Source organism: Balaenoptera acutorostrata, chromosome 18 (genome assembly GCF_949987535.1).
Source record: "Balaenoptera acutorostrata chromosome 18, mBalAcu1.1, whole genome shotgun sequence".
NCBI lineage: Eukaryota > Metazoa > Chordata > Mammalia > Artiodactyla > Balaenopteridae > Balaenoptera > Balaenoptera acutorostrata.
In genome coordinates this window covers 45,950,042-46,022,130 of record NC_080081.1, presented here as the reverse complement: position 1 = coordinate 46,022,130, position 72,089 = coordinate 45,950,042, and the positions used below count along the sequence as shown (strand labels likewise).

Sequence of the window (72,089 nt, the reverse complement as noted above, 5' to 3'; positions counted from 1 at the left end):
CTGGAGAAAACCATAATTCGAAAAGATACATGCACCCCAATGTTCATTGCAATACTATTTAAAATCACCAAGACATGGAAGCAACCTAAATGTCCATCAACAGAGGAATGGATAAAGAAAATGTGGTACATATATAGAATGGAATATTACTCAGACATAAAAATGAATGAAATAATGTCATTTGCAGCAACATGGATGGACCTAGAGATTATTATACTAAAGAAGTAAGTCTGACAAAGACAAATATCATATGATATCACATATTTGAAATAAAATATGATACAAATGAACTTATTTACAAAACAGAAACAGACTCAGAGACTTCAAAACCAAACTTATGGTTGCCAAAGTTGGGGGGGGGGGATAAATTAGGAGGTTGGGATTAATTTATACATACCATTGTATGTAAAGTACATAATCAGTGAGGACCTACTCTATTGCCCAGGGAACTCCTCTCATTATTCTGTAATAACCTATATGGGAAAAGAATCTGAAAAAGAATGGATATAATTGAACCACTTTGCTGTACACATGAAACTAACACAACATCATAAGTCAATTATACTCTAATATAAAATAAAAATTAAATTTAAGAGAAAATAAAATTTAAAATCACTATACTTTACACCTATAACTTGTATAATATTATATAGCAACTATACTTCAATTAAAAGACTTTACCAAAAAAATTAATAAAAAATAAACGAATAAAATAGAAATTTAAATGAAGCTGTGGGACACACATTACTTTTGCTCACATATCTTTGACTGAAACAACTCATATGGCTATGATTCCAGAGGATAAATGTTTTGGATGGTCAGGTAATTACGAGTAGAAGAAATGTCTACCACAATTTACCTATAAGGAAGAATACTCTTCATGTATTTTATATTAAAAAATAGCAATCTGAAAATAGAAAATATTATTGTAATCAAAAGAGCACACTAGATTGCTGAAATTAAATGTGTGTGTGTGTGTGTGTGTGTGTGTGTGTGTGTGTATAGGTTGTAAATAACAGATTTAATATTATCAAAATCAAAATACAAAATTAGTTGTACCTTTTTTGACAACAATGGCAATATTTCTCTCTGCCAAACCCCTTGATCATCCTCTGTAAGCTGACAAACAGTCAAAAGGTAATTTCTAAGAAACTTTTGGTTTAAGACATCTCCTGTAAGAATAGTAAACATAAATCCCTTTAACTATAGAGTATGTAAAATTGCAATTTATAAGAACTATTAATAATAATATATGTCAAAGACTATCTATTTTAATTATCACACCCATGGAATTTTTTTCACATCGTTTTAAAAACTTGCCCAAAGTCACAGCGTTATTAAGAATCCTATTACAGGAGTTTCAATCTCTATACTATGGGGGACAATTAAAATAATAAATGCCAAATCAATATAGCCTATTTTCATCATTTAAATATGCCACCCAGGACAATCTGTGGTTTAAATGACATAAGTGGGAATATATTAGCAGATAAAGTACCCAAATTAAATTCCTCTCAAATCTAATATTTGTGCAAATACAGTCACATATACTTTGAATATTACTGTGGGAGTCAATAATATCTCTGAAGTCTAATTTTGTTGAATCAGTAATTAAATTACTTTAGCTCTTTTGATATCTAGCCTCACTCTAATTATACAGCTATCACTCGATTTGTCTATTAATGAATCTAGGATGATAGAAATTTTATCATTCTTTTATAGCTAAATATTTTGCTCATATTAGAATTATATAATTGTCAAATAAGTTTTTCAAACAGAAACTGAAATCTTCTTAATTCAACTATAATTGAACTAGAATATTATAGCACTTCTATGAGAAGTATGAATATTACCACAGTGGTCCCCAACCTTTTTGACACCAGGCCCAGTTTCATGGAAGACAATTTTTCCTTGGACCTGGCCGGGGGGGAAGGTTTCAGGATGATTCAAGTACAGTACATTTATTGTGCACTTTATTATTATTACATTGTAATATATAATGACATAATTATACAACTCACCATAATGCAGAATCAGTGGGAGGCCTGAGCTTGTTTTCATTTGCCACTCACTGATAAGGTTTTGATATGAGTCTGCAAACAATTGATTTATTATGGTCTCTGTGCAGTCAAATATCTCTGTTAATGATAATCTGTATTTCCAGCTGCTCCCCAGCACTAGCATCACCACCTCAACTCCACCTCAGATCATCAGGCATTAGATTCTCTTAAGAAGCACACAACCTAGATCCCTCATATGTGCAGTCCACAGTAGGGTTTGTGTTCCTATGAGAATCTAATGTCACCACTGGTCTGACAGGAGATGGGCCTCAGGTGGTAATGTGAGTGATGGGGAGCAGCTGGAAATACAGATGAAGCTTCACTCACTTGCCCACTACTCACCTCCCGCTCTGTGGTCCTGTTCCTACTGGTTTGTTGCCCGGGGATGGGAGACCCCTGTCCTACCACATTAAATCACATGAAATAACTGTCACAAGTCTAAGGTTTGCATAAATGGGTGTTTTAATTATCAATATCTCCTCAACTGAATTGAAAACTTTTCTAATGACATATAGGAAAATATCTTGAGCAGACGAAAATATGTTTTTCAAAAAAATTAAACCATAAACAGAATTTAAGCCATACTATACAGCCTCTTTTTTTAGAAACATGACTGTGTTATTTTTTACTGCTTTTATCATTTTTTTACTTGAAACAATTAAGTTGTTTTAGTTTAGTTTAGTTTTGTTATTATAATGTCTTTTCTTCTAGATCTATTGAGAAAACATTGACATACAGCACTGCGTTCATTTAAGATGTTCAGCACAATGATTTTACTTACATATATCATGAAATGACTACCACAGCAAGTTTAGTGAATATCCAGCATCTCATATAGGTACAAAATAAAAGATGTTTTCCTTCTGATGAGAACTCAACATTTACTCTAACGTTCATATATAACATAGAACATAGTAATTAATCATGTTGTACATTATAGCTCTATCACTTATTCATCTTATAACTGGAAGTTTGTACCTTTTGGCTTCCTTCACCCCACTCCCCCTCCCCCAACCTCCCTCGTCTGATAAGTACAAATCTGACTTTTTTATGAGTTTGTTTGTCTTTTGAAGTATAATTGATTTACAACACTATTTTTGTTTCTGGTGTACAACATAGTGATTCAATATTTCTGAGTATTTCAAAATGATAACCACAAGAAGTCTGTCACCATACAAAAATATTACATTGCTATTGAATATATTCCCCATACTGTACATTTTATACCCATGTTTCTTTAATTTTGTAACTGGAAGTTTGTACCTCTTAAGCTCCCTCACCTATTTCTCTCATCCTCCCACCCCCACCCCTATGGCAACCACCTGTCTGTTCTGTGTATTTATGTGTATTTATGACTGTTTCTATACAACCTTTTTTTTATGGCATGCAAGTCGAATTGCCCAAATACCCATTTAATATAATTTTCTCTCTGCGTCAGTCTTGAGTGCAAAAGAAACAAGAGTATTTGCCTATATTTAACGTACAACTTCTTATAAAATGATTTTGATTTTTCTATAATCATTCTTACTTTTCCATGTAGTTACTTTCTGTTTGAAAAACTTTATCTTCCTATTAATTTATTCCCATTTACAACAAAAAATAACCTGTGTCCCCTATAATTTTATAAAAACTTTCCTCATTTTCCTGAGACTCATTGGCCTTGGTAGATAAAAATTATCTTTCCCATCTGAATTTGAGGCACTATATTATACCTGCACTCCACTCAACAAGATCAGACTGGTATTGAAGAATCATTTAATCTCAAAATTCCTAAGGGAAATTAATTATTTTCTCTTAAACTATTTATTTTTAAAATGTAAATAGTGGTCCCATATATCACCTTTAAAATGCCTTAGCCAATTAATTTACATTGGATATTTCAGTGACAAGAATACATACCAAATCTTGGACATTCCTCAGTTGAAACTGGTAAGACACCCTGATGTCTGATTGATTGAACACCCCCAAAGATTTTCAACAAATATATGTCAGAAATTTCTTGCTAAATTCTTAAGAAATATTTCAGGTTAGACATCATATTTTGACATAATAAAATTCATATCAAGTCATGACAAATTTCATCAATACTGTTTATAACATTAAAGGAACTAAAGGTGGTAAACTGTACCTTTGCTGAATATCTTACTTTATTTACACATAGCAACAGTCTGTTTTTTAACTTCCCTGTAGTAACTGAGAGCACAAAATGAAAGGTGTTTTTCATAAATTTAATAGAGCACAAAATCAGTTGCAGGAAAGAGTAAATGAAGTTGAGACCTTAAAGACTCACTCTGTTGATTTTAACTGAGATACATGACTAGTACATAGCTAACAAAATCTCTTCCAAAACAATGAAAAGATCTGAGTATATATATAGTGGTTATCAAGGAATGTATATACATATGTACATTTATCCCCCTCAGAAAATTTGAGCTTGAAGACTTTGTGAGTTTTCTTTCCTTTTTTTCCTCTAATTTTCCTTAAAAATCTTTAAAATGAAATCCCAGAGGGAGTCAAAATGGAGGAGAAGTAGGAGGACGTGGAGTTCATCTCTCCCCACAAATGCATCAAGAATATATCTACAAATGGAATAGTTCTCACGGAACACCTGCTGAACACTAGCAGAGGACCTTTGACATTTAAAAAGACAAGAAAGAACACTGCAAAACTGGGTAGAACAAAAGAAATAAGAAAAGAAAAGGAAGAAAAGAGGAAGCGGGATGGGACCTGCACCCCTGGGAGAGAACTGAAGGAGAGGAGAGATTCCCACATCCGGGGGAGCTCCCTCACAAATGGGAGATCAAGTGAGACAGAAGCGGAACTTTGGGGGCTCAGAGGAGACTGCAGGAACTGGTCTATGGCAGGCAGGACAGAGTGAGAGATACACAGAAGGTCCAAGCCACAACACTGCATGCCCCAGCCTGAGACGAGTGTCCACTGGTAGGGACAGGGGCTGGGTGCTGGAACATGGGGTTTGGAGAGCAGACATGTGGAAAGGACTGCTGTGGTTGTGAGGAGACAGCCTGAGGGGACAGCAGAGAACAGCTCTGCAACTGGGAATGCTTGAGGAGGAAACCCAGACTGCCATAGAAGTGAAGTGCAATTGTTGAGTGATGTGTAAGGGGTGAAGCTGCCTTGGCAGCCTCTCTCCCCACACTCTGGTCCCTGCCTCCATGGGCACTAGAAAAGGCTCCTAACAGGGCTGGCTCTTTCACACCTGCCTTGAAGACCAGTGGGGCTTGTGACAGGAAACCCTCAGAGCTGGGGGAAAAAGAATCCAGTCTTGGAGGGTACACACAAGCTTTCCCATACACTGGGACCCAGTACAAAGCAGTAACTCCATGGTAACCTGGGCTAGACCTACCTAGAGGCCTTGGAGTTTCTCCTGGGGAAGCAGGGGTTGATTGTAGCTCACTGTAAGGGCAAGGACACTGGTATCAGAGGCCCAAGGGAATGTTAATCAGCATGAGTTCTGTGGAGGTCCAGATTTCAGCACTAAGACCTGACCCCAGCAAACAGCCTGCAGACTCCACTGCTGGAAAACCTCAGGCCAAGCAATCAGCAAGACAGAACACAGCCACATCCATCAGCATACAGGCTGCCTAGAGTCATATTAATCTCACAGACACCCCAAAACACACTCCTTAACATGGCCCTTCTCACCAAAGGGACAAGACCCAGCTCTACTCAGAGGGAAGGCACCAGCCCCCCCTCCAACAGGTAACCTGCACAAGTCCCTAGACCAAACTTGCCTATCAGGGGGGCAGTCACCAGAAGCAAGAGAAACTAGGAGTCTTCAGCCTGTAGAAAGGAGACCACAAACACCATAAGTTAGACCAAATGAGATGATAAAGAAATATGTAGCACACAAAGGAGCAAGATAAAAACATACAGGAACAACTAAATGAAGAGGAGATAAGCAATCTATCTGTAAAGGAATTCAGAGTAATGATAATAAAAATGATCCAAAATCTCAGAAAAAGAATGGAGGTATGGATGAAGAAGATACAAGAAATGTTTTAAAAAGACGTAGAAGAACTAAAGAACAAACAAACAGAGAGGAACAATACAATAACTGAAATTAAAAAGATGCTAGAAGGAATCAAAAACAGAATAATTGAGACAGAAGAAGAGATAAGTGAGTTGGAAGATGGAATGTTGGAAATAACTGCCATGAAGCAGAGTAAAGAATGAAAAGAAATAAGGATAGTCTCAGAGAACTCTGGGACAACATTGAAAAGCACCAACATTCAAGTCATAGGGATCCCAGAAGAAGAAGAGAAAGAGAAAGTTCCTGAGAAAATATTTGAAGATATTATAGACAAAAACTTCATTAATATGGAAAAGGAAATAGTCACCCATATCCAGGAAGAGCAGAGTCCTATACAGAATAAACACAAGGAGGAACATCCCGAGACACATTAATCAAACTGATAAAAATTAAAGACAGAAAAAATTAAAAGCAACAGGGGAAAGCAACAAATAATGTAAAAGGGAATCCCCATAAGGTCATCAAATGATTTTTCAGCAGAAACTCTGCAGGCCAGAAGGAAGTGCCATGATATATTTCAAGTGATGAAAGGGAGAAACTTACAACTAAGAATACTCTACCCAGTAAAGCTCTCATTCAGATTTGATGGAGAAATCAAAAACTTTACAGATAAGCAAAAGCTAAGAGAATTCAGCACCACCAAAATAGCTTTACACAAATGCTAAAGAAACTTCTCTAGGCAGAAAAAAAAAAAAAAAAAAAAGGCCACAACTAAAAACAAGAAAATCAAAAATGAGAAAGCTCACTGGTAAATGTAAACATACAGTAAAAGCAGTAAATCATCCATACACAAATATGATATCAAAACCAGCATCCAAGAGGAGAGGAGAGTACAAATGCAGGAAATGGGAAATGAATTTGAAATTAAGAGACCAGCAACTTAACACAACATTATATATATATATATAGAGAGAGAGACAGAGGCAGAGACAGAGAGAGAGAGAGAGAGAAAGACAGCTTTATCAAAACCTCATTGGAAATGCAAACCAAAAAACTAAAACACACACACAAACACACAATAAAATCAACCCAAACACAACACTAAAGATGGTCATCAAACGACAAGAGAAGAGAGCAAAAGAGGAAGGGAAGAAAAAAAGTCCTACAAAAACAAAACTCCAAAAATTAAGAAAATGCCAGTAGGAACATACATATCAATAGTTACCTTAAATGTAAATGGATTAACTGCTCCAACAAAAATATACTGACTAGCTGAATAGATTAAAAAAAAAAAAAAAAACAAGACCTGGACATATGCTGTCTACAAGAGAACAACTTCAGATCTACGGACACATACAGACTGAAAGCGAGGGGATAGAAGAAGGTATTCCATGCAAATGAAAATCAAAAGAAAGCTGGAGTAGCAATACTCAAATCAGAAAAAGTAGACTTAAAATAAAGACTGTTACAAAAGACAAGGATGGACATTGCATAATGATCAAGGGATCACACTAAGAAGAAGATATAACAATTGTAAACACTAAGAAGAATATATAACAATTGTAAATATATATGCACCCAACATAGGAGCACCTCAATATATAAAACAGCTTCTAACAGACAAAAAGGGGGAAATCAACAGTAACACACTAATAATGGGGGACTTTAGCATCCCACTTACACCAATGGACAGATAATCCAGACAGAAAATCAATAAGGAAACATAGGCCTTAAATGACACATTAGAACAGATGGACTTAACTGATATTTATAGAGCATTCCATTAAAACGCAGCAGAATACACATTCTTCCCAAGTGCTCACAGAACATTCTCCAAGATACATCACATGCTGGGCCACAAAGAGAGCCTCGGTAAATCTAAGAAAACTGAAATCATATCCAGCATCATTTCCGACTACAGTGCTATGAGATTAGAAATAAACTACAAGAAAAAAAGCTATAAAAAACACAAATACGTAGAGGATAAACAATATACTACTAAATTACCAATGGATCACTGAAGAAATGAAAGAGGAAATTTAAAAAATGCTTAGAGACAAATGAAAATGAAAGCACAATGATCCAAAACCTATGGGATGCAGCAAAAGCAGTTCTAAGAGGAAAGTTTATAGCAATACAATCTTACCTCAGGAAACAAGAAAAATCTCAAATAAACAACCTAACCTTACACCTAAAGCAACAAAGGAAAGAACAAGCAAAACCTAAAGTTAGTAGAAGGAAAGAAATCATATAGATCAGAGCAGAAATAAATGAAATAGAGATGAAGAAGACAATAGCAAAGATCAATGAAACTAAAAGCTGGTTCTTTGAAAAGATAAACAAAATTGATAAACCTTTAGCCAGACTCATCAAGAAAAAAGGGAGATGACACATATCAATAAAATTAGAAATGAAAAAGGAGAAGTTACAACTGACATGGCAGAAATACAAAGGATCATATGATAATACCACAAGCAACTATATGCCCATAAAATGGACAACGTGGAAGAAATGGACAAATTCTTAGAAAGGTACAACCTTCCAAGCTGAACCAGGAAGAAACAGAAAATATGAACAGACCAGTCATAAGTACTGAAATTGAAACTGTGATTTTAAAACTTCCAAGAAAGAAAAGTCCAGGGTCAAATGGCATAACAGGCAAATTCTATCACACATTTAGAGAAGAGTTAACACCTACTTTCTGAAATTCTTCCAAAAAATTTCAGAGGAAGAAACACTCCCAAACTCATTCTATGAGGCCACCATCACCCTGATACCAAACCAGACAAAGATATTACAAAAAAAGAAAATTACAGGTCAATATCACTGATGAACATAGATGCAAAAAGCCTCAACAAAATACTAAAACACCAAATTGAGCAACACATTAAAGGATCATATACCATGATCAAGTGGGATTTATCCCAGGTATGCAAAGATTCTTCAATATCCATGAATCAATCAATGTGATACACCACAATAACAAATTGAAGAATAAATCCATATGATCATCTCAATAGACACAGAAAAAGCTTTTGACAAAGTTCAACACCTATTTATGATAAAAAACTCTCCAGAAAGTGAGCATAGAGGGAAACTACCAAAGCATAATAAAACCATATTTGACAAACCCACAGCACTCATTTTCAATGGTGAAAAACTGAAAGCTATTCCTGCAAAATCAGGAACAAAACATGGATGCCCACTCTCGACACTTTTATTCAACATAGTTTTGGAAGTCCTAGTCGCAGCAATCAGAGAAGAAAAATAAATAAAAGGAATCCAAATTGGAAAAGAAGAAGTAAAACCATCACTGATGGCAGATGACATGATACTATACACAGAAAATCCTAAAGATGCTATCAGAAAACTACTAGAGCTCATCAATGAATTTGGTAAAGTTGCAGGTTACAAATTTAATGTACAGAAATATCTTGCATTCTTATACACTCACAATGAAAGATCAGAAAGAGAAATTAAGGAAACAATCTCACTTACCATTGCATCAAAAAGAATGAAATACCTAGGAATAAAGCTACCTAAGGAGGCAAAAGACCTGTACTCAGAAAACTATAGATACTGATGACAAAAATCAAAGATGACAGAAACAGATGGAGAGATATACCATGTTCTTGGATTGGAAGAATCAACATTGTGAAAATGACTATACTACCCAAAGCAATCTACAGATTCAGTGCAATCCCTATCAAACTACCAATGGCATTTTTCACACAACTAGAACAAAAAAAAATTACAATTTGCATGGAAACACAAAAGACCTGCAATAGCCAAAGCAAGCTTGAGAAAGAAAAAGAGAGCTGGATGAATCAAGCTCCCTGACTTCAGACTATACTAGAAAGCTACAGTCATCAAAACATTATGGTACTGGAACAAAAACAGAAATATAGGTCAGTGGAACAAGATAGAAAGTCCAGAGATAAACCCAAGCACCTATGGTCACCTAATCTATGACAAAGGAGGCAAGAAAATACAATGGAGAAAAGATAGTCTCTTCAGTAAATGGTGCTCAGAAAACTGGACAGCTACATATAACAGAATGAAATTAGGACACTCCCTAACACCATACACAAAATAAACTTAAAATGGATTAATGACATAAATGTAAGGTGGGATACTATAAAACTCTTAGAGGAAAACACAGGCAGAATACTCTCTGACATAAATAGCAGCAGGATGTTTTTGATACATCTCTTAGAGTAATAAAAACAAAAATAAACAAACAGGACATAATTAAACTTAAAAGCTTTTGCACAACAAAGGAAACCATAAACAATATTAATAGACAACCCACAGAATGGGAGAGAATATTTGCAAATGAAGCAACCGAAAAGGGATTAAGCTCTAAAATATACAACCATCTCATGCAGCTTGATATCAGAAAAACAAAAAACCCAGTCAAGAAATGGATACAAGATCTAAACAGACATTTCTCCAAAGAAGATATCCAGATGTCCAAAAAGCACATGAAAAGATGCTCAACATCACTGATTGTTAGAGAAATGCAAAACAAAACTACAGTGAAGTATCACCTCACAGTAGTCAGAATGGCCATCATCAAAAAATCTACAAAAAATAATGCTAGAGAGGGTGTCAAGAAAAGGGAACCCTCCCACACAGTTGGTGGGAATGTAAATTGGTACAACCACTGTGCAGAACAGTATGGAAGTCCCTTTGAAAACTAAAAATAGAGCTACCATATGATACTGCAATCTCACTCCTGGGCATATACCTGGAGAAAACCATAATTTGAAAAGACACATGCACCCCAGAGTTCACTGCAGCATTACTTATAATAGCCAGGACATGGAAGTTACATAAATGTCCATAGATAGAGGAATGGATAAAAAAGAGGTGGTACATGTATACAATGGAATATTACTCAGCCATGATAAAAAATAAAATAATGTAATTTGCAGCAATGAGGAGGGGCCTAGAGATTGTCATACTGAGTGATGTAAGTCAGACAATAAAAAAACAAATATCACATGATATCACTTATATATGGATTCTAAAAAATGGTACAAATAAACATATTTACAAAACAGAAATAGAGTCACAGATATAGAAAACAATCTTATGGTTACCAGGGGTGTGGGAAAGGGGGAGGGATAGATTGGGAGATTTGGATTGATATATATACACTCCAATATATAAAATAGGTAACTAATAAAGACCTACTGTATAGCACAGGGCACTCTACTCAATACTCTGTAATGACCTATATGGGAAAAGAATCTAAATAAGAGAGGATATATGTATATGTATAACTGATTCACTTTGCTGTACAGTAGAACCTAACACAACATTTTAAATCAACTATACTCAAATAAAAATTTAAAAAACAAAGAAATCCCAGCATCTTTTCAACCTATATACTTTTGAGTAAAATTATCTTCCTGGTTCATCTTCTATACCAATTGTATATTATATAGCACCTCTTTGCCAAATCATGCATATAATTTTGGTTAAAATTATATTTATAAGAAAATTACCTAATATGGAAGTAGAATATGCTACAAAGCACGATGTTACCTCATTTTCTTAAATGCTTGATTCATCTTTTTAAAGTGCTTTTCATTCTTTGAAATATACACAGTCAGATTTTTATGTTTGATCTTAGACTTTGAAGTTTATCTGTGGACATTACTTGGAAATGCCTTTACAACAAAAGCAGTAATATACACTCAGAGGCATCTGGAAAAGAAACTTGATTTTTAGAAAAAAATTAGTTTATCTCTATTAATTTCTCATATGGAATAACATGACATTTAGTGTCAGGTGTGTTGTATACTAACGGCACTGAGATACTGAGTTGGGCTTGAAGGACCTTCATTGATTTCATTCCTCTTATAGGGACAGGACCCCAAAGGGCAGCATTTGGTACTTGTCCATTTGCTGTAAAAGTTGTCATACAGCATCTCAAGGGATTTTATTTTTTCTCTCTTTCTCTGTAATACTTACTTTGGACACTATGAAGACTATGATGGGCTGTGTATTACAGTACTACCAATTCACTGATGACATTTGGATTTATGTGATTTTTTCTGTTGAGCTGGAAAGGAAAGAATTATTTATTGTTTTATTTTTCTCTTGCAGGAAATTACTATAGGTAAAGGAGAGTATAACTTTTTAAGTTTTATTACAACAAAAATGTATTTACAAATATTAATATACAATGCTATGTTTTAATCCATCTGAATTATACATTATTATTTACAGGCTATATTGTTTATGCTACTTGTTAGTGGTTGGATTACCAAGCTGTTATACGAAATCATTGTCCTTCAGTAATCAAAAATTACATTCCTAATATTATTTTGAAAGATATCTTTTTAAAAGTATTATTCATTTTATTGTGCCCAGTAGTCCTTTAAAATCACAGAAGTTTGGATTTTACATGTTATACTTCAAAAATCTCCCTGTTTGTTACCCTTATTAACAAGATTTCAAGTAGGGTTTCATAAATTTGGGCTTCTGTCATTTTAGCAATGCACAATAAAGAAACACTCAACTTTTCTTTCATTACATAAAAGTCTTTCCTTTATGCATGTAGAATATAATAAATTTTTCTGAGGATAATCCTTAGATATTTCAAAATATAAAAATTCATTCTAAATTATTAAAATCTGTTTATTATATTCAGTATGGTTTTACTATTTTTTATGCCATCCGAAATAATAAATTACTAGATATTGCAAATATTTATGGATTGCATACCATAAATTAGACTCTTTCAGCATTTGATTTTCAGTTACATTTCACAGGAATACTTGCAGCTCAATGTTATCTTCTTTAAAAAAAATAGTATGAAAGAGGCAGACAGTTAAGGCAAGCACAATATTTGGGAATCATTTCTGTTTATGTGGGTCGTGGAGCTGGTTTTTAATACCAACTGTTCAAAATTGAAATCTGTTTCTCTCTCCAGTAAACCACAGCTGTCTGAGACTGTTTACTATCTCTTTGAATTAACTAGAACTTCTCATTTTCGTTATACAAGGTAATTAGTTTCCAACCTATAAATTGGGTTTCTGGGTGACATACAATGAAAACGGCCCATGTATATCTGGATGTGGTTGAAAACATGGTACTATTACACATATTTACATTTTGTGCTTAATATTTCTTTCCACTTTTTAGTAAATTCTGTGATAATTAGAAGAATTCTGCCACACACTTAAAGTTCTGTCATTGGTATCTTACGGTGCCAAAATGTAACAGACACTAGGAACTAATCTGACATGTTGACACTTGAAGCTGCAAGAGATCATTTCTTTGTCAAATTCATCCTTATTTGACATGTAATTCTGAAATTGAGGAGTGTTCATCTTCAGAGTATGTATTTAAATTCCAATGGCTAATCATTTTTCTCTCTTAGTATCACTCATTATTAGGTTACAAATAATTTTATATTGGGGGTGAGTTTATCATTCACAAATCAATATTTATAAATAAGAAAACATGTAAATGATCATAAATCCCTTTGTATTGTTTTTTAATAACAGCTTTATTGACATATAATTCACATACCACAAAATTTACTCCATTAAACTGTATAATTCCGTGATTTTTAGTGTATTCAGCATTGTAAAACCATTCATTTTAAAACATTTCATTATCCCCAAAGAAACCTCATTCCTATTAGCAGTCATGCTCTATTCCTCCAGTCTCCAGCCCCAAGCAACCAGTAATCTACTTTTTGCCTCCATTTATTTTCCTAATCTGGAAATTTTAGATAAATGGAATTATATAATACATGATATTTTGTTACCAACTTCTTTCACTTAGAATAATGTTTTCAAGGTTCATCCAGGTTGTAGCATGTGTCATGGTCTGAACGCAGGTTGGAAAAGAATTTTCAGATACAAGGCAGAATGTAAAGAGGACAGAATTTATTAGAGGGAGCGGTCACTGCCAGAAGAGCGGGCCGAATTCTTAGTAGTCTGGGAGAGCCGACCCTGAACATGTCCTATTAGTCAGTTTTTATAGCCAGGGAACAAAGGAATGGTCCAAGGTGAAAATTTCATTTTCTGATTGGTCGAGGCACATATAACTTCCTTCTATAGGGTGGGAGTGGGACAGAACAGATGCCTTTCCTTATTTGAGACAAGAGGGGAACAGGTCCTGTTGTCCAGGTGGGTTCAGGAATTTCAAAACCATCGCAACATGGCAGGGAGGGCGACAAGAGTCCGGTAGGGTGTGTAACGCTGAAACTTTTTCAGGCAGGGTTGCCCTTTGTCCTTGAAGCACCATTGTCCTTGGAGCACCACAGCATGTATCAACATTTCCATTTTTATGACTAAATAAGATTCCATTGTATAGAAATTCCATATATATTTATTCAATCATCTGATAAGGGATATTTAGGTTGTTTCCCTTTTTTGCTGCTTACATAATGCAGCTATTGACATTTACATCTTACGTCAAATAATATTCTCCAACTTGATTGTAAAGCAAATCTCACTTGAATAAAATATCACTAATTTATTTCCTGAGTAGATGTTTAAGTACCTAAATTTGTGGAATCACCACAGAAACCAAGATTCAAACAACTGAAACCACCTTGACCTCTGAAAATTGTCACCACTTAAAATGAATTTATTCGTGTATATTTAAGATCATTACTAATATTTCTTTCAAAAATTGTATAATATTTATATAGCTTAGATCAATAATATTAGCATCCATATATCACAGTATACTTCAGTTCACAACAACTCTTTAAGATAGGTTTCATATTCCTCCTTATCCAACAATCCCCTTGTTTAAAAAATAACACAATTGTCAACATTGAAAGTAGACATGACTCCAGTTCTCTGATTCCAATCTCCATGATCTCTTTAAAACAGTCCTAAGATTCTACCAATTCACTCTCTTCCCAGAACTGGGATTTCTACATACTCTAATCAGAGGTACTACTAAAGAGAAAATGCAAATGACTTTAGAATATCTAAAAAATATTTTATATAAAAATAATGTGGGTAAAATTTTGAAAATCTCAAAAATATTTATGAAGCTAAGACTTTTAAAGAATTTAATCATGTTATTTAAAAAAGGCCTTAGAGATTTTCTAGTTCAAACTAATCATTACATACATGAGGAAATCGAAACCCAAAGAGGTTAAACCACTTTTTGGTGGTCAACAGTTAAGAAACTGCAATCAGGAAAATAAGCCAGGCACAATACAAGACTTATTTGAACTAGAGCCAGTTGTACTGTCAGATTGCTAGGTTTTGAAAGCAGGGTCTGTCAAATACATGTTACATAGCATCAGTCAATTTTCTAAAATAACTGCTTCAATTTCATCATCTGTAAAACAGAAATGGTGGTAATAGCATCTTCCTCTCAGGGATGTTTTGTGTTTTTTGGGTTTTTTTCTTATTTTTTTAATTTTATTTTTTATTTTTAAACATCTTTATTGGAGTATAATTGCTTTACAATGGTGTGTCAGTTTCTACTTTATAACAAAGTGAATCAGTTATACATATACATATGTTCCCGACTCTTCCCTCTTGCATCTCCCTCCCTCCCACCCTCCCTATGCCACCCCTCTAGGTGGTCACAAAGAATCTAGCTGATCTCCCTGTGCTATGTGGCTGCTTCCCTCTAGCTATCTATTTTATGTTTGGTAGTGTATATATGTCCATGCCACTCTCTCTCTTTATCACATCTTACACTTCCCCCTCCCCATATCCTCAAGTCCATTCTCTAGTAGGTCTGTGTCTTTATTCCCGTCTTGCCACTAGGTTCTTCATGACTTTTTTTCTTTTTTCCTTAGATTCCATATATAAGTGTTAGCATACTGTATTTGTTTTTCTCTTTCTGACTTACTTCACTCTGTATGACAGACTCTAACTCCATCCACCTCACTACAAATAACTCCATTTCGTTTCTTTTTATGGCTGAGTAATATTCCATTGTATATATGGGTCACATCTTCTTTATCCATTCATCTGATGATGGACACTTAGGTTGCTTCCATGTCCTGGCTATTGTAAATAGAGCTGCAATGAACATTTTGGTACATGACTCTTTTTGAATTATGGTTTTCTCAGGGTATATGCCCAGGAGTGGGATTGCTGGGTCGTATGGTAGTTCTATTTTTAGTTTTGTAAGGAAGCTCCATACTGTTCTCCATAGTGGCTGTATCAATTTACATTCCCGTCAACAGTGCAAGAGTGTTCCCTTTTCTCCACACCCTCTCCAGCATTTATTGTTTCTAGATTTTTTGATGATGGCCATTCTGACCTGTGTGAGATGATATCTCATTGTAGTTTTGATTTGCATTGCTCTAATGATTAATGAGGTTGAGCATTCTTTCATGTGTTTGTTGGCAATCTGTATATCTTCTTTGGAGAAATGTCTATTTAGGTCTTCTGCCCATTTTTGGATTGGGTTGTTTGTTTTTTTGTTATTGAGCTGCATGAGCTGCTTGTAAATCTTGGAGATTAATCCTTTGTCAGTTGCTTCATTTGCAAATATTTTCTCCCATTCTGAGGGTTGTCTTTTCGTCTTGTTTATGGTTTCCATTGTGTGCAAAAGCTTTTAAGTTTCATTAGGTCCCATTTGTTTATTTTTGTTTTTATTTCCATTTCTCTAGGAGAAGGGTCAAAAAGGATCTTGCTGTGATTTATGTCATAGAGTGTTCTGCCTATGTTTTCCTCTAAGAGTTTGATAGTGTCTGGCTTTACATTTAGGTTTTTAATCCATTTTGAGTTAATTTTTGTGTATGGTGTTAGGGAGTGTTCTAATTTCATACTTCCACATGTACCTGTCCAGTTTTCCCAGCACCACTTATTGAAGAAGCTGTCTTTTCTCCACTGTATATGCTTGCCTCCTTTATCAAAGATAAGGTGACCATATGTGTGTGGGTTTACCTCTGTGGTTTCCATCCTGTTCCACTGAACTATATTTCTGTTTTTGTGCCAGTACCATACTGTCTTGATTACTGTATCTTTGTACTATAGTCTGAAGTCAGGGAGCCTGATTCCTCCAGCTCCATTTTTCGTTCTCAAGATTGCTTTGGCTATTCGGGGTCTTTTGTGTTTCCATAAAAATTGTGAAAAATTTTTTCTAGTTCTGTGAAAAATGCCAGTGGTAGTTTGATAGGGATTGCATTGAATCTGTAGATTGCTTTGGGTAGTAGAGTCACATTCACAATGTTGATTCTTCCAGTCCAAGAACATGGTATATCTCTCCATCTATTTGTATCATTTTAAATTTTTTTCATCAGTGTCTTATAATTTTCTGCATACAGCTCTTTTGTCTCCTTAGGTAGGTTTATTCCCAGATGTTTTATTCTTTTTGTTGCAATGCTAAATGGGAGTGTTTTCGTAACTTCACTTTCATATTTTTCATCATTTGTGTATAGGAATGCAAGAGATTTCTGTGCATTAATTTTGTATCCTGCTACTTTACCAAATTCATTGATTAGCTCTAGTAGTTTTCTGGTAGCATCTTTAGGATTCTCTATGTGTAATATCATGTCATCTGCAAACTGTGACAGCTTTACTTCTTCTTTTCCCATTTGGATTCCTTTTATTGCTTTTTCTTCTCTGATTGCTGTGGCTAAAACTTCCAAAACTATGTTGAATAATAGTGCTGAGAGTGGGCAAACTTGTCTTGCTCCTGATCTTAGTGGAAATAGTTTCAGTTTTTCACCATTGAGGACGTTGTTGGCTGTGGGTTAGTCATATATGGCCTTTAATATGTTGAGGAAAGTTCCCTCTATGCCTACTTTCTGAAGGGCTTTTATCATAAATGGGTGTTGAATTTTGTCAAAAGCTTTCTCTGCATCTATTGAGATGATCATGTGGTTTTTCTCCTTCAATTTGTTAATATGGTGTATCACATTGATTAATTTGCATATATTGAGGAATCCTTGCATTCCTGGAATAAACCACACCTGATCATGGTGTATGATCCTTTTAATGTGCTGTTGGATTCTGTTTGCTAGTATTCTGTTGAGGATTTTTGCATCTATGTTCATCAGTGATATTGGCCTGTAGTTTTCTATCTTTGTGACATCTTTGTCTGATTTTGGTATCAGGGTGATGGTGGCCTCGTAGAATGAGTTTGGGAGTGTTCCTCCCTCTGCAATATTTTGGAAGAGTTTGAGAAGGATAGGTGTTAGCTTTTCTCTAAATGTTTGATAGAATTCACCTGTGAAGCCATCTGGTCCTGGTCTTTTGTTTGTTGGGAGATTTTTAACCACAGTTTCAATTTCAGTGCTTGTGATTCGTCTCTTCATATTTTCTATTTTTTCCTGGTTCAGTCTTGGCAGGTTGTGCATTTCTAAGAATTTGTCCATTTCTTCCAGGTTGTCCATTTTATTGGCAAAGAGGTATTTGTAGTAATCTCTCACGATCATTTGTATTTCTTCAGTGTCACTTGTTACTTCTCCTTTTTCATTTCTAATTCTATTGATTTGAGTCTTCTCCCTTATTTTCTTGATGAGTCTGGCTAATGGTTTATCAATTTTGTTTATCTTCTCAAAGAACCAGCTTTTAGTTTTATTGATCTTTGCTATTTTTTCCTTCATTTCTTTTTCATTTATTTCTGATCTAATCTTTATGATTTCTTTCCTCTGCAAACTTTGGCGTTTTTTTGTTCTTCTTTCTCTAACTGCTTTAGGTGCAAGGTTAGGTTGTTTATTTGAGATGTTTCCTGTTTCTTAATGTAGGATTGTATTGCTATAAACTTCCCTCTTAGAACTGCTTTTGCTGCGTCCCATAGGTTTTGGGTCATCGTGTCTCCGTTATCATTTTTTTCTAGGTATTTTTTGATTTCCCCTTTGATTTATTCAGTGATCACTTCGTTATTAAGTAGTGTATTGTGTAACCTCCATGTGTTTGTATTTTTTACAGATCTTTTCCTGTAATTGATATCTAGTCTCATAGCGTTGTGGTCAGAAAAGATACTTGATACAATTTCAATTTTCTTAAATTTACCAAGGCTTGATTTGTGACCCAAGATATGATCTATCTTGGAGAATGTTCCATGAGCATTTGAGAAAAATCTGTATTCTGTATTTTTGGGGTGGAATGTCCTGTAAATGTTAATTAAGTCCATCTTGTTTAATGTATAATTGAAAGCTTGTGTTTCCTTATTTATATTCATTTTGGATGATCTGTCCATTGGTGAAAGTGGGGTGTTAAAGTCTCCTACTATGATTGTGTTACTGTCAATTTCCCTTTTATGGCTGTTAGTATTTGCCTTATGTATTGAGGTGCTCCTATGTTGGGTGCATAAATATTTACAATTGTTATATCTTCTTCTTGGATTGATCCCTTGATTATTATGCAGTGTCCTTCTTTGTCTCTTGTAATAGTCTTTATTTTAAAGTCTGTTTTGTCTGATATGAGAATTGCTACTGCAGCTTTCTTTTGATTTCCATTTGCATGGAATATCTTTTTCCATCCTCTCACTTTCAGTCTGTATGTGTCCCTAGGTCTGATGTGGGTCTCTTTTAGACAGTATATATAGGGGTCTCGTTTTTGTATTCATTCAGCCAGTCTGTGTCTTTTGGTTGGAGCATTTAATCCATTTATATTTAAGGTAATTATCGATATGCATGTTCTTATTCCCATTTTCTTAAATGTTTTGGGTTTGTTATGGTAGGTGTTTTCCTTCTCTTCTGTTTCTTGCCTAGCGAAGTTTCTTTAGCATTTGTTGTAAAGCTGGTTTGGTGGTGCTGAACTCTCTCAGCTTTTGCTTGTCTGTAAAGTTTTTAATTTCTCCATCAAATCTGAATGAGATCCTTGCTGGGTAGAGTAATCTTGGTTGTAGGTTTTTCTCCTTCATCACTTTAAATATGTCCTGCCACTCCCTTCTGGATTGCAGAGTTTCTGCTGAAAGATCAGCTGTTAACCTTATGGGGATTCCCTTGTGTGTTATTTGTTGTTTTTCCCTTGCTGCTTTTATTATGTTTTCTTTATATTTAATTTTTGGTAGTTTGATTACTATGTGTCTTGGCATGTTTCTCCTTGGATTTATCCTGTATGGGACTCTCTGTGCTTCCAGGACTTGATTAACTATTTCCTTTCCCATATTAGGGAAGTTTTCAACTATAATCTCTTCAAATATTTTCTCAGTCCCTTTCTTTTTCTCTTCTTCTTCTGGGACCCCTATAATTCGAATGTTGGTTCGTTTAGTGTTGTCCCAGAGGTGTCTGAGACTGTCCTCAGTTCTTTTCATTCTTTTTTTCTTTATTCTGCTCTGCAGTAGTTATTTCCACTATTTTATCTTCCAGGTCACTTATCTGTTTTTCTGCCTCAGTTATTCTGCTATTGATCCCTTCTAGAGTATTTTTAATTTCATTTATTGTGTTTTTCATCATTGCTTGGTTCCTCTTTAGTTCTTCTAGGTCCTTGTTAAATGTTTCTTGCATTTTGTCTATTCTCTTTCCAAGATTTTGGATCATCTTTATTATCATTATTCTGAACTCTTTTTCAGGTAGCCTGCCTATTTCCCCTTCATTTGTTAGGTCTGGTGTGTTTTTGCCTTGCTCTTTCATCTGCTGTGTGTTTTTCTGTCTTCTCATTTTGCTTATCTTACTGTTTTTGGGGTCTCCTTTTCACAGGCTGCAGGTTCGTAGTTCCTGTTGTTTTTGGTATCTGTCCCCAGTGGTAAGGTTTGTTCAGTGGGCTGTGTAGGCTTGCCAGTGGAGGGGACTAGTGCCTGTGTTCTGGTGGATGAGTCTGGGTCTTGTCTTTCTGGTGGGCAGGTGCACGTCTGGTGATGCGTTTTGGCATGTCTGTAAACTTATTATGATTTTAGGCAGCCTGTCTGCTAATGGATGGGACTGTGTTCCTGTCTTGCTAGTTGTTTGGCATAGGGTGTCCAGCACTGTAGCTTGCTGGTCATTGATTGAAGCTGGGTATTGGTGTTGAGATGGAGATCTCTGGGAGATTTTCACCGTTTGGTATTATGTGGAGCTGGGAGGTCTCTTGTGGAACAGTGTCCTGAAGTTGGCTCTCCCACCTCAGAGGCACAGCCCTGATGCCTGGCTGGAGCACCTTGAACCTTTCATCCACACGGCTCAGAATAAAAGAGGGAAAAAATAGATAGAAAGAAAGAAAGAGGATAAAAATATAAAGTAAGATAGAATAAAGTAAAGTTATTAGAAAATAATAAAAATTAAAAAATAATTATTAAGAAAAACATATTTTTTAAAGTAAAAAAAGAAATGGATGGATGGAACCCTAGGAAAAATGGTGAAAGGAAAGCTATACAGAAAAAATCTCACACAGAAGCATACACATACAGACTCACAAAAACAGGAAAAGGGGAAAAAATTATATATCTTGCTCCCAAAGTCCACCTCCACAATTTGTGATGATTTTTTTGTCTATTCATGTATTCCACAGATGCAGGGTACATCAAGTTGTTTGTGGAGCTTTAATCCGCTGCTTCTGAGGCTGCTGGGAGAATTTTCCCTTTCTCTTCTTTGTTTGCACAGCTCCCGGGGTTCAGCTTTGGATTTGGACCCACCTCTGCGTGTAGGTCACCTGAGGGCTTCTGCTCCCTGCCCAGAGAGGACGGGGTTAAAGGAGCAGCTGATTCAGGGGCTCTGGCTCACTCAGTGGAGTGAGCCTGCGGCGGCAGAGGCCAGCGTGACGTTGCACCAGCCTGAGCTGTGCCACGTGTTCTCCCAGGGAAGGTGTCCCTGGATCACGGGGCCCTGGCTGTGGCGGGCTGCAAAGGCTCCCGGGAGAGGCAGTGTGGATAGTGACCTGTGCTTGCACACAGGCTTCTTGGTGGTGGCAGCAGAAACCTTAGCATCTCATACCCGTCTCTGGTGTCTGCACTAATAGCCATGGCTCACGCCAGTCTCTGGAGCCCCTTTAAGCAGCGCTCTTAATCCCCTCTCCTCGAGCACCAGGAAACAAAGAGGCAAGAAAGAGTCTCTTGCCTCCTCGGCAGCTCCAGACTTTCCCAGACTCCCTCCCGGCTAGATGTGGTGCATTAACCCTTTCAGGCTATGTTCACTCCGCCAACCCCAGTCCTCTCCCTGCTATCCGACCAAGCCCGAGCCTCAGCTCCCAACCCCTGCCCACCCCGGCGGGTGAGCAGACAAGCCTCTCAGGCTGGTGAGTGCTGGTCGGCACTGCTCCTCTGTGCGGGTATCTCTCCGCTTTGCCCTCCGCACCCCAGTCACTGTGCTCTCCTCTGTGGCTCTGAAGCTTCCCCCCTCTGCCACCCACAGTATCTGCCCGTGACGGGGTTTCCTAGTGTGTGGAAACCTTTCCTCCTTCACAGCTCCTTCCCACTGGTGCAGTTCCTATCCCTATTCTTTGTCTCTTTTTTTTCTTTTTTCTTTTGCCCTACCCAGGTACGTGGGGAGTTTCTTGCCTTTTGAGAGGTCTGAGTTCTTCTGCCAGCATTCAGTGGGTGTTCTATAGGAGCAGTTCCACGTCTAGATGTATTTCTGATGTATCTATGGGGAGGAAGGTGATCTCCGTGTCTTACTCTTCCACCATCTTCTCCTCTCTCCTCTTCTGATATTTTTAATAAGGAATAGAATATAATAGCTTATTAGAATTCCTACATTCAGCAAATCAAAGAGCCTCTGTGTCCCTAAGTTGAGTTGCACCTCTCAAGGTTAATCTAAAAGACTTTCTTTCTCCATAACAAAGACATGATTGATTCAGCTTCAGTTTGAGAAATGATTAAGAATTCACAGCACCAATATATGGCTTGATTGTTAAATAATTTTTCTTGCTTGCTTGCTTGCTTGCTTGCTTGCTTTCTCACTTTCTCTTTCTTGTAATGAAAAAGAAAAAGGAAAGTTAAAATATTATTTAGCTGCTCAAGGATTTCACATTTCAAAAGTAATTTGTTCGTTCAGGGATATCAGCAATATGGCTTTTTCATATCTAGCTTTACCTTTGACTCAGCAGTCTTGTTTTATAACGTGTTCACACAAATTCTACCTGGGAGGAAAAAGTGTTTCTAGATTTCTAGTAGGGAGTCATTCATTTTCTTAGTTGTTGAGTATTATCCTGAATCATTTTCCAAACACCATTTACAGAGACTATACTGATGTTTTTGCTCATTTTATTTAAGTTTTTATATGTTTCTAATAACATCTTACATTTTTCAAAATGGTAGAATTTTTTCAATGCTGCAGTTTATAAATGGCCTCAGTTTATTTTTTTTTAATTCTGATTTGTGACTCTACTTTTTTGTAAAAATAAAAGATTGCAGATATTAAATTATGAGTCCATACAATTTAGAATTTATTAAGCATTCTTTTAAAAATATACCCTCTTATTATAGTGTAAATTTAAGCATTATATTGACTTAGTCCTTTTTCTTAACCATCTAGAAAGCCATGGAGAAACAATCATTATTTCTCCAATGTTTTCTTTTCTGTTTGGATATTTTTCTATTTCTTGACAGTCCATAATTCATTATGAACTGTGGAATTTTAAAATATTTTATTCCCTAGTAAGTTGTTTTCTCACCCTATATTTGTGCATGTTTTTATTTTATTTGTCAGTTATAATGCTGTTCTTGAGTATTGTGTCACTTCTGCTGGGTGTTATTCAGCATTTATCATCCCCTCTGTTAGCCTCAAGGTAGTATTCCTTGGAGGCATGTAAAATAACAAAAAGCTACTGGTTTGCATCAATATTTGACAAAGAAAGCCTTATTTTGCCAAACATTTTTGCCCAGAGGCAGATAAAATGGATTTGTTGAATATTTATTTTAAGTCTACGAGTACTGAAAATAAAACGTAAATTCATTGTAAAGTAGGCAAAATAGAACTGCATTTCCAGTGTGCTTCAATTCAACAAATAGTATATCAAGTACAATGGAACTGACAATTTTACATGTGAAAATATACTGTTTAAAATTTTTTTTGAAAATTTAGCACTGGTATTATAAATGCAAAAAATAGAACCAAGCAGTGTAATACTAACAGTGGATTTTAAAATTATCTAGAATCAGATTTCTCATGTAAAAATGACATAAATCTCAATTCATAAATATATAATGTTCATTTAAATTATGCCCCAGGCAACCCTATTATTATTTAAAGATTCAACAGTTTAGTTTTAAGTCACTATAATTAAAAAGAGTCATTTTAACTGAAATTAACTTTTCTTCTCTTACTATATACTAAATAGTTATACTGTTCCAGCTTTTTACAGCCACCAAGTAGTATTAGCAATTCTGCTCATGTGGATAAAGCAATGTTATGCTGGTTTATGAACATCAACTGTTTAATAATTAAATCCCTACTTTTAACTAAAAATATGTCCTTGCTTATTATCAGATATATAAACTCAAAATATGTGTGTGTGCATGTGTGTTGCTCTAAAAATAAGACATCTGAATTTAGGTTTCTGGTAAGTTGTATAATCAAAGCTTGCTGGACACTTCTACCAAAATAGTAAAGTGGAATGTTAAACTCTTTTTGTTCAAAACAGAGTGTTTCTTCTTATATATCAACAAGGCTCCCACCATTCTAATTTTACTTTTAGAGCACAATATAATTATCTACGTATATTCAATCCAAACTCATAAGTAGTCAAAACACCTCCTTCTTATTTATTCGTACTTCTTAACTATTTACTTTCACTCATTCATCAAGTCACCAGGCTTAACTAGCTTAACTATCAATATTCTACCACTTGAAATATACAAATTTTTTTTAGTCTCCACTCAATTAGTTTAATTGTTGTTTCATCAGTCTCTTTAATATTTGCTATCTATCAGTTTAGAGTCTTGGTTGAAACTCCTATTTTAACATCAATTTATACATATTACATGATGTGTATGTGAATTCATGAATGTGTGAAATGCACAAATATTAATATTACAATTTTGATTAATAGATGAACTTGTTTGTTCCACACCTTATGAAGTTTTCAAGCCAGGAAATTCCATCATGTAACTTCCTTCATATCTTCAGAGGCTATGGTTAAATATATGTGTGTAGCAGTTATATATGTATGTATGTATGTATGTATGTATGATCTATCTATCACTTATCTATCTACCTATCTTTTGCCTGCTCTAGAAATTTATATAAATAGAATCATATAATATATCTTCGGTGTCTGGCTTCTTTAGTTCAATATATTTGTAAAATTTGCCCACGTTGTTTCACATAACAGTCTTTTTTGTTTGTTTTTACCCCTGAGTGTGTATCATTGTGTGAATATGGCAGAGTCTATTTTCCTATAGATGGACTTTTTGGTTGTTTCTAGTATTAGCCATTATAAATAAAGTTGTTATTTTCATTTCTCTCAGGTACATACCAACACATGGTGTCATTGATCAAAGTATAGGGATGTATTTCAGTTTCTAAGGGACTGACAAAATATGTTCCTAAGCATTTGTAAAATTTTACATTCTCACTAGCAATATATAAGAGTTCTGGTTACTCTACACATTCACTAGCATTTGCTGTTATGTGTATTCTTAATTTTTGTATTTCTAAAGGATGTATAATAATACAACATTTCTTGAATTTTTATTTCCCTAATGACTAATGATTTTAGCATTTTTATATATCTTTATTTGCCATTGATATATCTTTTTAAAGTGCTTATTAAAGTCTTTGGCTCATTACACTGAAACCAAACAGAACCCTGCAGCCCACTCTCCCCAAAACACACCCAAGTATAAAGGCCCCTCCATGTCTCCTGCCTCTTGTTTGTAGAAAAGCTGAAGTCTCCCAAGCCTCTCAGAGTCACAAAAGAGCAGGCTCAAGCAGTTAATGATTAACACAATAGAGTCACAGAATCTTTCAGGATCTGATGCACATTCCTGAGTCATTTTACAGATACTATAATATAACTGCCACCAGAGGCAAAAAGCTAACTGCATGATGACCAGACTGCAGCCATGACATAACCTGCTCCATCTTGAGCAGTACTGAATCTATGGCTAGCACATTTCTTAGAACTGGCCTTAAGAAAATGGGATTAACACTACTGTTCATAAAAATCTGTATCATTGTGGGAATGAAAATAATCATAGCTTGTTCTGCCTGTACGTAAATGAACAACTAAAATTGTCAGCAAAGAGATGCTACAGACCCATGTCAACATCTTCCACTCTGAGAATATGGCACTCTGTGTCAGCATGAAGAAGTTACAGAAAATGGACATTTGCCCATAATCCCATAGAAACGGAATGATGTCCTGTTAAGTAGAGATTTGTAAGCAGCTTTTGGCAAGAAAAAGCTCACTGCAGGAGACCCCATTTATCTTCTTACTTTAGCAAAGCTATACTGTAACTCACCTTAAACCAGGCACCCCCATGCTCTACTCATCTCTTGCCCAAGAACAATTTTCAAATTTTTTGATCACACAATACCTTGCCTAATCTGTTGGTTCTTTCCTTAGATCAAAGAAATAGAAATGAAGAATAATAATTAACAGATAACTAGATCTATTCCCTAGCTTCCCCTTCAGTAATCTTGTGAACAAACTGTGTGAACAAGATAGCATCTACAGAAGGAATAACAAGGAGTCTACAAGCCTGCATGCAGTGGGATATGGCGATGAATCTGACTCCATATCTCAATGATTAATTGAGATTACTTCCCCTTTTTCTCTTTAAAAACATTCATGGCCAAGCAGAATCTTCAGAGTTGGTTTTAGGACATGAGTCTGCCTTGTCCCCAGATTGCTGGCTTTCTGATTAAAGCAAACTTTTCTGTTTCTACCAATAGTTGTCTCATATTGACATTTGAGCTGTGTGCAGTGGGACCTGAGTTTGGTAACAATACTTCTAAAAAACTTTTGTCTTTTTGTTAACAGCTCATAGACTCTGATACCAGAGGTTGCCAGACATAAGTTTTACAAGTATGTTCCTTCAGCCTGAGGCATGCCTCTTAATTTTCTTAAGTGTATTTTGATGAGCACAATCTCTCTGTCTCTCTCTCTCTCTCTCTCTCTCTCTCTCTTAGTCTTCTAAAGACATTATCAAATTTAATAATATTTTCAAAAAATATAATTATATTCTATTTCATTTGTTTTTCTCTCTTCCATATTATTTATTTCATTGTAATAATGGGATTTTTATTTGAACGTCCTTCCAGAATTTTAAAACATAAATTTAAATAATTTATATTAAGCCTTTACTTAAGGATGCAATTTTTGTTTAATTAGAACTTCAGTTTCATCCCACAAATTTAAAAGTATATTTTCTTTAAAATTTAGTTTACCTTTTGATTTCTTCTTTAATATAAGGGTTATTTAGAAGTGTATACATATATATATATATATATGCACATATATATTTATACACATGCTTTTTGAGTCAATTAAAAAAAGAAAATTAAAAAAATATAGTCAGAGACTTGAATAGGCAAAAATATGTAAAAGTGCTAAGATCATTAGTCATTAATTTTAAACAATCCAAACACCAATGTTACACTACTATGCATCCTTTATAATTGCAAAAATTAAATAGACATAACACCAAATGTTAACAAATATGTAAAGCAACCATAACTACCATATATTGCTAGTAAAAATGTAAATATATATAATTGTCCAAATATTTTAAAATTTTCAGGGTTCTATTTTTAGTTTTCACTAAGTACAATATAGTCAAGGGACATAGTTTATATTATTTGAGAGTTTTAAATGTATTCAGATATTAGGACCATAATACAGTTTACTTGGTGTATGTTCATATAAAAATTCTATTCACCTCTTATTTCATTTAGTGTTCTATAGAGAGAAGTTAATTAGGTCAGCTGGTTGATCAAGTTTTCTATGATCTTACTGGTTTTCTACTTTTTCTAACAGTTGTTGGGAGAAGAGTTTTGAAATTTCTAGCTATAATTGTGGATTTCTCAATTTCTTCTTGTAGTTTAATTTATTTAATGCATTTTGAAGTTCTGTAATTAGTCCTTTAAATATTTTGAATTGTTATGACCTGTTAATGAATTGATCCCTTTATCATTATGAAATGGTCCTCTTTATTGCAGGAAATACTTTTTGCTATGAAATATACTATTATTAATACACATTCCACCTTTCCTTCAATTAGTATTATCATGCTATATCATTTTTTTAATCCTTTTACTTCTAGATATTTGGCTCTTTTATTTAAAGTGTTGTTTCCTTTTGTAGAAAATAAATTTGGTTCTTTGTTTTCAACTAATTTTAAACTATCTGCCTTTTAATAGAGAGTTTTTTCCATTTTAAAATTAATATGATTTTTATATGATTGAGGTTGTTTGTCTTTTTCCCTCTTTTTCTGCCTGATTTTGAGTTATTTGAAATTTTAAAATTATTTTTTATTTCAAGTTTCATTGTGAAAACTTACTTATTAAAAGGGTTAATTTATGAAACTTTACTAATTTATTTTTTTCTACTTTGTTGGCTTATTTACTATATCTATTTGTTGTGTTCTTTTGGTGGTAGATTTAGGGTTTCTAGTCTAGTTTTAATGTATCACAGTCTATCTTCAGGTAACATTATTCTATTTTATCTGGGGTATAATAATTTTGCATATTATGGGTATATTTCATTTCCCCATCTCCTACTCTTTGTGCTAGTATTTCTCATGTATTTTATTTTTACATGTTATAAACCTATATATGTTTACCAGGTATAAAAGTCTAGTTTGAAGTTTTTGTTTTTTTTTTTTCTTTCCAGTACTTTAAATGTATTTCTTCGTTTTCTTCTCATTTTTGTTGGCACCAATGAGAAGTCTGCTGTAATTCTTACCTATTTCTTCTGTACAAAATGTCTTTAATTTCCTGACTGTTGTTACGGTTTTCTCCTTATAAGAGGTCTTCAGCAATTTGATTATGTTTTCATATCATTAGTTTTGCTTGTGTTGATTGATCTTCCTGAATTTATGGGTCCTTTTTTAAATCAAATTTTTAATCTTTTGGACCATTATTTCTTCAAATACTATTTATTTCTCCTCTCTCTTCTCCTGTTGGAATGCTAATTACGTGAATCTATTTGACTGCTTGAAGTTGTTCCACAACTCATTGGTCTCTGTTCTTTGTTGTTATTGTCCCACCCCCTTTTTTTCTGCCTGTTTCATTTAGATAGTTTCTATCTATGAATCGAGTTCACTCATATTTTACCTGCCATGTCTTATCTTCTGTTAATTCAATATAATGTATATTTTGTCTGAAAAATTATATATTTTTACTTCTAGAATTCAAGTTGAATATTATCTATCTATACCTTATATGCCTCTAGTGAATAGCGTTCTGATTTCCTCTATCTTCTTGAACATATCAATATAGTTACAAAAACTATTTTAATGTCTTTGTCTATGAATTTCCACCTGTGTTATTCCTAAGTCTGTTTACATTTATTTTTTTCTTTATGATAGATTATAGTTTTTTGTTTCTTTCTGTGCCTTGTAATTTTTGAGTGAATACCAGACTTTTCTTCTGTGGACTAGATATTTCTGTAATTCTTTCAATATTCTGGTAGTTTATCTTGGAGATAATTAAGCTACTAGGAAGCAATTTGATTGTTCTGAGGTATGCTTTAAGTTTTGTCACTCAGGACTTAAGCAGCCTTTAGGGCTATTTTTTCCTTTCTACTGAAAAAAAAAGTCCTTCTTTTTATACTACCTGATTCTTCATGTTGTGTGAGGTTTTCTCCCATGTTGCTGATGAGAAGATGAAATTTACTCATGTGTGAGAAGCAAAAAAAATTTCTTCTCTTTTAATCTGGTGTGTGTGTGTGTGTGTGTGTGCATGTGGGTCCTTATCTTTGGTTAATTTCTCACACACATGAGATGGTCAATAATCAACTGAACATTTTACAGAAATTATTTGCAGTTCTTCTGAGATCTCTTTTGGTGCAAATTTTTTTCAGTAATTTCCTTTTTTCTGAGTCTCTTATCCATATATTTTAGCTACTGTGGCCTCCAAGAAACTTTTTTTCTGTTGTTCCAACTTAAGGGGACTCCTAAGATTTTTTGGGCTTTCCAGTCTATGTTGCAGCCTCCCTCCAGGCAATAATATGGAGCAATTGTAGGGCTTACCTAATTTGTTTTCCTTTCTTAGGAGACACTGTCCTTCTCTGTCTGTTTTCCAATACCTGAAAGCTGTTTTTGCTTATTTGTTTCTCTGTTGTCATATGTTTTGTTTTTGTTGTTTATAGCCGGAGGAGAAATCTGGTTTCCATTCTACCATCATAGCCTTAATAGTACTCTCATCTTTAATTTTAAAGGATTGTTTTGCCAGATATAGACTCTGCTTTGGCATATGTTTAAATTTCTCCTTGCATTTAAAACTGCACTTATCTTCTTGCCCCCATTCTTTCTGATATATAATCAGATGTCAAGCATATTTTAGTTTTCCTGAATGTAACGTGTGAATTTTCTCTGAGTACTGTCAAGGTTTTGTCTCCATCTTTCAATTTTTCTCAGTGTGATTATATTTGCTTAGGTGGATTTTATTTGTATTTATGTCTCTTTGGGAGATTCATCTCATTGACTTTGCTGAATATCTAAGTTTAAAGTTTCTACTAATTTGGGGATGTTTTGAACTATTGATTATGAAAATATTTTATTCTGTTCATTTATTCTATCCCCTTTTTCTGGAACTCCAATTACATGTATGTTTGATATCTTGATATTTTCCCACTTGTCACTGAGTCTTTTTTTTTTTTTTTGAATCATTTTTTTCTCTCTAATTTTTTATTGGATTATTTCCAATAATTTATTTTAAAGTCTAATGACTCTAGTATCTGCCATCTTCAATCTGCTGTTAAATACACAAGCGACTTTTATTTTTTTAGTTCTTTTCTTCTAATGGCAACATCTTTGTGCTTGGGCTCATTCCCTTTTGACTTTTTTTTAATCTCAACAATGATCACATTTTTCTGTTTATTTACAGGTTTAGTAAGTTTATAATTCTTAATTGGATATTGTGGATGGTGTCAACTGAAAAAAAAAAGCACAACCTAAAAGTTGAGAATTATGCTTTATTTGGCGGGCAAAACTGAGGACTTGATCCTGGGAGACAGGCTCTCAGATAACTCTAAGGGACTGCTCCCAAGGGGTAAGGGAGTACACCAGTAAATACAGGAGTTTTTGCAACAAAAACTAGAGAGTCAGAACATAAAAAGATTACTCTTAATTAAGGAAAACCAGATATCTCAAGTTAAGAAATTTAGCATTTTTCTATGTATGGGAAGATGAAAGAGTCTGGGCTCACTGAAATCATCCCCTTCATGTGCACCTCAGCTATCTGGGTCCAGTATGCTGTGCTTTCTCATCCTGAGTCTCCTCAGGGGGTACCACTGGAAGTGGCTGCAGTGACTGACTGCTAGATGGTGGGCATCCTGTTTCTACCCTGAGTTTCCTCAGGGCTTACCACTGGGGCAGTTATAATATGATGGCTTAAAGACTGCAACACCCTTCATTTACTGATATGGCAGGCAACATTTTTTCATTGATAATGGCATATTGCAAAGGTTCTGAATTCTATTATATTCTTCTGAGGAGTATTTATTTTTGTTCTATCAGGTCATTAACTGGTTAAAATCAAATGTGAGACCATGCCTCCCTCAGATGTTTAGCAGCTGAAATATCCACTCAGTGATTTCAGCTTTCTGTTTTTGTTCTTTTTATAGTCCTACTTGTAACTCCCCTACACATTTGTAGTTTAGTAATCAGCCCAATATTTGGTGTTTGTATGCATAAACACTTTCCCACAGCTGTGACTATCTTTCATTACCTCTGTTGATTTGCTCTGCTTGTCCTGACAAGTGTCTCTGACCATTCAAGTCAGTAGGGCTGCAGCTTGCCACTGCCTCTAGCAAGTTTTCTGTGTTGAGAAATGACCTAAATCAAAAAGTGCAAACTGGCAAATCTCACTCATTGCAGTTCGGTGTTTTCAGGGCTAAACCTTTGTTATAGAATGAATGCTTTGACCCTTCTTCCCACCTTCACCCCTGTAAATTCATATGTTGAAACCTAATCCCCAACTTGATGGTATTTGAGGGTGGGGCTTTTGTGAGGAGATGAGATTAGAGGCTTATGAAAGAGAGCTCCTTCAACTCTTCCCCTATGTGAGTACAGAGAGTAAAGGCAGCCACCAATGAACCAGGTTCTCACCAGAGAGTAAATCTGCCAACACCTAGACCTTTGACTTCCTAGCCTCCAGAGCAACATGAAACAAATTTCTGTTTTTTATAAGCCACCCTGTCTATGGTATTTTTATTATAGCAAGCCCAAATGGACATCTTTCAAGACTAACTCTTTTTTTAGTTCTTGCCTTATATTTGTTACTCCATAGGGCCTTCAAATATTTGTTTTCTTTATCTATCTTTCTATATATTTATCTATCATCTATCTCAAATTCTATAGCTGTTATCTGTGAGAATGTTAGTACAAACAAATCAATGTGCCATAACTAGAAATCAGAACGCCAAACTGAAAAGTACCTCACTTCCTCAAGTTTGCTTTTCTCATGTGTGTCTTTCATTCAAGTTCCCAAAATAACTAAAATGCAAATCGTTGCTTCACTTTTCACAGTATTTTAATTAGGTCCCACATTGATTTTGTGAACCATCATATGCTTTAGTCTTATCATAAAATTATTCATGATTTGTTTACTGTTAATTCTATCCTCTCAAATTGTACCATTCCTTTCATTTATACCCTACATTGTAATTGCACTGACATACTTACAATTTCTTATTCATGTGATAGAGTGATACTCTTCCATACTTCTGCAGATGCTTTGCCCTATTTTAAAAGTCTTTCCTCATTAACCAACTACATTATGGCTACATGTTTTTAAAAATAGAACTTAGACCTCACCTTTTTTGGAAACTTTCCTAGGTCATCCCTTCTATTGCCTTTTCTTGGAGGTGCTCTTATGATCTCAGTCATAACATATTTCAGAACATTTAAAACTGTATTCTATTTGTTGATTTACTTGCCAATCTACTCTTTCACATTTAAGCTTTATTAAGGCATTAGCTGCAGTATCTAATAAATAGGTATTGAGATAATAGATAAATGAGAGAGTATAGATAAGTGTCTTTGCATTCATGTTTGATATCCAAAAATTTTGCTGAGAATTTTAAATTTACCTCTGAGAAACTTTATTAAGTAACATGTTAGCCAAGGACATGCTTCTTTACTTATTAAGTTTATTCCATAGTGAAGTTAAAGTGCTCAGGACACTGTAAAACTCTTGTGTCATACTCTGTCCTCTAACTCAAAACACAGTCCCTTTTTAGCTGAAGGAATTGCATTCTGAATTGTAAGTGCTGTTTCCTATACATTTTCAGAAATATCACACAGTATTTCCTTTATATTTTCTAAAAAAGAAATATAAAAACAAAACTACATCAAACAAATAAAAATACTATTAAGGCTATATTTACTATGATTTAAGGAATACCCTTAATCATCTATGCAGATGTAGAAAAAAAATCAAATAGTGTGTCAGAAAGGTTTTAATATTCTCATTGTATGACAGAGAAATATTTTCACCATTAATGTCACTGGGTGGACGTGCGTTGTAACAAAATAGCTTTAACTGAGGAGATCAACGGAAGGCCCAGACCAGCAATCTTGGTTCACAATACCAAAGAAAGATTGCAAACTATCATGTTCAGCTTAAGCACAAAGCAAAGTTTATTAAAGCATAGGTATACTCTCAGAGAAGGAGAGAGAGAAAGAGAGAGAGAGCAGGCTGTTTCAGCGAAGTGAAGCGAGCCCAAATCAAAGTTCATCAAAGCAAAGGTACACTCCCAGAGGGAGAGAGAAAGGACTGTTTCTGTGAATTGAAAGCAGCATTCCCATACAGGCTTAAGGGCACTTTTAAGGAGCATTTTCCAGGGAGGCGCGGGTGAGTGACAGGGGATCATTATTTGATTGACAGTCCTGAGCTACGGAACAAGTTTACTGTTGCGCATGCTCTCACCCTTGAATCACTAAGAAACGCCCACTCGGGGGTGCAAAACCACATGTAGATTAATGAGTTTGGGTTTACTATAGGTTGTATGCCTGTCTGGTCTGGGCAAGTGCAGCCCAGGGAAGTCCCCTAGTGTTACTGTGCCCCTCTTTATCAGGATAAGCTTCCCACCACATGACCATAGTTTCACCCGTTCTGGGTGTGGTCAAGGGAGAGTCCACAGATGGCTGGTGTGTGACTCGATTTCCTCTTGTCTTTCTCACCACGGTCACTTCCTTGCTGCTAATGTCTGACTAACTACCTAACATTAATACCATTTAATTTTTAATTTACTGCTAATAGTCTGAGCTTCTGCTTTTATTTGATATGCAACTATATTTATACAGAGTCCAACACACACACACACACACACACACACACACACACACACACACACACACACACAATATCTTCCTTATTGTTTTACATGGAGGAGTTCCCTCTCTTTCTGGTGGGTTTGGAGATGCATGAAGATGAAGATAATAAACCTCATGTTAACTCAGGCTTGGGAAGCAAACAGTCATTATTTTTTAGTGTTTATTCATTTACAAAAAGAGAGTTGCTGTTTTGGCATTCAAGAACATATGCTGCTCTCATTCTGAATTGCACCCTGTTTTCTAGAATAAAAAGTTGGTTTCAAGCAGTTCTTTAATTGAAGAGAGATGCAATTATTTAATACTGAGCTGTTACAAAGAAGTTGAGAAATTAACTTATTGACAAAAGCTAACTTCAACAAATATTTTAAATTACTAATAATATGTTAATTTTGTTTTGTTAAATTACCAGTTTTTACTGGAAAAATAATGAAATACATAGAAAAATATAGAAGAATAAAGCAACTATCTTTATATAACAGACAATATCTTAGTATCAAAAATGTTTAATTTCTGTTTTTACAATCAGAGAAAAATAATAACTTCTGGCATAATTTCCTTTTTTTTTTTTTTACAATTGAGGATATTGAACCATATAATTTTTATAGCTTAAAAAAAACTATGACTCTAGGGTATTAAATCTCAACAGGGGCAATGCAACTCTAAAAGGGAAGGAAATAGGTTCTGGGGAAGAAGCAAAAAAAACACTTATACATGATTATAGCCTCCAAAGCTTTACTGCACCAACAAAATCATATTCCTTAAAACTTACTCTTGTTTGGTTTTCTTGGGTTTGACATGGGCATCATTGGCACTGAGTTATGAAAGATACATTAGTACATATATATGACTGTGATCAGACAGACAATTGTGACAGGTGGTCTGCACATGCTATGGGCTACTATTGGATGCTTTGTGGACATTATTTATGTTTGAGCTTCAGTGTTTTTGTGGGTGACTTGGATTTTGATAATTAAATAGAAATAATTTATATGTTATTGTTTAATTCTATAAAATTTATTTAATCCATAATTCATTATGCCAGGTGTTGAAAACAAAAATATGTCAACAGTATCTGAATGAATATCTTGCAGTTAGTTAAGGTATACATTTGTTTCTCATTTTGAGCAAAATTAAAAGCTAAGTGCATTAAAAATATTTTTTTTTTTGGAAATTTACTTACTATTTAATTTTTTTTTTTTTTTAGTTTTGCTTGGGAAAATAATTTTGGAACATTTTAAAACTTTACACTGTTATGTATTTATATAATATATTAGCATAATTTTCATAAGTAATTTCATACATTCCAATTTGTATATGCATATAAATTACATTAAAATTACTCAGCAAATACATTGAGTTAAGTTAAATGTTACCACCTTTTAAATTTTAAGTTTACTTTTAACTTGAAAATTTGATTTTGTCATTCTTAATATTATTCTAGTAACTCTTAACCATGTGTTGAATTAAATAATGTAATCTTTTTACTGTGTTTTTTGCATACAAAGCATAGATATACATGCAGTTTTTCATAAACAGATATTCAGTATACCTATTTCAAAATTTCATGGAGGGATATTAGGAAAAACTAGAGCTCAAGAAGCTCTATATACAGCTACCCTAAAAAAAAAAAAAAAAAAAAAAAAAAAAAAATTAAAAATTGCTACTAAGGCAAAAACAAAAAAACACTCATGATTTTTACCAAATTTCTTCATATTAAATTCTCAGAAGGGAACGAACATAAAATGTAATTATTCACAAAGTTCTAAATAATGGAGGTTTTTTTTTTAAATGAAATTGAATTTGGATTACATGATGAATAGTGAAAACAAAAAACACTTCTGATATGACAATTTGGATTTGTAATAATTTTTCTGGTTGAGATTTTCAAGTCTATTTTTCCACTGAGATACCATCTTAGTCTCTTTGGGCTTTTATAACAAAATACCATAGACAGGGTGGCTTAAACAGTTCTGGAAGCGGGGAAGTCCAAGATTGAGGTACCAGCAGATTTAGTGTCTGGTGAAAGCCTGACCATCTTCTCACTGTGTCTTCCATGGTGGAAGGGGCAAGAGAACGGACCGAGGTCTCCTTTAAAAGGGCACTAATCTCATTCATGAGAGCTTTGCCCTTATGACTTAATCACCTTCCAAAAGCCTCATGTGGTGGCCCCCAAGCTGTAAGCTTATTCAGCTTTCTGCTTTCCGGAGAACTGCTTGTCTCTTTCTTGGTATGCACTCCTGACGCTGCGGTATTGAGCGTAAAAAAGGAAAATGGCTTGCGGCCAGTTTCGTTCCAGGTGCCTGCTCTGGATCTAAGAGCCCCTGGTTGTTCCCCAGAAGAAGGACGTGCTGCCCTGAGGGGGAAGTCTGTATCTCCAAAGAATGGCCCATAAGGCATGCTGACGCATAGATAGTGGCGACAGAATTATGTGGAAATACAAGGTTTACTGATTTATTGTCTAATATTCGTTCCGTACTAAACCTATATATACATTCATGCTCTTTGAATAAACTTGCCTTGCAACCATCAGTTGTCTTGGCCCTTCTGACCCCATACTGGTGCTTTTCAGTTCCTTACCCCTCACCGCCAGGAACTTCTAGCTTTCTGCAGCCGGTCTGCGGCAAGTGGCGCCCGAACAGGGACCTGAGTGCGTGAGGCATTTCGGAAGATTTCAGGTAAGTAGAACTCTCGAGTGAGATAGTGTGGCCACAAGAAATAATTTCATTTTTAGGACGGTAACTCGAGAAAGAGTCAGAAGTAAAATAATATGGGACAAAAGGGCTCTAAGGAGCGTGATTTATTTGCTCAGGTTTTGCTTTCAATGTTAAAAGCCCGTGGAACTAAGGTAACTACCTCACAACTTCTGGAATTTTTGCAATTAGTATATGATGCTTGTCCTTGGTTCCCTGAAGGAGGATCAGTGGACTTAGCAATTTGGACTCGTGTAGAAGATGAGTTATCTAAATATCATAAAGCACATGGACCATCTTCTGTTTCAGTTTCCACTTTTAGCTTGTGGAATTTAATAAGAGATTGTTTTAATCCAATTTATGATTCAGTTCCAAAATTAACAGCTAAATCTGTAGAACATATTGCTGCAGTAGCTACTGCTCCTCCGTTGCCACCGAGGATAAAGAGTGTTAATTCACTTGATGATGATGACTTTTCTTTTGATTTAGCGGGTGAAGAAGCCAAATATGAGGCTGAAAAATATCCTGATGAAAATATTCTTCCGCAGTTACAGCAATTACATGTCTCTGTCCCTATCCCTCCTAAGCTTAGTCCTTTACAACAAGCAGTACGGGGAGCTCTTAATAGAGGGGAGGATCCTTTATTCTGCTGTCCGGTGGTGGAACGACCCAATCCTCAAAATCCACAACAAAATAATCGGGAATATCAGCCTCTCTCCTTTAAGGTTTTGAAAGATTTAAAAGCAGCCTGTGCACAATATGGGCCTATAGCCCCTTTCACTATTACTATGTTGGATACTATTGCAACAGAAGCATTGCCTCCAGCAGACTGGAAATCTATTGCTCGTGCTTGTCTCACTGGTGGCGACTATTTACTTTGGAAATCAGAATATTATGAAAAGGCTGCTGAACAAGCTGAAAGAAATACTGCACATAATGTGCTAGTAAATTATGAGATGTTGATTGGGGAAGGACAACATCAGTTATTACAGGATCAATTAGCTTTCCCTTTTGTGGCTTATGCTCAGATCAATCATATAGCTCTACATGCATGGAAACATTTACCTGCCTCCACTAGGACTGAAGACCTTGCTAAAATAAGGCAAGGGGCAGATGAACCTTATGCTGATTTTGTGGCTAGATTATTACAGGCTGTTAATAGAATTATTTCTGATGGTCCTTCTGGAGCAATTATCATCAAACAATTGGCTTTCGAAAATGCTAATAATATTTGTCAAGCAGCTATACGTCCATGGAAAAGGAAAGGAAATTTAGAGGATTATATTCGAGTTTGTTCTGATATTGGATCATCTTACTTACAGGGAGCAGCTATAGCTGCAGCCCTAACTAAGGCAGGATTTGGGCCAAATGCTAAAAGTAAAAACTGTTTTAAATGTGGGAAGCCAGGTCATTTTGCAAAAAATTGTACTGTTGATACTCCTATTATGCCTGTCGTAAATTCTGTGCCTCAAGGTAAATCTCCTCCTCCCACAATTTGTCCCCGATGCCAAGGAGGACGGCATTGGGCTAAAGAATGTCGATCAGTGACTCATAAAGATGGAACTCCCTTGTCGGGAAACTTCCGGAGGGGCCTGCTCCGGCCCCATCAAACAATTGGAGCAATGTCAATAATCCCCCCACAACCTGCTCCACCGTCTCCAGCTCAGACCTTTGTTCCTCAGGGAATGGAATCTCCTCCCTTCAAAGGGCCACGCCAAATAGTGCAGGACTGGACCTCTGTGCCTCCACCCAATTCTTATTAACCTCGGATATGGGACCCCAAGCCCTTCCTACGGGAACTTTTGGGCCTTTACCCCAGGGAACGGTTGGTATAATCCTTGGAAGAAGTAGTATGTGTATGAAAGGCTTAACTATTATTCCTGGGGTGATTGATGCTGATTATGAAGGGGAATTAAAGGTTATGGTTCAAACATCAAAAGGATCTTTTCTTATCACGCCCGGTATGCGAATAGCTCAGCTTCTATTAATTCCATATATACCAGAAGGAAAAATTTTACAACATAACAAAAGAGGAACTGGGGCTTTCGGTTCCTCTGATGCAGTTTATTGGATTCAACAAATTGGTAGGGAAAGACCACAATTGGTATTAAAAATAAATGGAAGGCCTTTTTCTGGGTTATTAGATACTGGTGCTGATGTTTCTGTTATTTCATTTATACATTGGCCAAAAAATTGGCCCGTGCACCAAACCATTACACAGTTACAAGGTATTGGCCAATCTAATTCTCCACAACAAAGTTCACAATACCTACATTGGCAGGATGCTGAAGGTAATCAAGGAATATTCAAACCCTACGTATTGCCCGGATTGCCAGTTAACCTTTGGGGAAGAGATATATTACAACAAATGGGAATCCTATTTCTTAGTCCCAACCCAACTGTAACTAATATATTGTTAAATCAAGGGTATGATCCTAGGAATGGTTTGGGAAAAAATCAACAGGGAAATAAATTACCCTTACAGACTGATAATAAACGGGATAAAACAGGCTTGGGTTTTTTCTAGGGGCCTTGGATTCTCCTCCACCACATGCTGACCCTATAACTTGGATTTCTGATAATCCTGTCTGGGTGGACCAATGGCCCCTTTCTAAGGAGAAATTAATGGCGGCCCATAATATAATTAATGAACAGCTTGCTTTGGGCAGACTAGAAAAGTCTAATAGCCCTTGGAATACTCCTACATTTGTTATAAAGAAAAAATCGGGAAAGTATCGTTTATTGCAAGATTTACGTGCTGTTAATCAAACTATGGTAATTATGGGAGCTCTGCAACCAGGTTTGCCTTCTCCTGCAGCCATACCTAAAAATTATATGATTATTATTATTGATCTTAAGGATTGCTTTTTTACTATTCCTCTATATCCGGCTGATAAGTTACGATTTGCTTTTAGCTTACCCTCTTTAAATTTTATAGAACCTATGCAACGTTATCAATGGAAAATGCTGCCTCAGGGTATGGCTAATAGTCCTACTTTATGTCAACAGTTTGTAGCGCAAGTTATTGCCCCTGTTCGTAAACAGTTCCCTCAGATATATTTTATTCATTATATGGATGACTTATTACTTGCTTATTCTGATAAACATATTTTACTTAAGGCTTATAATTCCCTTCAAAGTCATTTGTCACGATCAGGACTAGTCATTGCTGCTGACAAAGTACAGATGAACCCACCTTTCTCATATCTTGGTAAGTATATCACAAATTATAATATTACACCTCAGAAGATAGAGATACGGACTGACGTTCTTAAAACTTTAAATGATTTTCAAAAGTTATTAGGAGATATTAATTGGCTGCGACCTTCTTTAAAATTAACTACGGGTCAGTTACAGCCTCTTTTTAATATCCTAAAGGGAAGTCCTGATCCTTCTTCCCCTCGTATTTTAACTTCTGAAGCTCAACAAGCACTCAAGCTTGTAAACAAAGCAATACAATCTGCTCAGCTAACTAGAATTGAGCCTTCTTTACCTATACTATTAATAACCTGTGCTACGTCACATACCCCTACCGCCTTATTGTGGCAAGAAACAGGAATTCTTGAATGGATTCATATGAAAAATACGCCTAATAAAGTCATTACACCTTATTATGAGTTAATAGCAACCCTTGTTCAATTGGATCGTAAAAGAAATATTCAGTTGGTAGGGTATGAACCAAATTCTATTATTATACCTTATACTACTTATCAATATTCTTGGCTATTATTTGTCTCTGATTTTTGGGCTCTTGCTTTTGCTGGATATTCAGGAATTATTGATAATCATTATCCTTCTAATAAGCGCCTTCATTTTGCTACTCAACATCTATTTATTTTTCCTAAAACTATCTGTTCAACTCCTATTCTCAATGCCCCAAATGTTTTTACTGATGGTTCTGCCAATGGCATCGCTGTGGTTATTTCTGATGACTTACTTCATAAAGAACAAACAGATCATACCTCTGCCCAACGAGTTGAATTACATGCGATTTCCTTGGCTTTTCAAACCTTTTCACATTGTTCTTTTAATCTCTATATGGATAGCCATTATTTGGTTACTATTTTGCGTAACATAGAAACCGCTATAATTGGCAATACTGTTGATTCTCAATTGTTTCAGACTTTCTTTCAACTACAAAAGATTATTCGTCAGCATGACTTTCCTGTAGCCATATTACATATTCGAGCCCATTCAGGTCTCCCTGGCCCATTGTCTTTGGGAAATCAATTGGCTGACGAAAATACAAAGATTATAGCCTTAAGTTTATCTCAACCTCAGGATCTTGCTACACAATCACATAATTTACATCATCAATCTGCTGCTATGCTTCAAAAACAATTCTCTATTTCTAGAGAAACAGCCAGATACATTGTTAAGTCCTGCTCTAAATGTTTACCCCACCTTCCTGTTCCACAATTTGGAGTCAATCCTCAGGGTTTACTCCCTCATCATCTTTGGCAAATGGGTGTTACTCATATTCCCTCTTTTGGTAAATTACAATTTGTTCATGTAACTGTTGATACTTACTCTAATTTTATATGTGCTACACCTTTGGCTGGGGAATCTACTAAATATGTAATTACTCATTTATTTCATTGTTTTGCATCTATGGGAATTCCTAAAGCTTTAAAAACACATAATGCTCCAGGATATATGAGTAAAGCTTTTGCCAATTTTTGTGCAACTTTCCATATTTCACATAAAACAGGCATTCCCTACAATCCTCAGGGTCAAGGTATTGTAGAACGTGCCAACCAACAATTAAAAATTACATTACAAAAAATAAAAAAGGGGGAATATGATAGATCTCCTCAGATTATGCTTAATCATGCTTTATTTATTTTAATTTTTTTAACTTTAGATGCATTTAGTCACACGCCTTATGAACGATTGTTTACAGGTCTTTCTGGAACCCCTCCTGAAAAAGCGCTTGTTAAATGGAAAGATCCCATGACTAACCTTTGGCATGGACCAGACCCTGTTTTAGTCTGGGGCCGAGGCCATGTTTGTGTTTTCCCTAGGGAGGCAGACTCTCCGCGGTGGCTCCCGGAGCGCTTGGTTCGACATTATCATGCCATCACCAATAAACACCCTGACTCGAAGAATGCGTCGCCTGAGGCTCTCGCAATCGACCACAGCACACCCCAACCGGTTCCCCCGGCGGACGAGAAGAATGCGGCGACGGAGTAGGAGACAACTTGTCAGGGAGGCGAGGGGAGATCGAAATCAAATTACTTGGTATCAATTGCAATGTTTAGTATTTCAAGCACGTAAGATTATGGAGGAGAGTGCTCATCCTCGCTCTCCTCTTACCTTTTTTTTAGCCATGATAGCTGTATTGGCAGCCCCACCTATAGAGGCTAAATCTTATTGGGCTTATGTACCCGATCCTCCTTTATTACAACCTGTTACATGGTCTGAAGCTGACCTTCCAATTTTCTATAATGATTCTACTTTTGGAAGAGTGCTAGGGAATTTGCCTATTACTAATACTTCTGTTAATTACTCTAATTGGTTTAATACTCCCCCTGTTTGTTTAAGTCCTATGAGTACCAATTCGGGTTGTGTTAAGGCTGTTGCTTTAGAACATGCTATTTCTTACCAAACCACTGTAAATTCTCAATTTTTTACTCATTTACGTAAAAATTATAAAGCTGTGGGATCTAATATTTGTCTTCCTTGCAAACAGACTGTTTCTAGACGAGAAGATTTATCCACCTTTGTATTTTGGTATAAGGATAACGTTCCCATTCACATGAATGCTAGAGTAACTAAGCTTGCTTCTAATACTTCGTTGGATCATTCTCTATGCATATATCGCTTGAGGATGAAAGATACTGGACATTATTTGTGTATTGAAACTACCATGGGTAATCAAGGGACGTTATTAGCTGGACATCAAATTACGGTCGTAAAGGCTGTCACAGGAATACAGTTTCCTGCTTTTATGGCTTCTGAATTCCCGCAGTCTGAGTTTCCTGTTTGTAACGATACATGGACCAAAGCCTCTGTCTGGTGGACTTTAGATTATGATAATGGCACCATACTAGCTTCTTCTGTCCCCGTTAATAATAACAGCCTTGTTTTTTACAAGCAATGGGAATTCTGGAAACTTGCCTTATCCTTTTCTTATAGACCGGTGATTACTTGCGTCGCTCCTCCTTATGCTTTATTGATTGGAGATTTAATTGTAGAAAACACTATGAATCCTATAGGTTATAATATTACTTGTGTTAATTGTATCTTTAGTAGTTGTGTTTTGCCCGTTAAAGGATCTGCATCTGTTATGATTATGAAGCAACCTTCTTATATAATGTTACCTGTTAATTTGTCTGAACCATGGTATCATAACACTGGCATGCAAGCCTGGCTGGAATTGACTGAAGCATTAAAACGACCAAAGAGATTTATAGGTGTTCTAATATGTTCAATCCTAGCCTTAGCAGCTTTAACTGCTACTGCGGCCACTGCTGGGATTGCTCTTTCACAAACTATTCACCAGGCTCATTATGTTAATCAGTTATCTAAAAATACTAGTGTAGCATTAGCCCTACAAAGTCATATTGATACCCAACTAAAAACGGAAGTAGATGAATTTAAAAATGTTCTAATAGGAATAGGGGATCAAGTTATGGCTTTAAAATTAAAAATGCGTTTGATTTGTCATGCCAAATATACCTGGATTTGTGTAACTCAACATTTATATAATGATTCACAATGGGATTGGGAAAAAGTAAAAATGCATATATTAAGTATATGGACTGATGGACACATTAGCCTTGATATTCAAAAGTTAAATGCCGAAATACAAGCTATTCAAGAGGCCCACCTGGACGAAGATGGACCCCAGAATTTGATTCAAGGATTATTAGATCAACTACAAGGGCTAAATCCGATACAATGGATTCATGGAGGGCTCTCAGGCCTGATATCAATTGGTGTACTACTTTTATTGGTGATCGGTTTATTACCTTGTGTTGTCAGATTTGTAATGGGGCGCCTCGCTGTCTTGCGTCAGGATGTTCATGGCTTAAAACTACATTATCAAGCTTTAAAAAATAATTTAAAAAGGGGGAAATGTGGTGGCCCCCAAGCTGTAAGCTTATTCAGCTTTCTGCTTTCCGGAGAACTGCTTGTCTCTTTCTTGGTATGCACTCCTGACGCTGCGGTATTGAGCGTAAAAAAGGAAAATGGCTTGCGGCCAGTTTCGTTCCAGGTGCCTGCTCTGGATCTAAGAGCCCCTGGTTGTTCCCCAGAAGAAGGACGTGCTGCCCTGAGGGGGAAGTCTGTATCTCCAAAGAATGGCCCATAAGGCATGCTGACGCATAGATAGTGGCGCATAGATAGTGGCGACAGAATTATGTGGAAATACAAGGTTTACTGATTTATTGTCTAATATTCGTTCCGTACTAAACCTATATATACATTCATGCTCTTTGAATAAACTTGCCTTGCAACCATCAGTTGTCTTGGCCCTTCTGACCCCATACTGGTGCTTTTCAGTTCCTTACCCCTCACCGCCAGGAACTTCTAGCTTTCTGCAGCCGGTCTGTGGCAGCCTCACCTCCTAATACTATCATACTAGGGGTTAAGATTTCAAAACATCAATTTTCGGGGGACAGACATCAACCTATAGCAAATACTATGCTTAAAATTTGGAACATTGCCCTCAGATGGACTGTGATACCTAAGTTATATAAGTAGGTCAGAAAGAAATCTTCTATTAATAATTAACTGAGTCTTAATATATTAACCACTCTTCCAGGTAGTCATGTCTTTGTTAGAAAATGAATGACATTAAAATAGTTAATCATTAGTATTAATTGTTAATATTGTATAATCTAACCTCTAGGAAGAATTCAAGACTGACTTGCTATAGCTTCTTCTGCCCGTTTCAATCCTAGCATTCTAAATCCCTAGGAAAATGGAGTCTCAGCAAAAATCAAGGAAACAATATCTTCACAGTCCTCAGAAGTGAAGCTTTAGTTCTGGTGAAGAGGAGAACAACACTGGTTTATCTTTAATATATAATGCCCGCCCCTCCCCCTTTCTTTCCCTTCCCTTCCCTTTCCTTTACTCCTTTCCCTTCCTTTTTTTTTCCTTCTTTTCCTTTCCCTTCCCTTTCCTCCCTTCCCCTTCCCTTCCTTTCCCTTTCCTTCCCTTCCCTTCCCTTCCTTCTCTATCCTGCCTTGCTCTAGCACTTCTCTCTCTCTCTCCCCACTAATTTTCCTCCATCTTTTCCTTCATTACTTTGCATTCTTTCTAAAGATATCATGTTTTTAAATTCTTTTCTCAAAGAATTTCTTTTCATAACTGGTGAAGTAACATACTCAAGGAACTCTATTCACTTAAGCTGAGAAGCCCTCATCTTCTTAACATTTTCTTTCTATAACTGCCCCTTATTTATTTGGAAATACAAGTATAAACTAGAGAGTGATGCCAGGGTAAGTATTAGAGCTGACTAATTCTAAAAGTTGATTTTAAATTTTAGGCCTTAAGCTAGAAGATCAAAGGAGTATAAAAGGCATGTTTCAACTGAATTCACTAGGAAGCTGACGACAGAGGAGTTGGTGGCCAAGTTTCTCCCTAGGAATGAAGTATCACATATTCTGTAGTGTCTTCTGTACACTTATCCACCAATAGAGTGACAAGGGTGGCTATAGCCACAGTGTACAGCTAACTGGCAATTCAGAGATTTAAGAAACTGGCCAAATCTTCTCAAGGGATGCCTCTGACGTCTGGTGTAGCTTGGCAAACTTAGGTGAGGATATGTGAGGCAGACTCACTCAGGAACTTCAAACTTCAAAAGCAGCTGCATCTCTTAAATGTGCAGCTCCTTACATAGGAGAAAGTACCTAAATTGCTAGATAATATGTATCACTATATCTTTTTATGATCTTCTGTTATTCTAGAGCCAACTCATCTGAGACTCTCAAAATATGAATTAGGGAAGATTTTATAGTAATTCATGTACACAGAAATTGAGACGTGTAAAGCTACATCGGGATTAATTTATACTTAAATAGCAAGAATATATGCATGATAATTGGTCATACATGATATCCAGCAAGCAGAATATAATATTAGCAGAGAAATAAAGCTATGATGTATTCTGTTTAAAATAGGCAAAACTTCATGGTATAAGCATTGCTTCATAGTGTAAACAATCCAGCCCAACTTGATTTTGTTGGACTCTGGTGGTCCTAGTTCCCTTTTTTTCCCTCTAATTCAGCCAAGGCTCAAAGCCTTGCATTATAAAGAATAAAAGTCATTAATTTCTGTTGGAATATTCATGTCAAACATGTGAGTTCACATGTTCACTATATTTCAGAGGATTAAAGTAACAAATGGGCAGAAAAGAGAGCAAGGGAACTTTTGGGCAAATGAGGTATCTACTATTGCATATTTCTAGATCTTAAAGGAATTTACATTTTTTTTTTCCAAGAGAGGCATTAAAAGTTCACCAGGTCCTTATTGCATGTAAGTGAGCCATTCATTAGTGGATTAGATTACATTTGATATATTTCCCTCTTAGGCACATTTTAATATTTGAATTGCTTCTAATTTTTGAATATATATAATATAATAGATACATTAAGATTTATCAGGACCTCTGTCTTTTTGGGTGATTCCCTGTCACTTATACTTTTTGAATAAGAGAGTCAAGATATTATTTTTCTTACTTAATATTTGGGCCTGAAGCTCAAAACGTAAACACATGGCTTATAGATTGACCTAAGTAGTGTACCAGTGTAAAAATTTAACCTAGAACACATAGACCAGTTCTTGCAAAATAATAAACTTTGCCCTTTTTAGGCAATATAAATGGTATTATTACCCTCTTTAGAATGCAACTGGATGGGAGAAAAGAAGAGAAGCTTTATTTTATGGCATTGTATGCTGTCATGGGAGCACATGATATTTGTTATTCTCTAACTCGTCTTACAAATGTGAATGGAAATGTTGGAACACACTGAAGTTGGAAGAGTCGAAATGTGGAGAGCACTAGATACTTGATCACTGAGTCAATAAATCAACATAAGGCCTCCAGATCTTATCTTATTATCTGAGTAAATAAATTACTTCATTGTTTACTGTGACTTTGGTTTGTGTAAAAATAATCTTGATACACCTAGAAAAAAAATATGTTTCAAGACAAAGAGAGTGTTCTACCACATTAAATAATATTGAGAAGTCATTTAAGTAGCCACTCAAGAAGTAAAAACTGTTTTTAGAAAGATGATCATACCAGGAAAGGGGCTAGAGCTTCCAAACACATGAATTCAGAGCTGGCAAGTTAGGCCTGGAACCATGAAACTGCTATATCGTGGCGATATTGTGACTTGGTCCCTGTTTATGCTACAGAATGAGTCCATGCTTCCCTAATCTTGCAACTTAAAAGCCACAGAACAAGCATAATAATCCTTCTCCTAGAGTTAATGTCACCCGCTGTTAGATCTCCATTAATTGCCATAAAAGAAAAGGATGGCCCCATACCTGCTGACTCACATACCAACTGATCCTGTCACAATGAAATATACATATATATATGTATATGTATTATACATATACATATATATATATATATTATTATTCTGAAAAAACTTTATTGGAGTATAGTTGATTTACAATGTTTCTTCTATACAGCAAAGTGAATCAGTTATACATATAAATATATCCACTCTTTTTTAGTTTTTTTTTCCCAGATAAGCCATTACAGAGTATTCAGTAGACTTCCCTGTGCTATACAGTAGGTTCTTATTAGTTATCTATTTTATATATAGTAGGGTGTATATGTCACTCACAATCTCCCAATTTACCCCTTCCCCCATTTCCCCCTGGTAACCATAGGTTCTTTTCTACATCTATAACTATATTGCTGTTTTGTAAATAGTTCATTTGTACTATTCTTTAGATTCCACATATAAGTGATATCATACAATATTTGTCCTTCTATCTGATTTACTTCATTCAGTATGACAATCTCTAGGTCCATACATGTTACTGCAAATTACATTATTTCATTTTTTTATGGCTGACTAATAGTCCATTGTATATATGTACTACATCTTTACCTATTCCTCTCTCGATGGGCATTTATGTTGCTTCTATGTCCTGGCTATTGTAAATAGTGCTACAATGAACATGTGTCTTTTCAAATTATGGTTTCCTCCAGATGTATGCCCAGGAGAGGGATTGCTGGGTCATATGGTAGTTTTATTTTTAGTTTTTTAAGGAACCTTCATACTGTTTTCCATAGCTGTTGTATCAATTTACATTCCCACCAACAGTGTAGTAGGGTTCCCTTTTCACAACACCTTTTCCAGCATTTATTGTTTCTAGATTTTTTGATAATAATGGCCATTCTGACCAGCATAGGTGATATCTCATTGTAGTTTTGATTTACACTTTTCTAATAATTAGTGATGTTGAGCATATTTTCATGTGCCTCTTCGCCAACTGTATGTCTTCCTTGGTGAAATGTCTATTTAGGTCTTCCACCCATTTTTGGATTGGGTCGTTTGTTTTTTTGATATTGAGTTCCATGAGCTGCTTGTATATTTTGGAGATTAATCCTTTGTCCATTGATTCATTTGCAAATATTTTCTCCCATTCTGAGGGGTGTCTTTTCATCTTGTTTATGGTTTCCTTTGTTGTGCACAAGCTTTTAAGTTTCATTAAGTCCCGTTTATTTATATTTCTGTTACTCTAGGAGGTGAGTCAAAAAAGATCTTGCTGTGGTTTATGTCAGAGTGTTTTTCCAAAAAAAAAAAAAAAAAAAGAGTGTTTTTCCTATGTTTTCCTCTAAGTGTTTTATAGTGTCTGTTCTTACATTTAAGTCTTTAATCTATTTTGAGTTTGAGTTTATTTTTGTGTATGGTGTTAGGTAGTGTTCTAATTTCATCCTTTTACATGTAGCTGTCCAATTTGCCCAGCACCACTTATTGAAGAGGCTGTCTTTTCTCCATTGTATATTCTTGCCTCCTTTGTCATAAATTAGGTGCCCATGTGTGTGGGTTTACCTCTGGGCATTCAATCCTGTACCATTGGTCTATATTTCTGTTTTTGTGCCAGTACCATACTGTCTGGATTACTGTAGCTTTGTGGTATAATTTGAAGTTGGGGAGCCTGATCCCTCCAACTCTGTTTTTCTTTCTCAAAATTGCTTTGGCTATTCAGGCTCTTTTTTGTTTCCACATGAATTGTAAAATATTTTGTTCTAATTCTGTGAAGAATGCCATTGGTAGTTTGATAGGGATTGCATTGAATCTGTAGATTGCTTTGAGTAGTATAGTCATTTTCAAAATATTGATTCTTCCAATCCAAGAACATGGTATATTTCTCCATCTGTTTATGTCATCTTTGATTTCTTTCATCACTGTTTTATAGTTTTCTGAGTACAAACATTTTACCTCCTTAGGCAGTTTTATTACTAGGTATTTTATTCTTTTTGTTGCAGTGGTAAATGAGAGTGTTTCCTTAATTTCTCTTTCTGACTTTTCATTGTTGATGTATAAGAATGCCAAAGATTTCTGTGCATTAATTTTGTATCCTGCAACCTTACCAAATTCATTGATTAGTTCTAGTAGTTTTCTGGTGGCATCTTTAGGATTTTCTATGTATAGTATCATGCCATCTGCAAACAGTGAGAGTTTTACTTCTTCTTTTCCATTTTGTATTCCTTTTATTTATTTTTCTTCTCTGATTGCCATAGCTAGGATGACCAAAACTATGTTGAATAAGAGTGGTGAGAGGGGATATCCTTGTCTTGTTCCTGATCTTAGTGAAAATGCTTTCAGTTTTTCACCATTTAGTATGATGCTTGCTGTGGGTTTGTCATCTATGGCCTTTATTATGTTGAGGTAGGTTCACTCTGTGCCAATTCTCTGGAGAGTTTTTATAATAAATGGGTGTTGAATTTTAGCAAAATCTTTTTCTGCATCTATTGAGATGATCATATGGTTTTTATTCTTTAATTTGTTAATGTGGTGTATCCATTGATTGATTTGCATATATTGAAGAATCCTTGCATCCCTGGAATAAATCTCACTTGATCATCATGTATGATCCTTTTAATGTGCTGTTGGATTCTGTTTGCTAGTATTTTGTTCAGTATTTTTGCATCTATATTCAACAGTGATATTGGTCTATAATTTTCCTTTTTTGTGATCTTTTTCTGGTTTTGGTATCAGAGTGATGGTGGCTTCATAGAATGCATGTGAGAGTGTTTCTCCTTCTGCAATGTTTTGGAAGATTTTGAGAAGGATCAGTGTTAACTATTCTCTAAATGTTTGACAGAATTCGCCTGTGAAGCCATCTGGTCTTGGACTTTTGTTTGTTGGAAGATTTTTAATTATGGTTTCAATTACATTACTTGTGATAGGTCTGTTTATATATTGTAATTCATCCTGGTTCAGTCTTGGAAAATTGTACCTTTCTAAGAATTTGTCCATTTCTTCGTGGTTGTCCATTTTATTGACATATAGTTGTTTGTAGTAGTTTCTTATAATCCCTTGTATTCCTACAATGTAAGTTGTGATTTCTCCTTTTTCATTTCTAATTTTTTTTATCTGTGTCCTCTCCCTGTTTTCTTGATGAGGCTGGCTAATGGTTTACCAATTTAGTTTATCTTCTCAAAGAACCAGCTTCTAGTTTTATTAATCTTTGCTATTGTTTCCTTCATTTCTTTTTCATTTATTTCTGCTCTGATGTTTATGATTTCTTTCCATCTACTGACTTTGGGTTTTCTTTGTTCTTCTTTCTCTAGTTGTTTTAAGAGTAGGGTTACATTGTTTATTTGAGATTTTTCTTGTTTCTTGAGGTGAGATTGAATTGCTATAAACTTTCCTCCTAGAACTGCTTTTGCTGCATCCCATAGGTTTTGTGTCATCCTGTTTTTGTTGTCATTTGTTTCTATGTATTTTTTTTTAAATTTCTTCTTTAATTTATTCAGTGATCTCTTGGTTATTTATTAATGCACTGTTTAACCTCCATGTATTTGTATTTTTTACAGTTTTTTTGCTATAATTGATTTCCAATCTCATAGTGTTGTGGTTAGAAAGATGTTTGATATGATTTCAATTTTCTTAAGTTTTCTGAGGCTTCATTTGTGAGCCAAGATGTGGTCTATCTTGGAGAATGTTCTGTGCACACTTGAAAGATAGTGTATTCTACCACTTTTGGGTGGAATGTTGTATAAATATCAATTAAATCTCTCTGGTCTATTGTGTCATTTAAAGCTTGTGCTTCATTATTTACTTTCTGTTTGGATGATCTGTCCATTGGTGTAAGTGGGGTGTTATAGTCCGCTACTATTATTGTGTTCCTGTCAATTTCTCCTTTCATGGTTGTTAGCATTTGCCTTATGTATTGAGGTGCTCCTATGATGCGTGCATAAACATTTATAATTGTTATATCTTCTTCTTGGGTTGATCCATTGATCATTATGTAGTGTCCCTCCTTATCTCTTGTAACAGTCTTTATTTTAAAGTCTATTTTATCTGATACAAGTATCGCTGCTCCAGCTTTCTTTTTGATTTCCATTTGCATGGAATACTCTTTCCATCTCTTCACTTTCAGTCTGTATGTGTTCCTAGGCCTGAAGTGGGTCTCTTGTAGACAGCATATCTCTTGTTTTTGTATCCATTCATCCAGTCTGTGTCTTTTAGTTGGGGTATTTAATCCATTCACATTGAAGGTTAGTATTGATATGTATGTTCCTATTACCATTTTCTTAATTGTTTTGGGTTTGTTTTTGTGGGTGTTTTTCTTCTCTTGTGTTTCCCGCCTAGAGAAATTTCTTTAGCATTTGTTGTGAAGCGGTTTGGTGGTGCTGAATTCTCTTAGCTTTTGCTTGTCTGAAAAGTTTTTGATTTCTCCATCAAATCTGAATGAGATCCTTGCTGGGTAGAGTAATCTTGGTTTAAGTTTTTTTCTTTCATCACTTTAAGTATATCCTGCCACTCCCCTCTGGCCTGCAGAGTTTCTGTTGAAAAATCTGCTGATAACCTTATGGGGATTTCTTTGTATGTCATTTTTTGTCTTTCCCTTGCTGCTTTTAATATGTATTTCTTTGAATTTAATTTTTGATAGTTTGATTAATATGTGTCTTGGTGTGTTTTTCCTAGGGTTTACCCTGTACGGGACTCTGTGCTTCCTGGACAAGGGTGAATATTTCCTTTCCCATGTTAGGGAAGTTTTCCACTATAATCTCTTCAAATATTTTCTCAGACACTTTCTATTTCCCTTCTTCTTCTGCAAACCCTATAATTTGAATATTGGTGCATTTAGTGTTCTCCAAGAGGTCTCTGAGATTGTCTTCAATTTTTTTCATTATTTTTTATTTCTTCTGCTACTTGGCAGATATTTCCAGCATTTTGTCTTCCAGATCACTTATTCGTTCTTCTGCCTCAGTTATTCTGTTATTGAATCCTTCTTGTGTATTTTTCATTTCAGTTATTGTGTTGTTCATCTCTGTTTGTTTATTCTTGAGTTCTTCTAGGTCTTTGTGAAACATTTCTTGTATTTTCTCAATCTGTGCTTCCATTCTATTTCCGAAATTCTGGATCATCTTTTCTATTATTACTCTGAATTATTTTTCAGGTAGATTGCCTATTTCCTCTTCATTTATTTGGTCTTGTAGGTTTCTATCTTGCTCCTTCTGTGACATATTTTTTGCCCTCTCATTTTTTTTTTTTTTAAGTGTGATTGTGTTCCTGTCTTTTGTTTGTTTGGCCTGAGTTTCCCAAAACTGGAGTTTGTAAGCTGTTGGGTAGAGTTGGGTCTTGCTGCTGATATAAGGACCTCTGTGAGACCTCACTCCAATGAATATTCCCTGGGGTCTGAGGTTCTCTGTTAGTCCAGTGGTTCAGACTTGGAGCTCCCACTGCAGGAGCTATAGCCTGATGCCTGGTTCATGAACCAAGGTCCCACAAGCCATGTGGGGTAGCAAAAAAAAAGAAAAAATAAAAAGAGTACAATAACAAAGTAAAAAAATAAAATTAGACTAGGAAACTAACAGATATGTTAGAAAGAATATAAAAATAAAAATATAGAAGAATCAACAACTGGAATGTACAACAGTACCACAATAGTAAAAAAGAGGAGGAGAGAAAATAATAAAAAAGAAAGAAAGAAAGAAAAAAATGTGGGGAAAGGCCTTAGCTTTGGAGGGTGGGGCCTAAACAAGGGCAAGGTTAGGGTGGTGTGCAGGGCCTATTCTTAGAACCCACATTGCTGGAAAAGTCCCTGGGTGCTGTGAGGGGTGGGGCTTAGGCTCAAGGAACAGAAGGGGCCCAAGCATGCCCTTCACCCCTGGTCTCAGTGGGTGGGGGACCTCAACTGGGACCCCAGCATGCTTGCTGGCCCTGAGTAGGAGGGACAATCACCCTCCACTCCTCTCCTGCTCCTCCTGGATGGCTCCTCCCACCTGCCTCTCCTGATCTCTCTGGCCTCCCTCTTATGCCTCCAAGGACCCATGTAGCCTGTTGTGGGCTTTCGAGGACAGGGGCCTGGCCTGGGAGTTCAACAGGCTCTCCGGCCTGAGTGGGACAGCCAATCGTCCTCTGCTCCTCTCTCACTCTTCCTATAGGGTCCCTTCTGCCTGCCTCTCCTGATCTCCCTGCTTCAGGGGCACCAATCCTGTCTGACCTCCACTTCTCCTCCCCCTAAGTACCCCCAAATCCTACAGGTTCACTTGGGGGTTCCTCCCATCTCCTTGAACATCAGGGTCCTCCATCAGCAGCAAGCAGGTGCCTTAGTTGTGGGGAGATGCTAACTCAGTGTCTTCCCACACCGTCATCTTGACTCCACCCCTCTGTAGATTTTTTGATGATGGCCATTGTGACTGGTGTAAGGTGACACCTCACTGTAGACTTGATTGGCATTTCTTTAATAATTAGTGATGTTGAGCATCTTTTATTGTGCTTTTTGGTCATCTGTATGTCTTATTTGGAGAAATGTCCATTTAGATCTTCCACACATTTTTTGATTGTTTTTTTTTTTAATTGACCTGCATGGGCTGTTTTTATATTTGGAGATTAATCCCTTGTCTGTTGCTTCTTTTACAAATATTTTCTCTTATTCTGTGGGTGCTTTTCATTTTGTTTATGGTTTCCTTTCCTGTGCAAAAGCTTTTAAGTTTCATTAGGTCCCATTTGTCTATTTCTGTTTTCATTTTCATTATTCAAGGATGTGGGTCAAAAAAAGATCTTACTGTAATTTACATCAGAAAATGCTCTGCTTATGTTTTCCTCTAAGAGTTTTAGAGTATTTGGCCTTACACTTAGATCTTTAATACATTTTGAATTTATTTTTGTGTATAATGTTAGGGAGTGTTCTAATTTCATTCTTTTACATGTAGCTGTCTGGTTTTCCCAGCAACACTTGTTGGAGAGACTGTATTTTCTCTATTGTATATTCTTGCCTCCTTTGTCATAGATTAGGTGACCTTAGGGCTTGGGTTTATCCCTGGACTTTCTATCCTGTTCCATTGATCTATATTTCTTTTTCTCTGCCAGTACCATATTGTTTTGATCACTGTAGTTTTGTAGTATAGTCTGAAGTCAGGGAGACTAGTTCCTCCAGATCTGTTTTTCTTGGTCAGGCTTACTTTGGCTATTTAGGGGCTTTTGTTTTTTCATACAAATTGTAAAATATTTTGTTCTAATTCTGTAAAAATGCTATTAGTAATTTGATAGAGAGTGCATTGAATATGTACATTGCTTTGGGTAGTATAGTCATTTTGATAATATTGATTCTTCCAATCCAGGAACATGGTATATGTTTCCATCTGTGTCATCTATGATTTCTTTCATCAGTATCATAATTTTCTGAGTACAGGTCTTTTGCCTTCTTAGGTAGGCTTATTCCTAGGTATTTTTTTCTTTTTGATGTAATGGTAAATGGGATTGCTTCCTTAATTTCTCTTTCTGATCTTTTATTGTTAGTTTATATGAATGCAAGAAATTTTTGGTTATTAATCTTGTACCCTACAACTTTACCAAAATCATTGATGAGCTCTAGTAGTTTTCTGGTAGCATCTTTAGGATTTTCTATATATAGTACCATATCATCTGCAAACAGTGACAGTTTAAATTCTTCTTTTCCAATCTGGATTTCTTTTATTTGTTTTTGGTGTCATTTAAGGCTTGTGTTTCCTTACTGGTTTTTAGTCCTGATGATATGTCCATTGGTGTAAGTGGGGTGTTAAAGTCCCCCATTATTATTATATTACTGTCAATTTCTCCTTTTATTGTTGTTAGCATTTGGCTTATATATTGAGGTGCTCCTATGTTTGGTGCATCTATATTTATAGTTATTGTATATTCTTCTGGATTAATCCCTTGATAATTACACAGTGGCCTTTATTGTCTCATGTAAAGGTCTTTATTTCAGTCTATTTTGTCTGATATGAGTATTGCTACTCCAGGTTTCTTTTGGTTTCCATTTACATGGAATATCTTTTTCCATCCTCACGTTTTCAGTCTGTATGTGTCCCTAAATCTGAGGTGGGTCTCTTGTGGACAGCATATATATTGATCGTGTTTTTATCTTTCAGCTAGTCTATGTCTTTTTGTTGGAGCATTTAATCCATTTACATTTAAGACAATTATCAATAAGTATGTTCCTATTGTCATTCTCTTAATTGTTTTGAGTTTGTTTTTGTAGGTGTTTTTTCTTCCCTTCCTCTTTTCTTGTCTTCTCTTGTAGTTTGATGACCATCTTTATTATTGTGTTTGGGTTACTTTTTCTGTTTTGTGTGTGTATCTTTTGTACTTTTGGGGTTTGCTGTTCTTATGAGGTTTTGATATAGCAGTCTATATAAGTACAAGGTTGTTTTAGGTTGCTGGTCTCTTTCCTGCCTAGAGAAGTTCCTTTAGCATTTGTTGTAGTGTTGGTTTTTTGGTGCTGGATTCTCTTTGCTTTTGCTTGTCTGTAAAGCTTTTGATTTCTCCATTGAATCTGAATGAGAGCCTTGCTGGGTAGAGTATTCTTTTTTTATTTTTAATTAATTAACTAATGATTTTTGGCTGCATTGGGTCTTTGATGCTTCACACGAGCTTTCTCTATTTGTGGTGAGCTGGCACTACTCTTCATTGCAGTGCACAGGCTTCTCATTGTGGTGGCTTCCCTTGTTGTGGAGCATTAGATCTAGGAGCACAGGCTTTAGTAGTTGTGGCTCACAGGCTCTAAAGCACAGGCTCAATAGTTGTGGCACACAGACTTAGTTGCTCTGTGGCATGTGGGATCTTCCTGGACCAGGGCTCGAACCCATGTCCCTTGCATTGTCAGGAGGATTCTTAACCACTGCACCACAGGGGATGTCCCAAGGGTAGAGTATTATTGGTTGTAGGTTTTCCCTTTCATCACTTGAAATATATCATTCCACTCCCTTCTGACCTGCAGAATTTCTGCTGAATAATCAGCTGATAATGTTATGGGCATTCCCTTATATGTTATTTGTTGCTTTTCCCTTGTTACTTTTAATATTTTTCTTTGTCTTTAACTTTTATCAGTTTGATTAATATGTATCTCAGCATGTTCCACCTTGCTTTCATCCTGTCTGGGACTCTCTGAGCTTACAGGACATGAGTGAGTGTTCCCTTTCCCACATAAGGGAATTTTTTGTCTATAATATCTTCAAATATTTTCTCAGGCCCTTTCTATTTCTCTTTTCCTTCTGGGACCCCTATAATATGTATATTGGTATGTTTAATGTTGTCCCAGTTGTTTCTGAGACTGTTCTAATTTCTTTTCATTTTTTTTTTTTCTTTATTCTGTTCTGTTGCAGTGATTTCCATCAGTCTGTCTTCTAGCTCACTCATTTCTTCTTCTGCCTCAGTTTCTGCTATTGAGTCCTTCTAGAGTGTTTTTTATTTCAGTTATTGTATTGTTCATCTCTGTTTGTTTTTTCTTTAAATCTTCAAGCTCCTTGTTAAATATTTCCTGTGTCTTCTCAATGTGTGCTTCCAGTCTTTTTCCGAGTTTGTGGATCATCCTTACTATCATTATTCTGAATCATTTTCAGGTAGATTGCCTATGTCCTCTTTTATTTCTTCTTGTAGGTGTTTATCTTGTTCCATTTTTTGCAACATATTTCTCTATTATCTCACTTTGTCTAAATTTCTGTGTTTGTGGTCTCCTTTCCACAGGCTGCAGTACAGTAGTTCCTCTTGCTTCTAGTGTCTGTCCCCTGGTTGGTGTGGTTGGTCCAGGGGCTTGTGCAGGCTTCCTTTTGGGAAGGACTGGAGCCTGCCCTCTGGGGAGTGGGGCTGGGTCTTTTTCCTCTGGTGGGCAGTGCCATGTCAATGGGCTTGTTTTGAGGTGGCTGTAGGCTCAGGATGAATTTAGGCAGCCTGTCTGCTGATGGGTGGGGTTGTTTTCCTGTCTTGCTTGTTGTTTGGCCTGAGGTGTTCCAGCTCTGGAGCCTGTAGGCTGTTGGATGGGGCCCGCTCTTGGTGCTGAAATGGGCAGCTCCGAGAGAGCTCACACCAATCAGCATTTTCTGGGGCCTCTGCCATCAGTGTCCTTGCCCCCACAGTGAGCTACAGCCAACCCCTGCTTCCCCATGACACCTTCCCAGACACCTACTTAGGTCTAGGCCCAGTTCCTATGAAGGTACTGCTTTGTGCTCAGCCCAGGGCATGTGAGTTCTTCTGTGCATCCTTCAGGAGAGGAGCTCTCACACTCAGGCCCCTCTGGCCTTCAAGACCAAGTGCTCTGCAGCTTATTCCTCCCAATGCCTGACCTTCAGACTGTCTTGCAGGGCTATTTTTATGTGAGAACATCCCTGTGTAGTCTCTGTGTGTTTAATATTTTTTGCTGTGAGGGCTGTTTTTATTATGGATGTCTGCCATCTCTTTCCTCAGTGTATGCTTGTCATTATCCCCTTGATAGAAGGTGTGACTTATGTTGTGGTGACCTGAATCTGCAATGATTATTGAGCAGGGCCTCCCTTTTGCTCTGTGGTTATTACTGCCCTGTCAGGGGCAGGGTTTGCTCTCTAGTGTTTGGAGTAGAGGCCCCCAGATCTGTTCCTGAGCTGTGTTTCTTATCTGCAATGCCAGGTAGGCGGGACTGGAGCACTCTCACTGGGAGAAAAGCTACTGAGTATTCCTTCTATGTAGTTGTTCACCTGTGGGTGTATTCTGTTGTGTCACTTTTCACTCATTGTGTTGGCTTACAAATTACATTGTTGTTGGATCTACTCTCAGCTCCACCTTAACCATGGTTATGCCGGCAATAGGCCCTGGTGTCGCTCAGGTGTTTTTTTCGCCAAGTCACCAGCATAGATCCACCAAAGTCAAGTCCTAGGACTGCAGTAATTGTGTATCTGAACCCACCATGGGAGCTATGGAAGCAGCTCAGATTCTGGCCTGGTCCAATCCCCACGTATATGTGCCCACAAAGTCCACAGCTGTTAAAACTAGACCTGTCTCAGCTGCTGGAGCACTCATCCTTTTGGACATTCCACAGGCACTGAGTTCAAATCCATGGTTCCCACAGCTGTGAGGAGAGGTTTCAGATCTTCTTCCTTAGTTGCACAGCTGCTGGGGCTCAGCTGTGGTTTAAGCCCCACCTCTGCATAAGTTTCTCCCATGGTCATCTGCTCCCATATCTGCCCCAGAGCACACATGCCCACTCAGGTGTGTGGCAGCAGAGGTGGCATTGGGAGGAGCACACAAGATTACCAGAGTCAGTGGGGTCAGAGGAGGTGTTGATGGGTGGGGAGCATGAGTCCACTGGTACCAGCGGGACCAGAGGAGGCACTGGCAAGAGGGGTGGCAAGCCTACTCAGGTGGGTGTCCCTCCTTGTGCGAACAGAGGCAGGGGTCAGCTCACAGAGTTAGGGGTAAGCTTTTGTGTCACTCAACAATGGTGCCCTGTTTATATGCTGGCCCAAGCTTCTTCCAGGAACATTCCCAGTTGTGGAGCTCCTTACTCCTGCCCCTTCAGGCTATTTCTTCACAGCCAACAGACGTCCCCTCTCTGGGTCCTCTCTCCAAACCCCACATTCCAGCAGTCAGCCCCCCTCCCTACCAGCAGACACATGACTCAGGCTGGGGTGCACAGTGTTGTGGTACGGACAAGTCGTGTTGGTCTTACTCTGTGCTGCCTGTCACTAACTGGTTGCTGTGCTCTTCTCCAAGCCCCCGAAGCTCCCTCTCTGTCCCAGCTGATCTCCCCACCAGTGAGGGGGCTTCACTGAGTGCAAGCACCTCTCCTTTGCTTCAGCTCCCCACCAGGGATTCAGGTCCTGTTCCTTTTCCTCTTGATTTTTTTTTTTTTTCCTTTCTTTCATCCTACCTTGTTTGTGTGGGGATTTTTCTTGCACTTTTAGGTGTCCAAGGTCTTCTGTTAGTGTTCAGCAGGTGCTCTGTGAGAATTGTTCTATTCATAGATGCATTCTTGATGTACTTGTGAAGAGAGGAGAACTCCATGTCCTCCTATTCTGCCATCTTGACCCTGCCCCCTATATATATTATTCTTAATAATACTCTAATAGATAAGTTTTGAGAACACACCAAGATAAAATATTTGTAAAATAAATATTTGGAAACTAGCTTAACTGACCCATTGATATATTTCAATATATGACAAATAATACCTGGAAAATATTTACTAGAAAATATTTTTTGTTGTTTTTTTTTTTGTTTTTTTTTTTGAAGAGGTTGATTTTAAGCCATTTTTTTCTGACAGTGATTAGAGAGATGGGCCCAGTTTTTTGTTAGAGCCACTTTATATTTACAATTAAAAGGGCTATTTTTTAATTTCAGTTTTATTGGCATATAATTAAACATACAACATTGTATAATTTTAAAGTGTACAACATAATGATTTTTGACTTACAAAAATCATAGAAGGATTAACACAATAAGTTTAGTGAACATCTATTTTTATTTTTTTTTAAGATATACATTTTTTCCTCTTTATTTTGTAATAGGATAGAGAGTTAAAAATATAACCAACTCATTCAGAAAATTTTCACTTTATTAAAATATGAAGAAGGAGCCCCAAAATATATCTGCTTATACACCATTTGCATAGTTCAAATCCAATCTCTCAGAAATCATCAGAGAATCAAAAACACTCAAAAGTTCAATAAAAATTCAAATAAAAGCATAGTTTTCCCCTCATAGTCTTCTCAATACTTATGATTGGTAAACACAATTGTGAACAGAAATAGACTCATTCGCTTATCATATGTAATATTTAGAGTAGAAATTCTTCATTGAAATGTTTCACACACTTATAATTAAATTAAGTGCATTGGTATACAATTGAAGACTTCAGTTATTAAATGAATAACTCAAGGAAACATCAATGGCATAGAGAAAAATGAAAAGTAACATATAAGTACTTAAGTTTAAGTGAAAATATTCTCATTTTATAAAATTGTCCTTTTCTTTTCTAACTCTACTCAAAGATTATCTCCTCCCTGAAGTCCTTTCAATGCCCCAAGTACAGATAACTATTTCACCCATAGGACTTTTTCAACATTTAGCTTAATACACTGCATGAACTGTGAAGGAGACAAGTATTATTCAACTGTTCATCCATAGATTCTCTATGCAAGTTTCTTCAGTGTGTTAGTGTGATGAATACATAGCAGATGGATGTATACATATTATGGGGAATGTTTAAGAACTTTATAATCCGAGAGTCACTAAGGAAGCTCCCAAACACGCACATAAAATAAGGAAAGGGATAGCAATTTTGATGTGACGTTTCACAAAGATATCTGCAACAGTCAAAAGATACCATTACTTTAACTGAAATACAGTCACATTATTTTAATACATAATTTTTCTCAGTTCCAGTAAATGGTGACTCACAGGCAAGTCACATGCATGCAAAGAAGTAAAAAACAAAGTGTCTATAATTCTCTTTGCCAGAAATCTGACAGAATAGAGTGAGGAATTTAAGCTCTACTGTAATTAATTAAATAAAGGTAAGGTAATACATTTTTTTTTATTGAGGACTTTTATGGAAAGTCAGAAATGTCTAGACCCAAAAGAAGATCCATGCTGACATCTATGGAAATTGGCCTAGAAATTGATATTTTTCCTCTCACTCAGCTTCAGGCCTTTGTACACGACAGTTTTTTTGTGCTTCTGGATTTTTCATGGTTACCTACAGTTAGATCAACTTTGTCTAAGAATGCAACCATCCTGCTTCTAGCATAATTTAACTCCTTATTCTAATTTTAATATCTTATTAACAAATTGAATGTGATTGTGAATATATGCCTTAAAGTTAGAATTATGATATAATCTATTTTCTTTGTGCAAAAACTCCTCAATTTTTAAATTAATTCTTACTACATGCTTTGGTAACTTGTAAACATTATAACAAATATTTCTTGAATTCATAATTTATGAAACAATTACACCAAGTTTTATTGGGGTTACATGAGCAAGTAAACAGAAAATAAATTAGAATTTCATATAAATGATTATGGGTATACATGAACTTAAAAAATGATTTTCAGTTCACATATTAATTTCTTCTCTTTTTCTAGACTTTGACTTAAATGTTAAATTATTTTAATGTGACAATTTTCCCTTTTAGGAGATATTAGTCAAAACTGTTTCTCATTAGAAATTTATATCATCAACAAATAACAATACTCATTTTTATCTCTAGATATGATTTCAGGGCAATGTTAATTGTATCCCAACTCCAAATAAATACATTTTAATCAATGATGCTCAAAATCCCACTCTCAAAGCCTAACAATGAGGTTTTTGATTCATGTTTAAATACAACTACACATAATAGTACTTTTTTTAAGGTACACAGAGACACTTTAGTACTTAAAATCTTGAAGTATTTAAAAATAGATTCAACTATGATATGGGATTAGTAATGAATAGAAATACTGAATATAAGAAAAGGAAGATGAGAGAATATATAAATTAGAGGATCTGTCCAATATTACAAGGACGTGGTCTTTATACTTGCAATCTAGCTATTACTGGGAGTTCTTGACTATGTATTCTGCTGAATACTTCAGAGGCTATTATCCTACTACTCATCATAATCATATATTTGACTGACAGTCTGTTTTCACTATTATTTGTCTGTTACCTCTTTGATGCACCTGGGAACAAAAAGAAATATTTTGAATCTAGGACATAGTTGATTTTGAGTAAATAGTTATAAAATATTTCACTTAGTTATTGCTTATGATAAGATTTATAGTATTTACATGTATATACTGCCCTTGCATTTGTGGTCACTGTTCTTGGTACTCAATTTATCTCTTTCATAGACTATATCCTCAATGAAAGGTGTTGCACTTGGAAATTTTGTGTACCCCTAAAAATCTAGCAAAGTTTTGGTCATATGGTTAATATTCATAAGTATTGCCTGATTGATATATTTATTTAATAGGATACTTTTATAGTTAAAGATGCATCTGTTTGTATACCTTGTAGGTATATCAAAAACCCCATGATAAACTCCTACCCATATTCACTTAACCATAAATAGTCATCAGTTTTTCTTTAGTAGTCATATAAAACGGAACCATTTTTTAATATTACATTACAATTAAGCTTAAATACTGATAATCCACAGAAAATTGTGTAAAAAGAAGGTTTGAAAAATAACTATTATAGAATCAAAGATTAAATGTGAATGATATTTCATAGTAATATAGCAAATACATCAGTGGAACCAAGAATATGCAATCAGGAGAGAATAGTCTTTTCAATAAATGGTGTTGAGAAAATTGCCTATCAACATGCTAAGAAATGAAACTGGACTCTTATATTACTCCACTCACAAAAATCTTCTCAAAATGGACTAACGACTTGAATGTAAGTCCTGAAATCACAAAACTCCTAGAAGAAAACACAGGTGGTAAGCTCCTTGACATTTGTCTTGGCAGTGATTTTTTGGCTATGACAAAAAAGCAAAAGCAACAAAAGCAAAGATAAGCAAGAGAGACTATATCCAACTAAAAAGCTTCTGCACAACAAAGCTAACAATCAACAAAATGAAAAACAACATATGAAATGGTAGAAAATATTTGTAAACCACATAAACAATAAGAAGTTCATATCCAAAATATACAAGAAACTTATGCAACTCAATAGCCAAAACAAAAACAAAAATAAAAACCTGATTAAAAAATGGCCAGTGGGTAAATGAAAAGGTCCTCAATATCACTAATCATCATGAAAATGTCACTCAAAACCACAATGACATCACCTCACACCTGTTAGGATATCTGTTATCAAAAAGACCAAAAAAGACAAGATGTAACAAGTGCTGGTGAGGATATGGAGACGGGAACCCTTTCTCCAGTGTGTTTTTTGTGCACTATTGGTAGTGATGTAACTTGATACAGCCACTATAGAAAACAGGGTGCAGGTTTTTAAAGAAATTTAAAATATAACTAGCATAATGATCCAGCAATCCCACTGTTGATTATATACCAAAATGAAATGAATTCACTATTTCTAAGAGATATTTTAGAAACAACCTAAGTGTCCACTGATAGATAAATGGATACAGAAAATATGGGATATATAAATACACAATGAAAAGTTTTCCAGCCTTAAAAAACAAAGAAGTCCTGCCACTTGGTAAAACATAGATAAATTGTAAGGTATTATGCTAAGTGTAAAAAGCCAGACAGAGAAAAACAAATACTACAAGTTATCCCTTATATGTGAATCTAAAAAAAAAAAAATCAGATTCATAAAAACAGAGAGTAGAACTGTGGTTTTTAGGAACTGAGGAGAAGTAAGGAGAGGCTGGTAAAAAGGTATACATCTTCAATTATAAGATGATTAAGGTCTGAGGATCTAATGTGTAGCATGATGACTATAGTTGATAATACTATACTGTATACTTGAAAGTTGGTAAGAGAGTAGATTTTAAGCTTTTTCATGCATACAAAAAACTAAATATGAGAAGTGACAGATATGTTAAATAACTCATTTGTGGGAGCCCTTTTCACAATGAACATGTACATCAAATTATCACCTTGTACACTCTAACTCTATTTAATTTTGTACGTAAATTATACCTTTATACATCAATAGAGCTAAAAAAGAAAAAAAAAAAACTTCCTTCTTTGAATTTTAGCCTTGCTTCCTCTGTATACATAATGATTTTTTTTGGTTGTGTCCATGTTGCCATTTCATAAATGGGCTTTGTTTCAATGACTTGGAACTACACTAAACAGTTCTAGGTGGGATAAGGTTCCTCAAACTCAGCACTATTGACATTTTAGGCTTGATAACTTTTTGTTCTGGGAGCTTTCCTGTGTATTGTAGATGTTTAGTAGCATCCTTGGCTTCTACACACTTGTAGAACTTGTATCCTAGTCCCATCACAGTTTTGATAATCAAAAATGTTTCTAAACATTGTGAAATGCCTCCTGGGGGCCAAAATCATCCACAGTTGAGAGACATTCAGGTAATAGAACAGAAATATCCCCATTGGTTTTGTTTTGTTTTGCTTTGTTTTAAGATTAAAGAGATAATGAACTTAGAATTTAGCACAGAGCTTAGTACATAGTAGGTTCAATAAGAGCTAATGTCATTCTTAAATTAACAACTTACAGGTAGTAATTATGGCTTAATGTCAGTTGCTCAACTGAACTTATTTTTAAAAGTATTTCCCTAGATACAACAAAAATTGTTTATATTAGCAATTACTCCAACTGTAATTTATTGTGAATTAGAACTCTGAGTAAAGCTGAGAGCAGTCATCTAAAGCCATAGAATATCTCCATTTATCCTTAGCTTATGGTGGCCATCTGAATTTGACGCAAAATAACAAAACATACAAACCTTTATAGTTCAGGCCTTATCAATTAAAACTTATAGTGATGGCAAATAGAATTTGAATGGTTAATATTTATGGTTTAAGGCTTGGGATGTTTAAATTTATATAGCATATTCCTTCAAAATACCTTCAGGCCATTGATATGATATGCTCTATTTTTACATCCCTATTAGATACTTCAGGTCTATAAATTAAAGTACATATCTGAAAATAGTCTATATTTACTAATCAACTTAACAGTCTTGATTGATCAATCCCTCCACAGTTCTACAATAAATAGGATATTTCTTCTTGAAAAAAATACTTATGTTAATATATTTATTATTATTATTAATAAGCACTAAATGAGATCATGAAATCATCATCCAAATAACATAAGGTGACTTGAATGATAATCTCAGTTCAAACAGAAACATTTGTGAATGTTTAAGGGAGTAAGTGGGGGCTAACAATAAGAGGAAAAACTGAGGAGAAATCTGGCATCATCCTGTTTAGAAGAGGTAAGAATTGTAAATGTCTTCAGGTTTAAATTTCTTAATCCTAATACAATGAATGCTGATATTTCATTTGGAATACATGTTACTATGACTCAGAGGTTTTCACAGGATATTATATTTTATCCACTTTATAAAACTTAGAAAAGTTTTTATCAGTACCAGCATAAATATATTTTGGTAACCTGTCTACCTGGCAACAATTTGCATATTAAAACAACTCCATACATTTTGTTGGTAAATTTAATTCAATTAAATTTAAGAAAATAATGGGAGGCTTAAAGTGATATCTCAGAAGAAAATAATAATGCATTTCTCCATTTCTTTTTAAAGTTAAAGCTTGAAACAGAAGTTGAAAATTTATAGTTTCATTATTTAGGAAAAAGGCAACCTTGGGATTCATAGTAGGAAAAAAAAAAAGCTTGTGCTTTATGTTTTTAAATTAAAAATCTACTTAAATATAACATAATTGGTGTATCACAAATAGTAGCAATGTATCACCTTAATGAATTTAATGCAAATAAAATGGAGTTACATATAATCATCTTGTAAACAAAATAATTACATTTTTAAAAGATCTCACAACTTTTATATACTGTATAAGGTGTTGAAAATACCTGTAATTATTTTTAACATGCTGGAGAACTGCAAAATATTTTCAGTCTTCATTGAGTTGAGAAAAAAAAAAAACAAACCATAGGCCTTCAATCAGATTAATGTCCCTAGAGACTAGATAATAACAGTAGAAATGTTTAATAAAGTCAAATATGGAAAAATTTCCATCAAGCACCATGCTCTTAAACTAACCAAGGCAGCCCCAGAACTTAGAACTACAAATAAGCCAGGAAGTAGATAATTAAATAGATCTATGAAAATGTTGACACCTCATGCAATACCTGGAAAATTATGTGTGTTAAATAAATGAATAATCATAAATATCTCAGGAGATTGGTTGGATCTGAAACTGTGGATGTTAAGATAAAGGCAAGCAATGGGCAATGAGTGTTGAAACTCCTTGAATGAACAGTTTTTTTCCAGATTATACCAAAAGAGGAAATGAGATTTCATTTGCTTCCTTCAATTATATCTAGAGACAATTTTACTAAACTGGAAAACAAATGATGTGTACATTAACTGCTCAAACATTCTGATTTCATAAAAACCAGAATTATGATAGCAGACCCTATGACACCAGATAGCTAGTTGCATGTGTTATATCCTTTTAAAAGCTACTTTTGTTTTGAGGTTAGTGCAAAAAGTCATGACTTTTGACATTGGTGATAATGGGCTCAGGGTTTAGAAGATAACCTGGTATAGTGATAAAATATGGGTTTTGGTGTCAGAAAACTTTGGAAAGAGGGAAATTCTGGTTCATTCATTAATCTATTCATTATTTAAGGCTAAGCATCCTTTATATAATAGTGAAAAATGTTAATAGTCTTTGATCTCAAGAAGTATATAATTTTATGGGAAATCCAGATAATCCACAGGTAAATGAAAATAGAGGTATTAACTATACATTGTAATGAAAAAAATGAATGGATTTCTATGATGAAAATAATAGAATGCAGCTTTAGACTGGATGGTTTGGAAAGTTCTTGCTAGGAAGGAACATTTAAAATGAGAAAAGAAAAATGAGAGTTAGCCATGGGATGAGTTGAGAGTTTACAATTTCAGGAAGAGAGACATTATGCAAAGTCTGAGTGACCTGCTCATAGAAATCAAGGAAAAATGATGTGTGAGTGTTGAAGAGGTGGGGGCTGTATTTTACTGTAAGTTTTAAGGTAAAATGATTTCAAATCTATGGGAATAAATCTGATAATTGAGAGGATGCAGATAAATCACAAGGCCTAGGAATTCCAGTATTTAGAATTGGGATCAAAGGAAGGATATAGTAGATATCTTAGAAAACTCAAGCTTTATTAGTATCAGAGCGCAAGAGAAATAAGCATTTTTAAATGATAACATTTGTAACATTTTAGAATAGCAATAAAAGGTCAAGAATGATGACAAATGAAAGGGGTTCAGGATTTCAAGATATTTTTGTTAACATTGGTAAGACTAGAATGAAATAGTAAGAGGGGAAGTTACATTAGAATAAATTAGATAAATAACAGCATAAGGGAAAATTAAATAAAGACAATGACTTCTAAGTTTTATTTATGAATAGAAGAGGAAGGTTGTGGTAGCTGAAAGAGAATTTGAGATAACAATAGGAAATTTTAAATGCAGGAGGTATTGGACACTGACCACAGGTTTATGGAAAGGAAAGAATAGAGATGAAAATGATGATGATTGAGGAGAGAAGTAATAACCAATGAAGCCCCAGAGAAAGGTGAGATAATTAAAATCAAGGAGAGTCTTTGATAGGAAGTGTGGTACTTCTTCTACATAAAGAAAAAAAAAAGGAAGGTGGGTACAGAAAGATGGAAATTTGCAGATTTTTTTTGATAGGAAAATGAAGATGCTTCAATTAGATGGCTTCTATATTTTCAACCAAGTACCATGAAGATTGTCTGCTAAAAGATGTCTCATGACCCCATATATATGTTGCCTACAAGAGACTCACTTCAGATCTAGAGACACATATAGATTGAAAACAAGGAGATGATAGAAAAAGGTAGTCTACACCAATGGAAATCAAAAGAAAGCCAGAGTAGCAATACTTATATGAGACATAATGACTTTAAAATAAAGACTGGTATAGAAGACAAAGAAGGACACTACATAATGATCAAGAGATCAATCCAAGAAGAAGATATAGCAACTGTAACTATATATGCACCCAATGTAAGAATACCTCAATATATAAGGCAATGCTAATAGCCATAAAAGGAGAAATCAACAGAAACACAATAAGTGTGTTTAACACACCACTTACATCAATGGACAGATCATCTGGACAGAAAATCAGTAAGAAAACAGAGGCCTTAAAAAACACATTAGACCAAATGCACTTAATTGATATTTATAGAGCATTCCAATTGAAAGCAGCAGAATACCTATTCTTTTCAAGTGTATTTGGAATATTCTTCAGGATAGATCACGTGTTAGGTCAGAAAACAAGCCTCTGTAAACTGAGGAAAACTGAAATCATATCAAGCACCTTTCTGACCACAAAGTTATGAGACTAGAAATCAACTACAAGAAAAAAAACTGCAAAAAAACACAGAAAGCACAGAGGCTAAGCAGTATGCTACTAAACAACAAATGGATCACTAAAGAAGTTAAAGAGGTAATTTAAAAATACCTGGAGACAAATGAAAATGGAAACGCGAAGATCCAAAACCCATGGGACAAGACAAAAGCAGTTCTAAGAGGGAAGCTTATAGTGACACAAGCTTACCTCAGGAAACAAGAAAAATCTCAACAAAACACCTAAACTTACACTTAAACCAACAAGAGAAAGAAGAACAAACGAAACCCAAAGTTAGCAGAAGGAAAGAAATCATAAAGATCAGAGCATAAATAAATGAAATAGACACAAAGAAAACAATAGAAAAGATCAATGAAATGAAAAGCTGGTTCTTTGAAAAGATAAAGAAAATTGATAAACCTTTAGTCAGACTCATCAAGAAAAAAAGGTAAAGGGTCCAAATCAATAAAATCTGACGTGAAAAAAAAAAAAAAAAGAAGTTACAAATACCACTTAAATACAAAGGATCATAAGAGACTACTATGAGCAACTATACACCAGTAAAGTAATCAATCTAGAAGAACTGGACAAATACTTAGAAAGGTATAATCTCCCAAAACTGAATCAGGAAAAAATAGAAAATATGAGCAGACAAATTACAAGTACAGACATTAAATTAGCAAATAAATAACTCCCAACAAACAAAAGTCCAGGACCAGATGGCATCAGAGATAGATTCTACCAAACATTTAGAGAAGTGTTAACATCTATTCTTCTGAAACTCTTACAGAAAACTGCAGAGGAAGGAACACTCCAACACTCAATCTACGAGGCTACTATCACCCTGATACCATAACCAGGCCAAGATATCACAAAAAAAGGTAATTACAGGCCAATATCACTGATGAACATAGACACAAAAATCCTCAACAAAATACTAGAAAACAGAATCCAACCATACATTAAAAGGATCATACACCATGACCAAGTGGCATTTGCCCCAGGGCTGCAAGGATTATTCAATATCTGCAAATCAATCAATGTGATACACCACAATAATAAATTGAAGAGGAAAAACCATATATTCATCTCAATAGATGCAGAAAAAGCTTTTGATGAAATTCAACAACCACTTATGATGAAAACTCTCCAGGCAGGCATAGAGGGAACAAACCTCAACATAATAAAGGTTGTATATGACAAACCCACAGATAACATCATACTTAATGGTGAAAAGCTGAAAGTATTCCCTCTAAAAATAGGAACAAGACAAGGATGCCCTCTGTCACCACTTTTATTCAGCATAGTTTTGGAAGTCCTACCCACAGTAATCAGAGAAGAAAAACAAATAAAAGGAATCCAAATTGGAAAAGAAGAAGTAAAACTATCACTGTTTGCAGATGCCATGATACTATACATAAAACATCCTAAAGACATCACCAAAAAACTACTAGAGCTCATTAATAAATTCAATAAAGTTGCAGTATACAAAATTAATATACAGAAATCTGTTGCATTTCTATACACTAACAATGGAATATCACAAAGAGAAATTAAGGAAATAATCCCAATTACCATCATGTCAAAAAGAATAAAATACCTAAGAATAAATCTACATAAGGAGGCAAATCATCTGCACTTCAAAAACTATAAGATGTTGACACAAAAAATTGAAGACAGCACAAACAATTGGAAAGATATACCAAGTTCTTGGATTGGAAGAACAATATTGTTTAAATGACCATACTATCCAAGGCAATCTACAGATTCAGTGCAATCCTTATCAAATTACCAATGGTATTTTTCACAGATCTGGAACAAAGAACTTTTAAAAACTTATATGGAAACACAACAGAGCCCAAATACCCAAAACAGTCTTGAGAAAGAAGAAGAGAGCTGGAGGAATCATGCTCTCTGACTTCTGATTATACTATAAAGCTACAGTCATCAAGACAGTATGGTACTGGCACAAAAACACATAGATCAATGAAATAGGATGGAAAGCCCAGAAATAAACTCACACACTTATGGTCAATTAATCTATGACAAAGGAGGCAAGGATATACACTGGAGAAAAGACAGTCTCTTCAATAAGTGATGCTGAGAAAACTGGACTGCTACATGTAAAAGAATGAAATTACATCATTCTCTAAGACCATATACAAAAATAAACTCAAAATGGATTAAAGACCTAAATGTAATTCCTGATACTATAAAACTTCAAAAAAAAAAGGCAGAACACTTTTTGACATAAATCTCAGCAACAGCTTTTTGGATCTTCCTCCTGGAGTAATGGAAACAAAAGTAATGAAAAGCAAAAGTAAACAAATGGAACCTAATGAAGCTTAAAAACTTTTGCACAACAAAGGAAACCATAAATAAAAAGGCAACCCGCAGAATGGGAGAAATATTTGCAAGCAATGCAACTGACAAGGAATTAATCTCTAAAATATACAAAGAATTCATACAGCTCAATATATTAAAAAAAAAAAAAAATCAAAAAGGGCAGAACTCCTGAATAAACATTTCTCCAAAGAAGACATACAGATGCCCAATAGGCCAAGGGTCCCCAAGCCCCGGGAACCAGGCCGTACAGCAAGAAGTGAGCAGCAGGCAAGTGAGCAAAGCCTCATCAGCATTTACAGCTGCTCCCTATCACTCTCATTACCACCTTAGCTCCGCCTCCTGTCAGATCAGTGGCGGCATTAGATTCTCATAGGAGCATGAACCCTACTGTGAACTGCGTGTGCGAGGGATCTAGGTTGCATGATCCTTATGAGAATCTAATGCCTGATCATCTGAGGCAGAGCTGAGGCAGTGATGTTAACACTGGGGAGCAGCTGCAAATACAGATTATCATTAGCAGAGAGGTTTGACTGCACAGAGACCATAATAAATCAATTGCTTGCAGATCCATAGCAAAACCCTATCAGTGAGTGACAAGTGACAATTAAGCACATCTCGTGGCAAGCTTTATAGTGGCAAGTGAGTTGATATAATTCAATTGTACAGCTGCATCTGGTGGCAGGCTTTAAGTCAGAATCTGAGAATTATTTTAGTCCATGCATGGCCTGCCCATTATTTTATTTACCACTTCCGTCTGCTCCCCTTTCCCTCACTGTTCACTTGTCCCAGTCACAGTTTTGGTAAGCCCACAAGCTAACCCGAGCCAAAATGAGTAAAAACCAAATGTCACTGGAGAGCTTCTTTGAAAACGGGGAAGACCCAATCATGAGACAGCAGAAGACTCTAAGACTGCAACAAAAAGAAAGCTGCATTTAAAAGAAAATATCAAGAGTCCCACTTAAATTATGGGTTCATTGCAAGAGGTGATTCACATTCTCCAAGCTCGCTTTGTATAATATGTGGTGACCGGCTATCCAACAAAGCCATGAAACCTTCAATGTTGCTTCGCCACAAGGAGACAAAGCACACTGCATTAAAAGATAAACCTTTGGAGTTTTTCTAAAGAAAAAAACGTGAACAGGAAGAACAGAAGCAATTATTGAAGGCCACCACTTCATCAAAGGTGTCTGCACTGAGAGCATCATTCTTAGTGGTTAACCACATTGCTAAAGCTAAGCAGCCCTT

General features: G+C 35.5%; 1 long non-coding RNA gene across 1 annotated transcript; it reads left to right on the top strand.

Annotated features, from left to right (window-relative positions):
• The first annotated feature begins 36,854 nt into the window (after nucleotides 1–36,854).
• Nucleotides 36,855–42,881, top strand: LOC130705614 (uncharacterized). Its single transcript, XR_009005932.1, has 3 exons — nucleotides 36,855–37,043; nucleotides 42,083–42,299; nucleotides 42,751–42,881. It is a non-coding gene; the product is annotated as an uncharacterized LOC130705614 (long non-coding RNA).
• The last annotated feature ends 29,208 nt before the right edge of the window (nucleotides 42,882–72,089 follow it).